Source organism: Hordeum vulgare, chromosome 4H, assembly GCF_904849725.1.
Source record: "Hordeum vulgare subsp. vulgare chromosome 4H, MorexV3_pseudomolecules_assembly, whole genome shotgun sequence".
Lineage (NCBI taxonomy): Eukaryota > Viridiplantae > Streptophyta > Magnoliopsida > Poales > Poaceae > Hordeum > Hordeum vulgare.
Window position 1 is genome coordinate 127,545,251 of NC_058521.1, and position 72,089 is coordinate 127,617,339.

Below are 72,089 nucleotides of genomic sequence, written 5' to 3' on the forward strand. Positions count from 1 at the left end.
TTTCCTCTCAACTGCTTACCTCAAAGGTAATGTCAACAACAATAATTCATGAATGCCAACCTCCAAGTTGACATATGAATATAGATATTTCCCAAGCATATGACGGTAGCCAAGATAAAGGTGAAATAAGGAATTGGTGAAGATCACCATGAATCTTTCAAGGGCAAAAATTGAAGGTACAAGATAGGCCCTTCGCAGAGGGAAGCAGAGGTTGTCATGCGCTTTTGAGGTTTGGATGCGTGTCCTCTTAGTGCGGAGGAACGTCACTTAATATTGCCTCCTGTGATAAAGAACTTTATTATGCAGTCTGTCGCTTTTATGTCTTCCTCATCACAGGTTCGTATAAAGCTTATTTTCCACACACTAATAGATCATACATATTAGAGAGCAATTTTTATTGCTTGCACCGATGAGAACATACTTGAGGGATCTTATTCAATCCGTAGGTAGGTATGGTGGACACTCATGGCAAAACTGGTTTGAAGGTTTATGGATGCACAAGTAGTATCTCTACTTGGTGCAGGAGTTTTGGCTAATATGAGGTGGAATCAATTGTCACATGCTAAGGGGTCTCTAATCATATAACATTGTTCGGAACCAAGCAAACACAATTCATTATGTTGGCTTCCTTGTCCAACATCTAATTCTAGGCATGCAATAGTTTAGTGAGTGTTCCTAATCATATATGGTGTCAGAGATGATATATTTATATGTGAACATCTCCTTCTTTATCACTTCCTATTAATTGCAACAATGACCAAGGTTTACGTTTGTCTACCCTCAACAAGTTTCAATCTTCATTCTTTTTATATGTGAAGCCATCACTTCCCATAAGATCATTACATGATATTCATGCTTTTGTTCTATTCTCACTCTTTTGATCATGGAAAGAGGCAAAGCCCTTCTACTAAGATACTCTTTATTATATGGCTCACGAGCTCGAATACATCGGGGGTGACATAAAGCAAAACTCAAAACTAAAACACTAAGACTTTTAAACTACTAGAGAAAAGGAAAAATGAAAAGAAATAAACTAAAACAAAGGTAAAAGCAAAAGATGTGATGGTGATACGATACCGGGGCAACTCCCCCAAGCTTGGCACAAACCAAGGGGATTGCCCATACCAATGCTCAGTTGTCCTCCTTTGGTCGTGATGGTGGTGGAGTTGTTGCAACATGAGTTTGATCCTCCGTCTTCCAAGGCGTAGGTGCTCCATCATGGAAAGATGAACGAGTCTCCGGAATCCTCAAATCTGTAGCCAACCTATTGATTTAAATCTATACTCATACTCACAGTTTTGGTTCTGCAGGTCATAGATCTGGGCTTGGAGTTGATCAATCTTGTCATAGAGCCTGGAGAGGTGCTTCACAATGTCATTGGCATCAATCTTGTGCTTGTTGGTGAACTCCGTGATCATCATGTGGTTGGCGTTGAGTCCACGCTCCACCAACCCTTGGCACTTGAATACTTGTTGCTCCATTGCTTCGAGCCTCGTCTCCACGCTTCCGGTCTTCTTAGGCCCCTCAACATCAGGGATGTGCAACATCCCCTCACGCATCTCGATTGATTGAGGGCATTGCAGCACTCCCGTGAGGTAGGGATTGATGACCTTCTCAAAGATCTTGTCCTTCGGAGCTTTTGGGGAAGTCATAGCGATCTAGATCTGCAACAGAAACAGGCTCGAAACGAAAAACAGAGGAAATCTGCGCGATGCAGGGGCCTGACCAAAGGGAAGTATATATAATGATTTTTTTCAGACCAGAAGGAGTACCCTGCACGAAAACGGAGTCCGGGAGGCGCACGAGGTGGCCACAAGCCCTCACGGCGCGACCAGGGGGTGGGCCCGCGCCGTGCAGCTTATCGCCTCCTCGCGCACTTTTCGGACTACTTCCAATTTGTTTATTTTTTCAGATATTCCAAAACGGAGAAAATTTCCTATGGGGAACATTTTGGACTCTGTTTTCTTACAGAATCTCATACCTCTTTGTTTTCGGAGTCCGAAACAGGCTGATAAATGTCCCTGAGGTATTCTTCCGGAGTTATGGTATTGATGATATTGCTTTCAACATTTATGGGAGTACCTGAGATATAATGCTTGATTCTCTGCCCATTTACAACTCTCGGACAATTACCTTCCGTGTTGTTGATCTTGGCACCGGAACGATATACTTCCTCAACAACATAGGGACCTTCGCATTTAGAGAGAAGCTTGCCTGCAAAGAATCTTAAACGAGAGTTATATAGCAAGACATAATCACCTACATTGAACTCACGCTTTTGTATCCTCTTATCATGTCACCTCTTAACCTTCTCTTTGAATAGCTTGGCATTCTCATAGGCCTAAGTTCTCCACTCATCAAGAGTGCTAATGTCAAATAACCTCTTCTCACTAGCAAGTTTGAAATCAAACTTGAGCTCTTTGATTGCCCAATAAGCTTTATGCTCTAGCTCAAGAGGTAAGTGACATGCTTTCCCATACACCATTTTGTACGGAGACATGCCCATGGGATTCTTATAGGCAGTTCTATAAGGCCATAGTGCATCATCGAGCTTCTTAGACCAATTATTTCTAGACCTGTTGACAGCCTTTTGCAAAATCAGTTTAATCTCTCTATTACTTAGCTCTACTTGACCACTGGACAGAGGGTGATAGAGAGACACAATTCTATGGTTGGCATCGTACTTAGCAAGCATTTTACGGCAAGCACCATGAATGAAGTGTGAACCACCGTCGGTCATTAGATATCTAGGGACTCCAAATCTAGGGAAGATAATTTCTTTCAGCATCATGATAGAGGTGTTGTTATCAGCACTACTAGTGGGGATAACTTCTACCCACTTAGTGGCATAATCAACAGCAACTAGGATATGAGTATACCCGTTGGATTTTGGAAAAGGTCCCATATAATCAAAGCCCCAAACATCAAATGGTTCAATGACAAGCGAATAGTTCATAGGCATTTCTTGACGTTTGCTAATATTACCTATTCTTTGACATTCGTCACAAGACAAGACAAACTTACGGGAATCCTTGAAGAGAGTGGGCCAATAGAAACCTGATTGCAATACCTTGTGTGCAGTTCTATCTCCCGCATGGTGTCCTCCGTAGGCCCCGGAGTGACACCTCTGTAGGATCTGCCCGTGTTCATGTTCAGGTACACAACGTCTAATAACACCATCTACTCCTTCCTTATAAAGGTGAGGATCATCCCAAAAGTAATGTCTTAAGTCAAAGAAGAATTTCTTCTTTTGCTGGTACGTGAAACTAGGTGGTTTATATTGGGCAACGATATAGTTTGCATAATCAGCATACCACGGTGCACTACGTGAAGCATTGATGATATTCAATTGCTCATCGGGAAAGCTATCATCAATAGGTTGTGGGTCCTCAAGAACGTTCTCCAACCTAGACAAGTTATCTGCTACTGGGTTATCAGCACCCTTTCTGTCGACAACGTGCAAATCAAATTCTTGTAGCAAGAGAACCCATCTGATAAGTCTAGGTTTAGCGTCTTTCTTCTACATGAGGTACTTAATAACAGCATGATCAGTGTGAATAGTGACTTCGGAATCAACTTTGTAAGACCTGAACTTTTCACATGCAAACACGACTGCTAAAAATTCCTTCTCCCTAGTGGCATAGTTCCTCTGGGCACTGTCTAGAGTTTTACTAGCGTAGTGAATAACATTCAACTTATTGTCAACTCTTTGCCCGAGAACAACACCAACAACATAATCGCTAGCATCACACATGATCTCAAAAGGTAAGTTCCATTCAGGTGGTTGAACAATAGGTGCAGTTATTAAAGCCCTCTTAAGTATTTCGAAGGCTTCCTCACAATCATCGTCAAAGACAAAAGGAATATCCTTTTGTAAGAGATTGGTAAGAGGCCTAGAAATCTTAGAGAAGTGTTTAATGAACCTTCTATAGAAACCAGCATGACCAAGGAAACTTCTTATACCTTTGATATCTGTGGGGTATGGCATTTTCTCGATTGCATCAACCTTAGCCTTACCGACTTCAATACCTCTTTCAGAAATTTTATGTCCTAAGACGATGCCTTCATTAACCATAAATTGGCACTTCTCCCAATTTAAGACAAGATTGGTGTCTTTACATCTCTGTAAGACTCGATCAAGGCTGCTTAGGCAATCATCAAAGGAAGACCCCTAAACGGATAAGTCATCCATGAAAACCTCAACAATCTTTTCACAAAAGTCAGAGAATATAGCTATCGTACATCTTTGAAAGGTGGCAGGTGCATTACATAGGCCAAAAGGCATACTTCTATAAGCAAAGGTACCAAAAGGGCAGGTGAAAGTGGTTTTCTCCTGATCAGATTGTGCAACTGGTATTTGGGAGAAACCAGAATATCCGTCTCGAAAGCAGAAGTGTGTGTGTTTGGACAACCTTTCTAGCATTTGGTCGATAAAAGGTAAAGGGTAATGATCTTTCCTAGTGGCTTTACTCAATTTCCTAAAGTCGATCACCATCCTATAACCAGTAATAATACTGTGTGGGATCAATTCATCCTTATCATTGGGGACAACGGTAATGCCTCCCTTCTTAGGGACGCAATACACCAGACTCACCCAATCTCTATGAGCAACAGGATAAATAATACCCACTTCCATGAGCTTTAGTATTTCTTTTCTCACTACTTATTTCATCTTAGGATTTAATCTCCTTTGATGATCAGCAACTGGTTTGAAATCAGGATCAGTTTTAATCTTGTGCTGGCATAGAGTGGGACTAATGCCCTTAAGATCATCAAGAGTATATCCAATAGCAGCACGGTGCTTCCTCAGAGTTTTTAGTAACTTCTTTTCTTCATGCTCTGAGAGGCTAGCACTAATTATAACATGATATATCTCTTTTTCATCAAGATAAGCATACTTAAGAGTATCAGGCAACTGTTTAAGCTCGAACATAGGATCACCCTTTGGTGGGGGTGGATCCCCAAGCAGTTCAATAGGCAAGTTATTCTTAAGGATAGGATATTGTTCTAAGACAACTCTATCTATCTCATCCCTTTCATCCATATGCATATCATTTTCATGCTCAAGCAAGTATTGCTCTAAGGGATCAGTAGGAGGCACGTCAATAGAGGCTAGGGCAATAGTTTCATCCTTCCTAGGCAACTCCTTTTCATGAGGTTGTCTACCAAACTTAGAGAAATTGAACTCATGCGACACACCTTCAAAGCCAACAGTGACAGTTTGCTTCTCACAATCAATATGAGCATTGACAGTATTGAGAAAAGGTCTATCAAATATGATGGGACAAAAGCTATCTTGTGCGGTAGCAAGAACGAGGAAATCAGCAGCATACTTCATTTTACCACACAAGTCTTCAACATCCCTAACAATTTCGACAGGGCAGATAGTATCTCTATTGGCAAGCTGAATAGTGACATCAATAGGCTCTATCTCAACAGGTGCAATCACATCTTTGATTTCATCGTATAAGGATTGAGGTATTGCACTAACACTAGCACCCATGTCACATAAGCCATGATAACAATGATCTCCTATCTTAACAGAAACCACAGGCATAACATGAGGTTTAGCAATTCTAGCAGCATCTTCAGAGAAGTGAATATTATGTCCCTCAACATCATCGGACGGAAGATCTTTGATAATAGCAATGCTAGGTTCAACTCTTATTTGCTCAGGGGGTGTAGGTGTTCTAATATAACCTCTACGTATCACAATTGAAGCTTTAGAATGATCCTTTATCCTAACAGGGAAAGGTGGTTTCTCAATGTAAGCACTAGGAAGAACAGGATCATTATAGGCAATTACTTTCTCTTCAACTGGAGTGGGTTTAACTACATTGACTTCTAAAGGAGGATGGTATTTAAACCACTTCTCTTTGGGGAGATCAATATGAGCAGCAAAGGATTCACACAATGAAGCTACTATCTCAGAGTCAAGTCCATACTTAGCGCTAACATCACTAAAGATATTTGTCTCAACAAAGTATTTAACGCAATCAAACGTGAAATTCATACCTGATTCCTTATATTCTTCAAGCTCCCAATCTTCAGACTTGCGTTTAATTCTCTCCAATAAATTCCATTTGAAGTCAATATCTCTGTTCATAAAAGAACTGGTACAAGAAGTGTCAAGCATGGTGCGATCATCATGAGAAAGTCGAGCATAGAAGTTCTGAATGATAATTTCTCTCGAGAGCTCATGATTGGGGTATGAATATAGCATTGATTTAAGCCTCCCCCATGCTTGAGCTATGCTTTCCCTGTCACGAGGCCAAGAGTTATAAATAAAGTTCCGATAACGATGTACTAAATGCATAGGATAGAACTTTTGATGAAATTGCAATTTCAACCGATTGTAGCCCCATGATCTAGTATCATCACATAGCCTATACCATGTCAACGCCTTATCCTTCAAAGTTAAAGGAAAGACTTTCTTATTTACCTCATCCTCGGGCAAACCTGCAAGCTTAAATAAACCACAAACTTAATCTACATAGATTAGATGCAAGTCTCGATGTGATGTCCCATCTCCTGTAAAAGGATTAGCCAGCAGTTTCTCAAGCATACCCGAAGGAAAGTCAAAGCAAATATTTTAAGTAGGTGCAGCAGGTTGAGGAGCAACCATTCGTGCTTCCGTTCGAGGTGAAGATACCCCAAACAAGCCCCTCAAAGGATTTGTATCCATAGTGATAAGTGACAAAAAATTCAGCACAGTATATGAATGTTTCCTTACCAAGTTCCACTTACCAAAAGCGCTTCAATCCCAGGCAACAACGCTAGAAAAGAGTCTTGATGACCCACAAGTATAGGGGGTCAATCATAGTCCTTTCGATAAGTAAGAGTGTCGAACCCAACGAGGAGCAGAAGGATCTGACAAGTGGTTTTCAGCAAGGTAAAATCTGCAGGCACTGAAATTGTCGGTAACAAGTGATTGTGTGGTGAGATGATTCGTAGCAAGCAACAAGTACAAAAGTAGCAACGGTGCAGCAAAGTGGCTCAAACCCTTTTGTATCAAGGGACAAGCCTGGACAAAGTCTTATAGGAGGAAAACCGCTCCCGAGGACACCCGGGAATTTCTGTCATGCTAGTTTCATCATGTTCATATGATTCGCGTTCGTTACTTTGATAGTTTGATATGTGGGTGGACCGGCATCCCACTTATTATTAACCCCTCTCGCAAGCATCCGTAACTTCGAAAGAAGAATTAAGACAGAGTCTAACCATAGCATTAAACTAGTGTATCCAAATCAGCCCCTTACGAAGCAACGCATAAACTAGGGTTTAAGCTTCTGTCACTCTAGCAACCCATCATCTACTTACTACTTCCCAATGCCTTCCTCTAGGCCCAAAAAATGGTGAAGTGTTATGTAGTCGACGTTCACATAACACCACTAGAGGAAAAACAACATACAACATATCAAAATCCCGAACGAATACCAAATTCACATGACTATTATTAGCATGACTTATCCCATGTCCTCAGGAACAAAAGTAACTACTCACAAAGCATAATCATAATCATCATCAGAGGTGTAATGAGTAGAATCAAGGATCTGAACATAAACTCTTCCAGCAAATAATCCAACTAGCACCAACTACGAAGAGTAATCAACACTACTAGCAACCTTACAAGTAACAATCGGAGTCGCGAGACGGAGATTGGTTACAAGTGATGAACTAGGGTTTGGAGATGAGATTGTGCTGATGAAGATGTTGATGGTGACGAGTCCCCTCCGATGAGAGGAGCGTTGGTCATGACGATGGCGACAATTTCCCCCTCCGGGAGGGAAGTTTCCCTGGGAGGATCGTCCTGCCGGAGCTCTAGATTGGTTCTGCTCAAGTTCTGCCTCGTGGCCGCGGCGAAACCACGAAAAAGCTCCCGTCTGATTTTTTTTCTGGACGAAACCCTCCATATAGCAAAAGAGGGGGGCAAGTGGGCCAGTAGGGTGCCCACAAGCCCCCATAGCGCGTCCTAGGGGGGTGGCCGCGCCGTGCAGGCTTGTGGCCACCCCCTGGCGCCCCGCTGGCGCTTCTTCGGCCCAGTATTTTTTATAAATCCGGAAAAAAATCCTCGTTGATATTTACGGCGTTTGGAGTTGCGCAGAATAGGTATATCAAGTTTGCTCCACTTTTAGGCCAGAATTCCACTTGCCGACATTCTCCCTCTTCATGTAAACCTTGCAAAATAAGAGAGAAAAGGCATAAAAATTGTACCGTGAAGTGAAATAACAGCCAAAGAAGCGATAAATATCAACATGAAAACATGATGCAAAATGGACGTATCAGACATCCAAACATAAAAAAGCGCATGACAACCTCTTCTTCCCTGTGCGAAGGGCCTATCTTTACTTTTCTATTTTTATTTTATGCAAGAATCAATAATGTTTATCCCCATTCCAGTCTATTAGTTCTTTAGTTGGCAAGCGACATGTGGTGTGGAAACATCCACGCACATATATCCAGTTGGATATAGGTGATCATGATTCATTATTGTTGACATTATCCTTGAGGTAAATAAGTTGGGAGGTGGAACATTAAGCCCGTATCTTCCTATGTGTTTGACTAAAACTGCTTGTTACAAAAATATGCCTTGATTGTCAGCAATCGTGGGAGACTAAATGATAGTTGAGTATGTAAAATTTGCTAATAAAAGCTCTTACATTGACCCTGCCTAAAAATAAGATGAATTGTAGTTGTTTGATGACTAAAAACATAGTTTGCTAGTTTTCAAGAAAGTTTATGGTTTATACTTTAACATGTGAATAGATTGTTACTTGATCATGAGTAGTTCTATGAGAAAATAGTTCTTGTTTTATGATGCTAGAAAAAGTGACTGGAAGTCACATTAGTTAAATACAACTTATATACTATCCTAGAATTCACACTTCACAAATTATTTCTTTTGTCATTTACCTACTCAAGCACGAGCGGGAATTAAGCTAGGGGATGCTAATACTTATCCAACGTATCAATAATTTATGAAGTCTTCATGCTAATATTCTACATCTTCCATATACTTTTGGCAAACTTTTATATTATTTTTGGGACTAACTTACTTACCAAGTGCCAAGTTCAAGTTCCTGTTTTTTGTTTCACATAAATTCCATATCAAACGAAGTCCAAAGACGATAAAAAATTTCAGAGATTTTTTTGGAATATATGTGAATTTTGCGAAGAATCAACACAGCACGGTGCCCGAGGGGGCACAAGCAAACATGGTGCAATCAGGGGGGTTGGCCGTACCCAGATAGTTTCTGCCTCCCCTTTAGTCGGTTGGGGCCCTTCTTTCTCCGCAAGAAAGATATTTTCCAATAAAAATCCCCTCAAAATTTCATCCTGATCGGAGTTATGGATCTCCGGATATTTAAAAAACGGTGAAGAGCCAGAAAACAACAGTGAAAATAGGAGAGAAACACACACACACACACATCCAATCTTGGAGGGGCTCTCGCCCCTCCAGGAGCCATGGCGGCCCAGGACCAAAGGGGATGACCTCTCCTCATCTTGGGAGAGGCGATGGAGGAGGAATCCTAAGGGGGGAGACTCTCTCCCCCTCTATTTCGGTGGCGCTAGAGTGTTGCCGAGGGAACCATCACCTCGGTGATTGTCCTCATCAACATCACCGTATCCATCACCTTCACACATCTATCTATCGCGGTCCACTATCTCGCACCCCGCTATAATCCCCTACTTGAACATGGTATTTCATGCTACATATTATTAATCAATGATGTGTTGCCATCCTATGATGTTTGAGTAGATTTATGTTGTCCTTTGGGTTTATTGATGTACTTCATTGATTTGAGTGTATTTTCTATTTTTGTGTTGTCCTATCGTGCCCTTCGTGCATGCACACGTGCGGGAATTCTCGCTGTAGGGTTTGCAATATGTTCATGATTCACTTATAGTGGGAAGCTAAAGTGACAGAAGCTTACACCAGAGTAAGGGAGTTGTTTGCATATGGGAGTAAAGGGGACTTGATTTTTAAAGCTATGGTTGGGTTTACCTTAATGATTTCTAGTAGTTGAGGATGCTTGCTCGAGATCTAGTCATAAGTTCATATGATCCAAGTACGGAAAGTATGTTAGCTCATGCCTCTCCCTCATATAAAATTGCAAGAATTATTACCGATCTTGCTATCAATTGCCTTTGATGATTCCGCACACCATACCATCATTATTCCATGCTCGCTATTTGTAATCTATTGTGATATATTCTAACTCTATTTAGTGCAGCAACTATTTTTCATATTTCAGTTCTACCATATAATGCCAATTTATCCTCTCCATACCCACAATGCGGTTTTATTTCTTGTTACTAGATAGAAGCAAACGTTCAGTGTATATAGAGTCAAATAGGTGGTAGATAGGACTTGAGATAATATTGATCTTACCTTTAGCTCCTTGTGGGTTCGACACTCCATACTTATCACTTCAATCTTTGGAAACCGCTATGATGATTATCAACCTGATACATTGAAATATGTTTATCTAAATGAAAATAAGATATATCGTGTTATTATTAATGCTAAACTTTTAGAACATGAAGATAGGTGATTACTAAAAATTCAGAAGAAAGACCATGCTATCATTGGATATATTCTCAATGATCTTAAGGGCATTATTAGTCCAACTTTATGCGAGCACAAGATTAATGTGGAACCAAATGCTAAATCTATTGTTGATCATCAACGTCGATTGAATCCTAAGATGAAGGATGTGGTAAGAACTGAAATATTAAAGCTTATGGACGCACGTATAATTTATCCTATTGCTGATAGTAGATGGGTAAGTCATGTTCATCGTGTTCCTAAGAAAGGATGCATTACTATTGTTCCTAATGATTAAAATGAAGTTACCCCTCAAAGAATTGTAACTGGTTATAGGATGGTAATTAACTAATATTAGAAAACTCGATAAAGCTACTAGAAAAGATCATTACCCCTTGCCTTTTATTGATTAGATGTTAGAAATATTATCTAAGCATACACACTTTTGCTTGCGGATGGATATTTTGTTTTTTCTCAAACACTTGTAGGAAAATAAAATCAAGAGAAAAACACATTTACTTGTACTTTCGGGACTTATGTCTACACACGTATGCCTTTTGGTTTATGCAATGTACCCGCTACCTTGCAAAGATGTATGACTGATTTTTGTGAAAAGAGTGTTCATGTATTCATGGATGATTTTTCTATTTATGGAACCTCTTTTGATGATTGTTTAAACAACCTCGAATGAGTTATGTAGAGATGTGAAGAAAGGAATCTTGTCTTGAATTGTGTTAAGTGCCACTTTATGGTGAATGAATGCATATTCCTTGGGTATAAAATCTCTGAAGGAGGTACTGATGTAGACAAAGCTAAAGTTCATGCAATTGACAAAATACCATTTCCTAAAGATGTTAAAGGTATAAGAAGTTTTCAAGGTCATGCTGGTTTCTATACAAGGTTCAGAAAAGACTTTTTGAATAATTCTAGGCCTCTTACCAATAATTTACAATAAGATGCACCATTTGTTTTTTATGATGATTGTGTAGAAGCCTTTGAAATACTTAAGGGGGCCTTAATTTCTGCACCCATTGTTCAACCAGCTGACTGGAACTTACCCTTTGAAATAACGTTTGATGCTAGTGAATATGGTATGGGTGATGTTCTAGGACAAAGATTTGATAAGAAATTGAATGTTATTCATTATTCTAGTAAAACTCTAGAAAATGTTCAAAACAAATATGCTAATAGTGAGAAATAATTTTTAGCAGTTTTGTTTGCATATGATAAATTCAGATCTTACACTATTGTATCTAAAGTAACAATTCACACTAATCATGCTACTATTAACTATCTTATGGAAAATAAAGATGCTAAACAAAGATTGATTAGGTGGGTTCTTATATTACAAGAGTTTGATTTACATATTATTGATAGAAAAGGGTCTAAAAATCCTATAGAGGATAGTTTGTCTAGGAAGGAAAATGCTCTTGATGACCCACTGCCTATTGTTGATAATTTTTCTAGTGAACAATCAGCTGTTAGAAATCCTTCTACCTCTCGCAATAGTCCTTGGTATGCAGATTATGCTAATTACATTGTTGCTAAATATATACTACAAAATTTCACATAGCAACGAGAGAAAAGGCTTTTCTTTGACTTGATACATTACTTTCGGGGTGAGTTACATTTATATAAACAAGGATTATATGGTATTATTAGAAGATGTGTGCCTAAGCATGAATAGGAACAAGTCTTATGGAAATGTCATTCTCAAGCATACAGAGGACACCATGCTGGAGACAGAACTGCACATAAGGTATTACAGTGTGGTTTTTATTGTCTTACTCTCTTCAAAGACACATGTATGTTTGTCCTCTCTTGTGATGAATGTCAAAGAATTGGAAATATTGGTAGACATGAGGAAATGCATATGAACTATTCACTCGTTATTGAACATTTGTTGTTTGGGGCTTTGATTATATGGGACCTTTTCCTTCCTCTAATGGGTACACTCATATTTTACTTGTTGTTATTATGTTACTAAGTGGGTAGAAGCTTTTACAACTAGTTGTACCGATCATAACATTTATATTTAAATTCTTAAACAAGTCATATTTCCGAACGTTTGGAGTTCCTAGATATTTAATGACTAATGGTGGTTTACATTTTATTCATGGTGCATTTCATAAACTCTTAGCTAAATATGATGTTAACCATAGAATTGATTCACCATATCATGCTCAATCTAGTGGTAAACTTGAATTAAGCAATAGGGAAATAAAATTAGTTCTGCAAAAGGTTGTTAATTGATGTCGAAAGAATTGGTTTAAGAAACTTGAGGATGCATTGTGGGCATATAAAACTCCTTATAAAAATCCTATGGGCATATCCCCCTATAAAAGGGTTTATGGAAAATCTTGTCATTTATCTCTAGAATTAGAGCACAAGGCCTATTGGGAAATTAAAGAAATAAATTATGCATTTAAACTTGTCGGTGAGAAAAGGTTATTTGACATGAGTTATTTGGATGAATGGAGAACACAAGCCTATGGAACTACCAAGTTTTTTAAAGATAAAGTTCAAAGATGACATGACAAAGGAATACGAAAACAAGAATTTAATGTAGGTGATCAAGTTCAATTGTACAATTCTCGTTTTAGTTTTCAATGGGAAAACTTTGCTCTAAATGGAAGGACCTTATATTATCGAGGAGGTTTATCGCTCCGGAGCGATCAAGTTAAACAACGCCAAAGTCACCTATCCTAAGGTAGTTAATGGGCAACAAATTAAGAATTATATTTCAGGTATATAAATTAACAAGGAAACCAACATTATCCAAATGATGAGACCGGAAGAGCACATAAAAGATTTCTTCCACAATGCTCCATAACCCTGAAAAGGGGTTGGTATGTTGTTTGGTAAGAAAATTGACTCCAAAAATTCCATAAAAACATTTTTCATCTCTTTTGAAATATTAGAAAAAAATTAAAAATAATAGACAACCAGTAAAGTCCGTGAGGAGGCCACAAGCCTGGGGGCGTGCCCTACCCCCGAGAGCATGCTCACCGAGCTTGTGGGCCCATCATGGACTTTCCTGACTCTGTTTTCTTCTCGTGGACTTGTCCTCCACAGGAAATATCATTATATATATATATACTATTAGCTGTTTTGACCACCGTATTGCAAGTTTTCCCTTTTGTCATTTTTTGGTCTACTTTTCTGGCAGATATAGAATCGCTATGTCATCTCAAGGTTTAAATGGAGAGAGCTATGTCTCGTATCTCATCCTGGATCCCAAAGTCTATGGGGAAACGATCCCTATTGGTGAAAAACATATGAGGGGGAGGAGGCTGATATCAAGAGGATATAATCCTCTGGCGAAGAAGAAGAAGAAGAAGCACCTCTACCCCAACCAAGAGATATGCATGTGTAGTTCAAAAAGTCGATCTTACCAAACAAGTTTATATCATGCAGTACTCGATTTATCCCTTACTGTCGTGTGCATGTGGATGTTACTACTACTTCTACCAGCAAGAATCACCCATTGTTGGATGGAGCAATGACCGTTACAAATAAGCTTTGCAAGGATAACTTAGACCTTAAGCGAGAGGTCCGTAAGCTTAAGGAGGATATCCATACCCTAAGGAGCATCATTGCCAAGAAAATCACTTCATGACCACCGCTACCCAAGAAGGAAACTTGAGTACACGGGTATAGACACCACCCCTGGTGTCGGGGATATTACTCATGGTTTGACCCGACCAGGAGTATGACCCGGCATATAGTTTGGCGGGTCATACGAAGCATCGTCTTTACCAAGTCAATAGGGACGGCAAGGCCCAAGGCCCAGTGTGCAAGCCGACGCAAGGCGGCTCACACAGAAGGCCAAAGAAGAGGAGGAATTCCCTCCAAGAGAAGCAATACCTCGATTAGGATTCCAGATAAACTAGTCCTAGTCCTAGTAGTACTCTATGTAAAGCCTACACCTTCAACCTATATAAGGAGGGGCGGGGCACCCCAAGAGGGAACGGTTAAGTGAGGTCTAGCCAAGACAAATCAGGAGGTAGACTAATTAGACACCCTCGAGATTAGAGGTAGCAATTTTGCAGCCTTGTAATCGAGATCATCATCATCAATGAAACACAAGAAGGACATAGGCTTTTACCTCCATCACTGGGGCCGAACGTGAGAAAACTCCCGTCTCTCGATTCCATCCAACGCCTATCAAGCCGCCACATAGTTGCAATGGCATCACCACTAAGTCCATTCATGAAGACATCTGCTGCTACAAAACCACGATAGTTGGCGTCCATCATGGGGCAAGCACACTATGGAGTTAAGTTCCTGGAGGGAGCTATTCAGGGATCGAGAAAGTCGCGATTGAGATCAAAAAGACTCAGCACAGAACAAATCACACAGGATAACCAGACACGGGACAACCTTGTGTAGAGACGACAAATTCATGTGAGCATAATCGTGATCAATTTGGAGCTACAATACAAGGTTTTCAGTTCAAGAGAAATTAGGACTGCGTCCGATGCACTACCGCAAGTTCCCAAGACCAACAATGCCAGTGATCGACTCCAATCCAGACAGTCCACCGAAACATATTTTTGCTACGCTGCCGCTTTCAAATTGTGAGTCACCTCCGCGGAGACACGCTAAAAAACTGATTCAAGTTCCGATGCCACCGTACTCTGTTTCTGTGGCAACAAGTCCGTGGGGATAGTTGGTGATATTAATCTTGATACTCATTTAAAAAATTCTGACGACCATGTTTATATTAATACTCATACTGAAGTGGTTGTATGCATACCTAATTGGTGCAGAGGTCGGGAAGTGAAATTCTCCCCATTTCGAAGATAGCACGGCGATAGAAGAAATTGCTAAGTTCCCGAGTTCAGTAATTACGAATGACGAGAGAGGCGACATGCGGGGCGACTGGGGAGGCGTTCGGTGGCCTGAGAACAAGACGTCGGGATCCTCCCGATCACCATGTCGGGCCTCAACCTCGCGACCATGGGGGCGGTTTTGGGTGCTCGCCGACGCCGGCGAGGAGGAAGATGACGGGGAGGAGGCAACAACAGAAGAATCACTGCAGGTGGATTCGCCAGCGTCATCACACGACGTGGGCTTCGGGGGCGTAGACGGCTGCATGAAATCCAGGATCCCGAAGAAGGATCTGGCATGGCACAGAAGGACGGTGCCTGACAAGCACGAAGCTACATGGCGGCAAAGGATGACGGCGCTGTCGACCCGGCCATGGCATGGACCACTTCCAAAGATATGTCGGCAACCTTTAACCATCGCAGATTACATTCTTCCGTTTGTGTGGCCCACAGTTCATAACAAGAAGAAGAAATGCCCGCCGGAGGAGGCCGCTCCGGCGCCGGCGATCCCGATCTTAGAGATCACTTGAGACACTGAGACAGCCATTTGGGCCCAGTTGGGTTGCCGAACACTGGGACAGTCGTGGGCCTCGAAGCTGATGGGTATGTGGCCCATCCTGTGGCCCAAGCTAGTCGCGACGTCCTATCTTTGATCGATGCCGAGCATGTGCTTGAGTCGGTTCGTGCAGAGACTCTTTCATCCTCATCTAGGGTTAGCCGCCGGAGGAACCAGTCGGGTTTCCCTGGACTGGGTCTTGGCAGGGTGTCTCGTATCCGACAACTGAAGGTGGTGCCACAGGATATGGCGGGGAGGGGCAACACGCAACAGCCTCTGTCACACCCTGTTTTCACTACCACTTTTTTTGTAATTGAAAAATCTGAGTTTATTAAAACTTTTTCAAAACTAATATTGTGAGTGCCATGATTTTCATTGTATGCTTGTATGCTTGATCATGTGATATCACAAACCACATTTCTCATGACTTAAATATTTTCAAAACCCTTTCTATTATTTTTGGTTAAAGTAAAACCCTGCTTTGGGATTGCACTACAAGTCTTTGATGACCAAAATTGTTCTTACCCAAAGTTGGTGATCTGGTTCTAGCACCATTTTAATGTACCAAAACCACAAAATAATTACTTTGTGAATTATTTTCCTAATTTATTTGCATGTCCATTTCTAAGGGCAGAAATGGTATTCCTATATGGGAAAATTCTTTTCTACCTTGGAAAAATCTGATAAAATTTGGAGATGATGAGAAGGACATATATTTTACATACATAATATTTTAACCCCTATTTATATTAGTATTATTTGAGTAAAACCCTAAAAACCATTTATGTTTGTTTTGACCTTTTGAAATATTTCCAAAAAAAATATTCTCAATAAATTCCTACAAAATTCCAGTTGTATCCCTAAGCCATATTTGGTGTCCACATAAAGTTTCACCATGATCCAACGTGCTTAAGGACACCAAAGAACTGCAAAACCCCTTCTGTCTAGATTGAAGTTAGAGAAACTCTACATAGCAAATTTTGTCCAATGGAGTTGAAACTTTGCAGGAGTGCCTAATACCTCAAATGAGGGTTCCATACCAAAAATGGGATTTGTGGGACTTAATTTGCTCCCACTCTCGTTGGAAGGAACATATCTGGTCATTTGGTGAAGTTTTCAAGTTTACAAAGCTAAACTAGTCCAATGGAGCTCAACCTTGGTGAAACGCCTTGTTTTAGCACCAAACCCAATCCTGTTAAGTTGCAGAACCAGTGGTGGGGTGCAACCACCCCAAACCACTGTCGAGCACCTTTTGACAGATGGGTAAAAGCCCTCCTAACCTTAGCTAAACCCCAACCCTTTCTCCCGAACTCTCAGATTAGGTGGCCAGCATCAATGCCAAGCCCCAGTCAACTGGCCCCTCTCTGGTTCAAAGTAGAAATGACAAAATCCCCATTCTAACCTTGAGCTCAAGGCTGACAACACATGTTTTTTCTTATCCCCCTTGACTAGTCGAAGCTGCCACGGGTCTTCAACGGCTAGCCACATCCCAGCCAGTTCCTAGGACAAGCTAGACACGTCCAAGGCACCCCAGGGCGCGCCAGCATGACGTGGCATGCCAAAGCTGAGCTCTGGGCGCGCTACAGGAAGCCACCGAGATGGGGGCGACGCTCTCAGCCAGTTCCAGCCTCCACCGAGGTGTCTAACCTCTTCCCCGACAGCCCCTCTGCATCAGGCGACGATCAGAGACCCTGCTCTCCCGCGCTAAGAGCTGGTGCGACATGTGCCCGCGCGCACCTAAACTGGCCAGAGATGCGCGGCCACTGATGCTCGTCTCTCCCCTCTCCCCCTTCCTCGCAGTGGGTTCTGGTAGTCCAAAACCATGTCGTGAGACCATGGTTTTGACCCGAGCTCCTATCTGCACCCCCATGCGTGCGACTGTGAATCATCAGCGCTCCCGAGTTGGCTCACCATCGCGGGCCTATTTATAGCCTCCCCCCTCGCTACAGCACCCCTCAAACCTCATCGCAACAACCTCTAGCACCTCCCTAGCCACCCAGTAAGCCAGGAGAGCCCCGGTACTCGAGATCGATCGAGGCCCCTCTGCCTCGGACCTCCGATCGATCTCCGGCTACACGTCGGCTCCTGCGTCCCTCTGCCCACCAAACCACTCCCCGTGACACCATGGATCTTTCCCCCTCTTTCCCAAGCAAATCCGTGCCCCTAGCTACCACCTTCACCTTCGCTCGGAACTCCTCCGCCGCGTCTTCCTCGTCGCCGGTGAACCTGAGCCTCTCCGTCGTTGTCTCGACCACCATCAGGTAGGCGACGACGAGCCGGACCCATTTCCGTCTTCGTTGGGGCCCGAGGACGTCGGTAGCCACGTCGGCGTGCTCCTCCTCCTCTCTGGCCAGAGGTAGGAGACAACCCACAGAGGTGTGCCCCACCTGTCGGTGGCCCATCTCTCTCTCCCTCACTGCCCGCAGCCACTGACCGCCGGGGCCCGCGCATCACGTTCAAACCTGACGGCGCGCGCGCCTAGGTAGGCTAGCTGGCTGGCTTTTAGGCCAGCCTAGTCCCAGGCCAAGCCAGGCCAGGGGCTGTAGCCCTTTTTTCTTTTATTTTAAAACTTGATTTTCAATGATTATTATAAAAAGATTTAACCGGTGTAAAAATATTATTTTCCATCATTATTCTTCTAAAAGTGTTTAGTATTTAATAGAACCATTAGTTGAATTTTTGCAGCAACTATTCTGTTTTATAATAATAAAAAGGATTAATTTGGAATAGTTTTGCTTCTGTTAAGTTGATTTGAAAAATATTCCTTCATTAGAAACAGAAGCAAATATTTTTAAAATAACAACCTAGATTTATCGGAAATAACCAACATTTTTAAAATAACTTTGTGATCTACTCTGGAGTGAGCTACTTCTTACTTTATCTTTATACGACGATAGAAAACCAGTGTGACGAAGGAGTCGGAGCGGAAGACCTCGAAGACCCCGGATACCTAGCTGACCAACGCAAGCAGCTATTATCATGCATTGAGCTTGATCCTACCACCTATGAGGGTCATGCTATTATCATGTTGACAAGTAAAGTTAAAATAGTACTAGCATGAGTATGATGATGACATAAGACAAAGGTTTATGAAAACCCCGTCGGGTGCCACTAATGCCCGAGGGTGATGATGAGTTAGCTGGCCACTTTTGGTGAAGTCGTGCACCGGGTATTTGAGTGAGTATGGTTTCGGAAATGGGAATAGATTTATGATGTGTCGACCGTCCCAACCTTACATGTACGACCACGTTACCCCTTATGGGACGGGGATGTATTGATTACTCTGGTCGGTGCTAGAAAAGATCCATATTACTAGTGGCGAGAGTGATATGTGGTCACTCTCGTGATGGGGGCGTGCCAGGTAGGGCGACTATAACATTTTTACGTGTTTCAGGCACACCGTTGGTCCCCGCATGGTTGATACTATCCATAGTCGGTGCTCGTAAGATGTACAACTTGTGGGCTGGGTACCAATTGAGTGGACCTCTTTGTCTAGTATCGTCAGGGGAAAAGCATTGATCGGGTACTTACCTTGGGTATGTTATATACCGCGAGTCATGGATTACACGGAATTTTCCCGGATCTCCTCGGTCCAGCATACTACCTTTGCAGAGTGTAAAACTATTCAAATAGCCGTGTCCACGGTCAAGGACAGTTGGGTGGTGCTGCTTAAACTACGTCCAGTCCTTTCTGCACAAACCAAGTGTGTGTGCGTAGGTGTTAAATAGTGTTTTATGAAAAGTTGATATGACCAAGTTTGGTGACTTGGCATATAGGGTGAACCCGGATGGTTCAGCCCTTGACAGATATATTGATATCTGTAACCTGTTCTTTGAAAGTAGTTTTTAACTTATGATGCATACCCATGATCATGTTTATTTACCACCAAGAAGATATCCACCAAATAAGCATATTATTGTTATCCTTCACTTGCATTGTTCATATCATGGGTTGTTTGCGAGTACATTCAAAAGTACTCATTGGCTTGCCACTGGTTATATTATTGGCACACATGGACGGACCGGAGTTTGGAGATGAGTACGTCTTCGAAGACGCCCCTACGAACTAGGATGCTTCCCAGTCAGAATGCCTGCTGGTGTAGGCTGATGGCATGGGCCCCCGCTTAGCCCTAAGATTTCCGCTACTAGTTGTATAAGTGTGATATGGCTTTATAGGCCCTACCTTGTGAACTTGACCATTCGGTCACGTGATGTAATAATTCGGTATTTGGATGTAAGACTCTTAATATTCAGTATTTGTGTGTGCAGTGAGCATTGATCTCTGGGATCACTGAGCACGTTCATTCGGCGATCTCGACTCGTAACTCGGCGTCCCCACAGAGCTGGTATCAGAGCCATCCTGACTATAGGAAGCGTTAGGCAGCATGGACGATATCCAAGACGATTAGTGCACTTAGACCCTAACCTGAGATTCTACACCCAATAAATGTTGGGGAACGTTGCTTGGGAAACAAATAATTTCCTACGCACACGAAGACCTATCATGGTGATGTCCATCTACGAGAGGAGATTTGGATCTACGTACCCTTGTAGATCGTTGATGACCCACAAGTATAGGAGATCAATCGTAGTCCTTTCGATAAGTACGAGTGTCGAACCCAAGGAGGAGCAGAAGGCTGTGATAAACGGATTTCAGCAAGGTAATAACTGCAAGCACTGAAAGTAGCGGTAACAAGTGATTGTGTAGCGAGGTGAAACGTAGCAAGCAAAAAGTAACAAGTAACAAGTAGTAGCAACGGTGCAGGAAGTGGCCCAATCCCTTTTGTAGCAAGGGACAAGCCTGAACAAAGTCTTAAAGGAGGAAAAACGCTCCCGAGGACACACGGGAATTTCTGTCATGCTAGTTTCATCATGTTCATATGATTCACGTTCGTTACTTTGATAGTTTGATATGTGGGTGGACCGGCGCTTGGGTACTACCCTTACTTGGACAAGCATCCCACTTATGATTAACCTCTCTCGCAAGCATCCGCAACTACAAAAGAAGAATTAAGACAAAGTCTAACCATAGCATTAAACTAGTGGATCCAAATCAGCCCCTCACGAAGCAACGCATAGACTCGGGTTTAAGCTTCTGTCACTCCAGCAACCCATCATCTACTTACTACTCCCCAATGCCTTCCTCTAGGCCCAAGTATGGTGAAGTGTTATGTAGTCGACGTTCACATAACACCACTAGAGGAAAAGACAACATACAGCATATCAAAATACCGAACGAATATCAAATTCACATGACTATTATCAGCATGACTTAACCCATGTCCTCAGGAACAAAAGTAACTACTCACAAAGCATAATCAAAATCATGATCAGAGGTGTAATGAATAGCATCAAGGATCTGAACATAAACTCTTCCACCAAGTAATCCAACTAGCATCAACTACAAAGAGTAATCAACACTACTAGCAACCTTACAAGTACCAATCGGAGTCGCGAGACGAAGATTGGTTACAAGAGACGAACTAGGGATTGGAGAGGAGATGGTATTGATGAAGATGTTGATGAAGATGGCTCCTCTCTGACGAGAGGAGTGTTGGTGATGATGACGGTGACGATTTCCCCCTCCGGGAGGGAAGTTTCCCCGACAGGATCGTCCTGCCGGAGCTCTAGATTGGATTAGCTCAAGTTCCGCCTCGTGGCGGTGGCGAAACCACAAAAAAGCTCCCCAATGATTTTTTCTGGACCAAAAACCTTCATATAGCAAAAGAGGGGGGCTAGTGGGTCGTCAGGGAGCCCACAAGCCCCCACTCCGCCACTAGGGGGGTGGCGGTGGCAGGGCTTGTGGCGCCCGGGCAGCCCCCCTCCGGTACTTCTTTCGCCCAGTATTTTTTATATAATCCCAAAAAAATCCACGTAACTTTTTAGGGCATTTGGAGATGTGCAGAATAGTGGACTAAGATTTGCTCCTTGTCCAGTCCAGAATTCCAGCTGCCTGAATTCTCCCTCTTCAAATAAACCATGCAAAATAAGAGAGAAAAGGCATAAATATGGTACCACAAGTAATATAACAACCCAAAAAGCAATAAATATCAACATGAAAGCATGATGCAAAATGGACGTATCAACGCCCCCAAGCTTAGACCTCGCTTGTCCTCAAGCGAAAACCAAGTTCCATAAACATGTCCACATGTTGAAGGTCGAAGGTGTCGATAAAACATAATACGGACATGAGGGCATCATGATCACACATAGAACAATAATACATCATAAAGATTCTTATGGGAAACTAACAATTCCTTCACAAAGCAAAGCATGAAGCAAAAAACCTTAATGAGAAGTAACCAACAATAGTCCAAAGTCATTGAAGCAATTGCAATTTATCACAACATCAGAAAGAGTCAAATAAGAGCTTATAAGGCAAACCCACATACTCAATCATCTCTTTGTTTTCCACAATTGTTACAAGTCACGTGGTACTCATGGTGTCAAAGTTTCAGCTGGACACAGAGGAAGATAGGGGCTTATAGTTTTTGCCTCCCAACGATTTACCTCAAGGGTAATGTCAACAATAACAAAGCATAAGTACTAAACTCCAAGTTGATATATGAATATAGATATTTCCCAAGCATGTGACAGAAGATCACCATGACTCTTACAAGGGCAACAAGTAAAGGTACAAGATAGGCCCTTCACAGAGGGAAGCATAGGTTGTCATGCGCTTTTGAGGTTTGAATGCGTGTCCTCTTAGTGCGGAGGAACGTCACTTTATATTACCTCCTGTGATAAAGAACTTTATTATGCAGTCTATCGCGTTTATGTCTTCCTCCTCACAGGTTCGTACAAAGCTTATTTTCCACACACTAATAGATCATACATATTAGAGAGAAATTTTTATTGCTTGCACCGATGACAACTTACTTGAAGGATCTTATTCAATCCATAGGTAGGTATGGTGGACTCTCATGGCAAAACTGGGTTGGAGGTTTATGGATGCGCAAGTAGTATCTCTACTTAGTGCGGGAGTTTTGGATAATATGAGGTGGAAGCAATCGTCACATGCTAAGGGATCTCTAATCATATAACATTGTTTGGAACCAAGCAAACACAATTCATTATGTTGTCTTCCTTGTCCAACATCTACTCCTAAGCATGTAATAGTTTGGTGAGTGCTCACAATTGTAAAAAGTGTCTAAGATGATATATTTATATGTGAACCTCTCTTTCTTTATTACTTCTTATTAATTGCAACAATGACCGAGGTCTATGTTGATTTATTCTCAACAAGTTTCAATCATCATACCTGTCATAAGTGAAGTTATCACTTTTCATAAGATCGTCTCATGATCTTTCATGCTATCGTTCTTTTCATACTTTTGATCATGGCACAAAGCAAAGCCCTTGACTAAGATACTCTTTATTATATAGCTCGTAAGCTCGAATACATCGGGGGAGAGACAATAGCAAAAGACTCAAACTAAAAACTAAAGACTTATTCCTCTAAAAGAAGAAATAAAAACTAAAAAGGAAAGAACTAAAACAAAGGTAAAAGCAAAAGATATAAAGGTGACGATACCAGGGCAACTCCCCCAAGCTTGGCAGAAGCCAAGGGGATTGCCCATACCAATGCTTAGTTGTCTTCCTTCAGTGGTGATGGTGGTGGAGTTCTTGAAGCAGTCTTAAGCTTGTCTAATTTCCACTTGAGCAAAAGGTTCTACTCCTTTAAATCATCATTTTCCTCGTCAAGCTTCAACACTCTATGGAAAAGCTCCTGCTTACTCTCCTGCAAAAAACGAGAGGGGATAAATATGGTCTTAGGCTTCTTCCTGTGGTCAGGGAGGCTTGACTTCTTGAACTCCACATGAGTGCGTCCAGGTTGAGGTAGAGGAGCCTCCTCTTCATCGGAACTCGTTTGTTCGTTCCCCTTGGGCTCATAGTACTCTTCCTCGTCAGTGGTCCAGCCATATGGTTCCAAGTCCCCATTAATCCTAGAGTTAGCACGATCATCGGCCACATAGATATCTTCTTCTAAATTTTGAGAAGACATCTTGACCAAAATCTGCAGCAGACAACAAGCTCGAAACGAAAACAGAGGAAAACTGCGCGATACGGAGATCAAAACCTTCGGGCGAGTATATATTGATTTTTTATGGACGAGAAGGAGTGCTCCGCAAGAAAACGGAATCCGGGAGGCACACGAGGTGCCCACAAGCTTGCCCTCTGCCACCAGGGGGGTAGGGGGCGGTGGCAGGGCTTGTGGCCACCTCGTGCGCTCTCCGGACTGCTTTTTATTTTTCTAATTTTCCAAAAATTCCAGAACGGAGGAAATTTCCTATTGGAAAAGCATCGCAGTCCAATTTCTTACCGAAACAGATACCTCTTCCTTTTCAGGGTCTGAAACAGGCTAATAAACATCCCTTATGTACTCCTCTGGAGTTATGACATTGATGATATTGGTCTCAATATTTATGGGAGTACCAGAGATGTAATGCTTGATTCTTTGCCCATTTACAACTCTAGGAAAATTTCCTTCCGTGTTATTGATTTTGATGGCACCGGAACGATATACTTCCTCGATAACATAGGGACCTTCCCATTTAGAGAGAAGCTTGCCTGCAAAGAATCTCAAACGAGAATTGTATAGTAGGACATAATCACCTACATTGAACTCTCGTTTCTGTATTGTTTGTTGTGCCATCTCTTAACCTTTTCCTTGAACAACTTGGCATTCTCATATGCATGGGCCCTCCATTCATCTAACAAGCTGATATCAAACAACCGCTTCTCACCGGCAAGTTTGAAATCAAAGTTGAGCTCTTTGATTGCCCAATAAGCTTTGTGTTCCAGCTCAAGAGGTAAATGACAGGCGTTACCGTAAACCATTTTATATGGCGACATGCCCATGGGATTCTTATAAGCAGTCCTATAAGCCCATAGTGCATCATCTAGTTTGCTAGACCAATTGTTTCGAGATCTATTGACGGTCTTTTGTAGGACCAATTTGATCTCCCTATTACTCAACTCCACTTGACCACTAGACTGAGGATGATAAGGAGATGTAACTCTATGGTTGACATCATACTTAGCGAGCATCTTGCGGAAAACACCATGAATGAAGTGTGAACCGCCATCAGCCATCAAGTATCTAGGGACTCCAAATCATGGGAATATGACTTCCTTAAGCATCTTAATAGAGGTGTGGTGATCAACATCTTTAGTGGGGATAGCTTCTACCCACTTAGTGACGTAATCCACAGCAACTAAGATGTGACTATACCCATTGGAACTTGGGATGGGTCCCATATAATCAAAGCCCCAGACATCAAATGGTTCAATGACAAGTGAATAGTTCAGAGGCATTTCCTGACGCTTACTGATATTCCCTATCTTTGGCATTCATCACAAGACAAGACAAACTTACGGGGATCCTTGAAGAGAGTGGGCCAATAGAAACCTGATTGCAATACCTTATGAGCAGTTCTATCTCCAGCGTGGTGTCCTCCGTAGGCTTCAGAATGACACTTCTGCAAGATCTGTCCCTGTTCATGTTCAGGCACACAACGTCTAATAACACCATCTACTCCTTCCTTATAAAGGTGAGGATCATCCCAAAAGTAGTGTCTCAAATCAAAGAAGAATTTCTTCTTTTGCTGATAGGTGAAACTGGGTGGGATGTATTTGGCTACGATATAGTTTGCATAATCGGCATACCACGATGCACTATGTGAAGTGCGGATGACATTTAATTGCTCATCAGGAAAGCTGTCATCAATAGGTAGTGGGTCATCAAGGACATTCTCTAGCCTAGACAAGTTATCTGCTACAGGGTTATCAGCACACTTTCGGTCAACGACGTGCAAATCAAATTCCTATAGCAGGAGAACCCATCTGATCAGCCTAGGCTTAGCGTCCTTCTTCTCCATAAGGTAGTTAATAGCAGCATGATCAAACTGAATAGTGACTTTGGAGTCAACTATATAAGATCTGGACTTTTCACATGCAAACAGGACTGCTAAAAATTCCTTCTCCGCAGTGGGATAGTTTCTTTGGGCACTGTCTAGAGTTTTACTAGCCGAGTGAATAACATTCAACTTCTTGTCAACTCTTTGTCCTAGAACAACACCAACAGTATAATCACTAGCGTCACACATGATTTCAAAGGGTAAGTTCCGGTCAGGTGGTTGAACAATAGGTGCGGTTATCAAAGCCTTCTTAAGTATTTCAAAAGCTTCCTCACAATCCTCATCAAAAACAAAAGGAACATCCTTCTGCAAGAGGTTGGTAAGAGGCCTAGAAATCTTAGAGAAGTCTTTAATGAACCTTCTATAGAAACTAGCATGACATAGGAAACTTCTTATACCTCTAATATCTGTGGGGCAAGGCATTTTCTCAATTGCATCCACCTTAGCCTTATCAACTTCAATGCCTCTTTCAGAAATTTTGTGTCCTAAGACGATGCCTTCATTAACCATAAAGTGGCACTTCTCCCAATTCAAGACGAGATTGGTCTTTTTGCATCTTTGTAAGACTCGATCAAGGTTGCTGAGGCAATAATCAAAGGAAGACCCGTAAACGGAGAAGTCATCCATGAAAACCTCGACAATCTTTTCCCAAAAGTCAGAGAATATAGCCATCATACATCTTTGAAAGGTGGCAGGCGCATTGCATAAGCCAAAAGGCATACGTCTATAGGCAAAGGTACCGAAGGGGCAGGTGAAAGTGGTTTTCTCCTGATCAGATTGTGCAACAGGTATTTACGAGAAACCTGAATAACCGTCTAGAAAGCAGAAGTGTGTGTGTTTTGATAGCCTTTCTAGCATTTGGTCGATAAACGGCAAAGGATAATTATCTTTCCTGGTTGCCTTGCTCAGTTTCCGGAAGTCTATCACCATCCTATAGCCAGTAATAATACTTTGTGGGATTAGTTCATCCTTATCATTAGGAACGACGGTGATACCTCCCTTCTTAGGTATGCAATGTACTGGACTTACCCAATCACTATGAGCAACAGGATAAATGATTCCTGCTTCCAGAAGCTTTAATATTTCTTTTCTAACGACCTCTTTCATCTTAGGATTTAATCTCCTTTGATGATCAACAACTGGTTTAAAGTCAGGATCGGTTTTAATCTTTTGCTGACATAGAGTAGGACTAATACCCTTAAGATCAAGAGTATATCCAATAGCAGCACGGTGCTTCCTCAGAGTTCTTAGTAACTTCTTATCTTCATGCTATGAGAGGGGAGCACTAATAATGACAGGATATATCTCCTTCTCATCAAGATAGGCATACTTAAGAGTATCAGGCAACTGTTTAAGCTCGAACACAGGATCACCCTTTGGTGGGGGAGGATCCCCAAGTAGTTCAACATGCAGATTATTCTTGAGAATAGGATTTTGATCTAGGACAATTTTATCTATCTCATCTCTCTCCTCCATATGCATATCATTTTCATGCTCAATAAGATATTGCTCTAAAGGATCCGTAGGAGGTACGACAATAGAGGCAAGAGCAATAATTTCATCTCTACCAGACGACTCTCTTTCATGGGGTTGTCTTCCAACCTTGGAGAAGTTAAATTCATGAGACACACCCTCGAAACTAACTGTGACAGTCTGCTTAATGCAATCAATGTGAGCATTGACAGTGTTGACAAAGGGTCTACCGAATATGATGGGACAAAAGCTATCTTGTGCAGTACCAAGGACAAGGAAATCAGTAGGATACTTCGTCTTACCACACAGGACTTCTTCGTCTCTCACAATTCCCAGAGGGCAGATAGTGTCTCTATTAGCTAGCGTAATAGTGACATCAATGGGTTCTAACTGAGCAGGTGCAATCTCATCTTTGATTTCATCATATAGAGAATGGGGTATTGCATTAACACTAGCTCCCATATCACATAAACCATGGTAACAGTGATCTCCTATCTTGACAGAAACAACGGGCAGACCAACTACAGGTCTGTGTTTGTCTTTCGCGTGAGGTTTAGCAATTCTAACTGAGTCCTCACATAATTTGATAACATGCCCATCTATGTCTTCTGCTAAGAGATCTTTGATAATAGCAACACTAGGTTCAACTCTAATATCCTCAGGGGGTGCAAGTGGTCTAATGTAACCCCTACGTATCACAGTTGGAGCTTTAGAATAATCCTTTATCCTAGCAGGGTATGGTGGTTTCTCAGTGTAAGCACAAGGAACAACAGGATCACTAAAAGCAATGACTTTCTCCTCAACTAGATTGGTTTTGGCTATGTTGCTTTCTACAAGAGGATGATATTTAAACCACTTCTCTTTGGGAAGATCAACATGAGCAACAAAAGATTCACATAGAGAAGCTACTATCCCAGAGTCAGGTCCATACTTAGCGCTAAAATCTCTAGAAGTGTTTGTCTCAACAAAAGATTTAACGCAATCAAATTGGAAATTCATACCTGACTCCTTACCTTCCTCCAGCTCCCAATCTTTAGAGTTGCATTTGATTCTCTCCAATAAATTCCACTTGTGATCAATATCCTTCTTCATAAAAGAACCGGTACAAGAAGTGTCAAGCATGGTACGATCTTCATGAGAAAGCCGAGCATAAAAGTTTTGAGTGATGATTTCTCTCGAGAGCTCATGATTGCGGAATGAATATAGCATTGATTTAAGCCTCCCCCATGCTTGAGCTATGCTTTCCCTGTCACGAGGCCAAAAGTTATAAATAAAGTTCCGATCATGATGTACTAAATGCATAGGATAGAAGTTTTGATGAAATTCCAATTTCAACCGATTGTAGCCCCATGATCCAGTATCATAACATAGCCTATACCATGTCAACGCCTTATCCTTCAAAGATAAATGAAAGACTTTCTTATTTCCCTCATCCTCGGGCAATCCTGCAAGCTTAAATAAACCCCAAACTTCATCTACATAGATTAGATGCAAGTCTGGATGTGAAGATACATCTCCTGTAAAAGGATTAGCCAGCAGTTTATGAAGCATACCCGAAGGAATTTCATAAAAGATATTTTCAGTAGGTACCTCAGGTTGAGGAACAACTCCTCGTGCTTTCGTTCGTGGTGAAGATACCCAGAACAAACTCCTCAAAGGAACAGCTTCCATAGTGACAAGTGACAATAAATTTAGGTACAGTATAAAAATGTTTCCTTACCAATTGCCACTTACCAAAGTCGCTTTACTCCCCGGTAACGGCGCCAGAAAAGAGTCTTGATGACCCACAGGTACAGGGGATCAATCGTAGTCCTTTCGATAAGTAAGAGTGTCGAACCCAACGAGGAGCAGAAGGCTCTGATAAACGGATTTCAGCAAGGTAATAACTGAAAGCACTGAAAGTAGCGGTAACAAGTGATTGTGTAGCGAGGTGAAACGTAGCAAGCTAAAAGTAACAAGTAACAAGTAGTAGCAACGGTGCAGCAAGTGGCCCAATCCCTTTTGTAGCAAGGGACAAGACTGAACAAAGTCTTAAAGGAGGAAACACGCTCCCGAGGACACACGAGAATTTCTATCATGCTAGTTTCATCATGTTCATATGATTCGCGTTCGTTACTTTGATAGTTTGATATGTGGGTGGACCGGCGCTTGGGTACTGCCCTTACTTGGACAAGCATCCCACTTATGAAAAAGTATAACCATAGCATTAAACTAGTGGATCCAAATCAGCCCCTCACGAAGCAACGCATAGACTGGGGTTTAAGCTTTTGTCACTCCAGCAACCCATCATCTACTTACTACTCCCCAATGCCTTCCTCTAGGCCCAAGTATGGTGAAGTGTTCTGTAGTTGACGTTCACATAACACCACTAGAGGAAAAGACAACATACATCATATCAAAATACCGAACGAATATCAAATTCACATGACTATTATCAGCATGACTTATCCCATGTCCTCAGGAACAAAAGTAACTACTCACAAAGCATAATCATAATCATGATCAGAGGTGTAATGAATAGCATCAAGGATCTGAACATAAACTCTTCCACCAAGTAATCCAACTAGCATCAATTACAAAGAGTAATCAACAATACTAGCAACCTTACAAGTACCAATCGGAGTCGCTAGACGAAGATTGGTTACAAGAGATGAACTAGGGATTGGAGAGGAGATGGCGCTGATGAAGATGTTGATGAAGATGCCTCCCCTCCGACGAGAGGAGTGTTGGTGATTACGATGGCAACGATTTCCCCCTCCGGGAGGGAAGTTTCCACAGCAGGATCGTCCTGCCGGAGCTCTAGATTGGATCTGCTCAACTTCCGCCTCGTGGCGGCGTCGAAACCACGAAAAAGCTCCCCAATGATTTTTTTCTGGACCAAAACCCTTCATATAGCAAAAGAGGGGGGCTAGTGGGCTGTGAGGGGCCCACAAGCCCCTACTCCGCCACCAGGGGGTGGCAGCGGCAGGGCTTGTGGCACCCTCGCAGCCCCCCTCCGATACTTCTTTCGCCCAGTATTTTTTATATAATCCCAAAAAAATCCACGTAACTTTTTAGGGCATTTGGAGATGTGCAGAATAGTGGACTAAGATTTGCTCCTTTTCAAGTCCAGAATTCCAGCTGCCTGAATTCTCCCTCTTCAAATAAACCTTGAAAAATAAGAGAGAAAAGGCATAAATATGGTACCACAAGTAATATAACAGCCCAAAAAGCAATAAATATCAACATGAAAGCATGATGCAAAATAGACGTATCAATCGCACAGCAGGAAGCGTTAAGAAACGCGGTTGATGTAGTGGAACGTCTTCACGTCCCTCAAACCGTCCCATGAACCGTACCGCGATCTGTCCCATGATCCGTTACGATCTAGTGCCGAACGGACGGCACCTCCGCGTTCAGCACACGTACATCTCGACGATGATCTCGGCCTTCTTGATCCAGCAAGCAAGACGGAGAATTAGATGAGTTCTCCGGCAGCATGACGACGCTCCACTGGTGGTGATGATCTACTCCTGCAGGGCTCTGTCCGAGCTCCGCAGAAATGAGATCTAGAGGTAAAACTATGTGGTCTAGGGTTGAGTTGCACGTGGAAAAAGTTGTCTCAAATCAGCCCTAAAACACCACTATATATAGGAGGGAGGGGGAGGGGCTTAACTTGAGGGACAAGGCCCTCAAGGGTGCGCCAGCGCTAGGAGGAGGAGGACTCCTACTCCAATTCGGTTTGGAAGAAGGAGTCCTACTCTTCCTTCCCACCTCCCAATTTCCCTTTTCTTTTTGGTATTTCTTTAAGTGGAGCCATGGGCCCCTTGTGCTGACTCCACCAGCCCACTAGGGACTTGTGGCGCCACCCTATGCCCTTGGGCTCACTCCCGGGTGGGTGGGCCCCTCCCGATGAACTCCCGGAACCCATTCGTCACTCCCGGTACACTGTCGGAATTGCGTGAAACTTTCCGGTAACCAAGTGAAACCATCCTATATATCAATATTTGTTTCCGGACTATTCTGGAAACCCTCGTGACGTCCGTGGTCTTATCCGGGACTCCGAACAACATTCGGTAACCACACATATAACTCAACTATACTAAAACATCATCGAACCTTAAGTGTGCAGACCCTGCGGGTTTGAGAACTATGTAGACATGCCCCGAGGCACTCCTTGGTCAATATCCAATAGAGGGACTTGGATGCCCATATTGGATCCTACGTATTCTCCGAAGATCTTATCGGTTGAACCTCAATGTCAAGGATTCATATAATCCTATATGTCATTCCCTTTGTCCTTCGGTATGTTACTTGCCCGAGATTCGATCGTCGGTATCCGCATACCTATTTCAATCTCGTTACTGAAAAGTCTCTTTACTCGTTCCGTAATACAAGATCCCGTGACTTACACTTACTCACATTGCTTTCAAGGCTTGTGTGTGATGTTGTATTGCCGAGTGGGCCCTGAGATACCTCTCTGTCACACGGAGTGACAAATCGCAGTCTTGATCGATACTAACCCAATGGACACCTTCGGAGATACCTGTAGAGCACCTTTATAGTCACCCAGTTACGTTGTGATGTTTGATGCACACAAGGTATTCCTCCAGTGCCAGTGAGTTATATGATCTCATGGTCATAGGAACAAATACTTGACACGCAAAAAACAATAGAAATAAAACGACACGATCAACATGCTATGTTCATAGTTTGGGTCTAGTCCATCACATGATTCTCCTAATGATTTGATCCAGTTATCAAGTGACAACACTTGCATATAGCCAGAAAACCTTGAGTATCATTGATCAACTCGCTATCCAACTAGAGGCTTGCTAGGGACATTGTTTTGTCTATGTAGCCACACATGTATCTATGTTTTCATCCAATACAATTATAGCATGGATATTAAACGATTATCTTTAAACAGGAAATATAATAATAACTATTTATCATTGCCTCTAGGGCATATTTCCAACAGTCTCCCACTTGCACTAGAGTCGATAATCTAGTCCTCACATTGCCATGCGATTTACATTGTAATAAATCGAACACCCATATAGTTCTGGTGTTGATCAAGTTTTGCTCATGGAAGAGGTTTGGTCAGTGGGTCTGCTACATTCAGATCTGTGTGCACTTTGCAAATATTCACGTCATCTCCTTCGACGTAGTCGCGGATGAGGTTGAAGCGTCGTTTGATGTGTCTGGTCTTCTTGTCAAACCTTGGTTCCTTTGCTAAGGCAATGGCACCAGTGTTGTCACATAACAGAGTTATTGGATTTAGTGCACTTGGCACAACTCCAAGATCTGTCATGAAGTGCTTCATCGAGACACCCTCCTTTGCTGCCTCCGAGGCAGCCATATACTTTGCTTCACATGTAGAATCTGCTACGACGCTTTACATGGAACTGCACCAGCTTACCGCACCCCCATTAAGAATAAATATGTATCCGGTTTACGACTTAGAGTCATCTGGATCGGTGTCAAAACTTGCGTCGGCGTAACCTTTTACGACGAGCTCTTTTTCACCTCCAGAAACGAGAAACATTTCCTTAGTCCTTTTCAGGTACTTTAGAATATTCTTGACCGCCGTCGAGTGATCCACTCCTGGATTACTCTGAAACCTGCCTGCCTTACTTGTGGCCAAGCTGATGTCTGGTCTAGTGCACAACATTGCATACATGATAGAACCTACGGATGAAGCATTGGGGACGAAACTCATTTGTTCTCTATCTTCCGCAGTTGCTGGGCACTGAGTCTTACTCAATTTTATACCTTGTAACACTGGCACGAACCCTTTCTTGGACTGATCCATTTTGAACTTCTCAAAACTTTATCAAGGTATGTGCTTTGTGAAAGTCCTATCAGGTGTTTCGGTCTATCCCTATAGATCTTAATGCCTAGAATGTAAGCAGCTTCTCCTAGGTCCTTCATAGAGAAACTTTTATTCAAGTAAACCTTTAAGCTCTCCAAAAGCTCCACGTTGTTTCCAATCAGCAATATGTCATCCACATATAATATTAGAAACGCCAGAGAGCTCCCACTCACTTTCTTGTAAATACAAGATTCTCCAACCACTTGTATAAACCCAAATGCTTTGATCACCTCATCAAAGTGCTTATTCCAACTCCGAGATGCTTGCACCAGTCCATAAATGGGTCGCTGGAGCTTGCATACTTTGTTAGTATTCTTTGGATCGACCAAACCTTCGGTTTGCATCATATACAACTGTTCCTTAAGAAACCCATCAAGGAACGCCGTTTTGACATCCATCTGCCAGATTTCATAATCGAAAAATGCAGCTATTGCTAACATGATTCGGACGGACTTAAGCATCGCTACCGGTGAGAACGTCTCATCGTATTAAACTCCTTGAACTTGTGAAAAACACTTTGCCACAAGTCAATCTTTATAAACGGTCACATTACCGTATGCGTCCGTCTTCTTCTTAAAGATCCATTTGTTCTGAATAGCCTTACGGCCTTCAGGTAGTACCTCCAAAGTCCATACTTTGTTCTCGTACATAGATCCTATCTCGGACTTCATGGCCTCCAGCCATTTGTTGGAATCTGGGCCCACCATTGCTTCTTCATAATTCGCAGGTTCATTGTTGTCTAACAACATAATTGATAAGACAGGATTACCGTACCACTCAGGAGCAGTACGTGATCTTGTCGACCTGCGAGGTCCGATAGGAACTTGATCCGAAGTTTCGTGATCATCATCATCAACTTCCTCCTCAACCGGCGCCGCAGCAACAGGGGTTTCCCCTTGCCCTGCGCCACCATCTAGAGGGACTAGAGGTTCGACAACCTCATCAAGTTCTATCTTCCTCCCACTCAATTCTTTCGAGAGAAAATCCTTCTCAAGAAAAGCTCCGTTTTTAGCAACAAACACTTTGCCCTCGGATTTGAGATAGAAGGTATAGCCAACTGTCTCTTTTGGGTAACCTATGAAGACGCACTTTTCCGCTTTGGGTTCCAGTTTTTCAAGGTGAAGCTTTTTGACATAAGCATCACTTCCCCAAAATTTAAGAAACGACAACTTTGGTCTTTTGCCATACCACAGTTCGTATGGTGTCGAATCAATGCATTCTGATGGTGCCCTATTCAAAGTGAATGCAGCTATCTCTAATGCATAACCCCAAAATGATAACGGCAAATCGGTAAGAGACATCATAGATCGCACCATCTCTAATAAAGTACGATTATGATGTTCGGACACACCATTACGCTGTGGTGTTCCAGGTGGTGTCAACTGTGAAACAATTCCACATTGTCTTAAGTGAGCACCAAACTCGAAACTCAGATATTCACCCCCACGATCAGACCATGGGAATTTTATCTTCTTGTTAAGATGATTTTCAACTTCACTCTGAAATTGCTTGAACTTCTCAAACGTTTCATACTTTCGCTTCATCAAGTAGACATAACCATCTCTACTCAAATCGTCAGTGAAGGTGAGAAAATAACAATATCCGCCGCGCGCCTCCACACTCATCGGACCGCACACATCGGTATGTATGATTTCCAACAGGTCCCTTGCACGCCCCATTTTTTTCGGAGAACGGAGTCTTAGTCATCTTGCCCATCGGAAGTGAATCAAAGTCAAGTGACTCAAAAAGTCCATCGGAACGGAGTTTCTTCATGTGCTTTACACCAATATGACCTAAGCGGCAGTGCCACAAAAACATGGCGCTATCATTGTTAACTCTAAATCTTTTGGTCTCAGTGTTATGTATAATTGTATCATCGCTATCAAGATTCAATATGAACAATCCTCTCACATTCGGTGCATGACCATAAAAGATATTACTCATAGAAATAGAACAACCATTATTCTCTGACTTAAACGAGTAACCGTCTCACAATAAACAGGATCCAAATATAATGTTCATGCATAACGCAGACACTAAATAAAAATTATTCAAGTTCATATCTAATCCAGATGGTAACTGAAGTGAAACTGTGCCGACGACGATTGCATCAACCTTGGAACCATTTCCCACGCGCATCGTCACTTCATCTTTCGCCAGCCTTTGCTTATTCCGCAGTTCCTGTTTCGAGTTGCAAATATGAGCAACAGAACCGGTATCGAATACCCAGACACTACTACGAGAGTTGGTTAAGTACACATCAATAAGATGTATATCGAGTATACCTGATTTTTCCTTGGCCACCTTCTTATCAGCCAGATACTTGGGGCAGTTGCACTTCCAGTGACCCAGACCCTTGCAATAATAACACTCCGTTTCAGGCTTAGGTCCATCCTTGGGTTTCTTTGTCGGATTGGCAACAGTCTTACCGCTATTCTTGGAATTACCCTTCTTTCCTTTATCGTTTCTCTTGAAACTAGTGGTCTTATTCACCATCAACACTTGATGCTCTTTACGTAGTTCTGACTGCGACTTTCAGCATCGCGAATAACTCGCCGGGTGACTTGTTCATCCCTTGCATGTTATAGTTCAACAAAAAGCTCTTGTAGCTTGGTGGCAGTGATTGAAGAATTATGTCAGTGATAGCCTATTGTCGGAGTTCAATCCCCAGCTCAGCTAGACGGTTTGAGTACCCAGAAATTTTGAGCACATGTTCACTGACAAACGAATTCTCCTCCATCTTGCAAGCATAGAATTTATCAGAGGTCTCATACCTCTCGATCCGGGCGTTCTTCTGAAAGATAAACTTCAACTCGTGGAACATCTCATATGCTCCATGACACTCAAAGCGACGTTGAAGTCCCGGCTCTAAGCCATACAAGACTGCACATTGAACTACTGAGTAGTCCTCCTTTTGTGTTAACCCAACGTTCTTCACATCTTGGTTAGCCGCATCAGGTGCTTCATCTCCTAGCGCAGCATTAAGGACATAATCCTTCTTCCCAGCTTGCTGGAGCAACTTAAGATTACAAGCCCAGTCTACAAATTTGCTTCCATCATCTTTCAACTTAGCTTTATCTAGGAACGTATTAAAATACAGGGTGACTGTTGTGTGAGCCATTGATCTACAACACAAATTTTTTTTTGACCGGCTACTGTAGGGAAAACCCCCCACAGCCATTTTCTGTATTGCAACTATGAAAACTGTATGTACAAGAGAGGTTGTAGAATGTACAGAGGGGGGAGGAGCAGAGGGATACAGACCTCAAGGAGGAAAAAAGGAAATCCACTTAAGGAGATCATCCCTGAAGCTAGCCTTAATTCTATGAGATAACAAAGAAATGTCATGAATAAATCCAGCTCTCCATTTCCTGAACTTTGGCTGTTCCTGGTTGAAGACCTTTGCATTTCTGGTGATCCATATGTTCCAATAGGCAGTGAAAACAACCTCAGCAAAGAATGGATGAGGGAAGTTCTTTCTAGCTGCAGCAGTAGCAGTCCACATAGATGACCCCTGCCAAGTGATCTGTAGGTAGTTCCAAACCCTGTTGCTGAACAGGCATGTGAAGAATAAATGGTCTCTGTCTTCCTTGACTCGGGCATGGCATAACACACAGAGATTAGAATCAGAAACCTTCCAGTGACGCCTTTCCAGCATGTCTTGTGTGTTCAGCCTGTCCATAATGAGCATCCAGGCAAACATCTTAACTTTCATGGTACAGCAACTTTTCCAGATCCAGTTAAGCACAGGGTTAGGTACAATACTGCTATGAACATTAACATAGTAGGCCTTAGGTGTGTAGACCTTAGCATCCTTACGCCATACCCATCTGTCAAAGGCCTGATGATCAAGGTCCAGGTCCAGAAGTAAAGATTGGACAACAGTCAGTTCCTGATAAGCTCGTGCAGACAGTGGGAGGTGAAACATAGATAGCATACGGTCCTCAGAAAAAGCAGCAAAGACTTCTTGAGCTGTGCAGAAAGGGTCAGCCACAAATGAGAACAATCGTTGGAATCTAGCTGCCAATGGCATAGTGGATTTGCCAAGTAACCAGGAATCAGACCAAAACAAGAAGGAATCACCCTTATTAGGCAAAACATAGGTAACAGATCTGAATTGGTCAAGACGTTTGCATATGTCTTTCCACCAAAAGGAGCCACAAAGTGCAGTACCCTGAGGTACAGTGTTATGATAGTAAGTGTTCCAAATCAGATGAACCCAAGGGATATCAGCATGATTAAGGAATTTATCAGCATGTTTGAGCAGGAGAGCTTCATTCTGAACGGCTAAATTCACAATCCCTAACCCCCCTTTATTTTTGGGCCTGCACACCAGGGGCCAAGCAGCAAGAGAGGGTGCATGATCATTCCCATTTCTTCTCCATAGACATTGCCGTTGAATCCGCTCCAATTGCTTCAGTATACCTGGTGGTATATCCAGGCTGCATAGGAAGAAAAGGGGAACAACAGACAATGCTGAGTTTACATATTGTAGTCTGCCCCCCTGAGCAAGAAATGAGGAACTAGCACTGAGCCTTCTTTCCATTTTATCCACCAGAGGCATGATATCAATGATGCGAGGTTTAGTTGTTCCAACAGGCAGTCCCAGATATGTGAAGGGTAGAGATCCCACTTTACAACCAATGGAGTCTGCCAGGTCCTGCAGATGCTGAGAAGGAGTGTTGACAGGTAGGAGTGCAGACTTGTGATAATTCACCTGTAATCCACTTGACTGAGAGAAAAGCAAAAGCATTTTCTTAAGCTGCAACAACTGTGATTTGTCAGCTGGTAGGATGATGAGAGTATCATCAGCATATTGCACTATAGGGTAATCTTTATCATGGGTAGGTATAGGCAACTGGATCAGTCCATCCACCAGCAGTTGATTCACCAGAGTTTGTAGAAAGTCAGCAGCAATAGCAAATAGCAATGGGGACAAAGGATCTCCCTGTCTGACACCTTTTTTACACATGAACTTCTTCCCAGGCACACCATTGATTAGTACTGAAGAAGATCCCGAGGCTAGAAGCTGACTAACCCAAAGGATCCATCGATCATTGAAGCCCTTGGCTTTAAGAATCTGGAAGATGAATTCATGCTCCACAGAATCAAATGCCTTTTCAAAATCCAGCTTAAGGATAACTATAGGCTTCTTGGATTGATGACATTGGTGCAGATATTCAAGAGTCCAGCCCACACAATCCTGAATAGTCCTAGACTTGATAAAACCGTACTGATTCTTGTGAAGACATTTAACAATCTGCAATTGTAACCGATTGGCAAGCATTTTTGACAAAAATTTAAGACCCATTCCAGTAAGAGATATTGGCCTGTAATCTCCCACATGTTCAGGTGACCTATTTTTGCGAATGAGTGTAATATAGGAAGAATTCATGTTTACCAGCTGGGCATGGCCAGCATGAAATTCAGCAGCAAGCTGATAAAACTCAGGGGAGATAATGTGCGAGCATTTCTTGAAAAAAAGCCCATTGAAACCATCAGGCCCTGGAGCTTTGTCAGTAGGCATATAATGCACAGTTTTATCCATCTCAGACTTGGAAAAAGGTTCTGTGAGAGTATCTAGTCCCTGAACTTCATCCAGTAGGGATGGTAATTCAAATGCCATATTAATGCCAAGAGAAGTTCCCATTCGATCTTTGAAAGATGCCCAGAAGCATGCAGCAATTTGATCATGATCAGAGATAATAGAACCATCATTTAACTTGAGAGAGGCAATGGAATTCTTCCTATACCGTTCAGTGGCCATAGCATGAAAGAACTTAGTGTTTTCCTCACCAACTTTAACAAAACGAATAATGGCCCTCTTCTTCCAGTATAAACACTGAAGGTGTAGCAGATGTTCCAAATGCAATTTGACAATTTTCCTGAAATTAGCTTCCGGCCTGAATAAGTACCTCAGCTCTTCAAGCTCATCCAAGCATAGCACCACTTGATTGCATCTGGAAATAAGGTGTTTTAACTGAGACAGAGACGTCTGCCATTTCTTCAGAGCCTGCCTAAGATGCTTCATCTTATCCATGATAATAGCAGAGATGTGAGTCTTTCTTGAAGGAATGAGCCATGATTGTTGCACACATTCGATGAAGCCCTCCATTTCAAACCAGTAGTTCTCAAAACGAAATAAGTTGCATTTGGGGATGGAGGTGTTAACAGTGACCACACAAGGCACATGATGAGATGCAGTCTTTGCCAGAGGGAGCACTTGGGTGAGAGGATAAGAGGAGATCCAGTTGGTGGATGTAAAGAACCAGTCCAGCTGCTCCAGAAGAGGGGTGTTCTGCATATTGGACCAAGTGTAGGATCTACCTTTGATGGGAAGCTCCAATAATCCCAAATGTCCAATAATTTCATTGAAGATGAACATGTCATTTACATCAGCCCCAGGGAGGTTTCTGTTGTCAGGGGATCTAATGAAATTAAAGTCCCCAAGGAGTAGCCAGTTAGCCCCAGTGGGGATATGAAGATTGTAAAGCCAGCTCACAAAAAGATCACGGGCCTCCCCTTGACATGGTCCGTAGACATTAACCAAAGTCCATGATTCACCTGTGTGATTTGAGGTAAAGGAGGTGATCAAGCCATATGGGGTGCATTGTACTAAGTGACCAGTGAGAATGGAAGAGTTCCAAAGGGTGATGAGCCCTCCTGATGCACCCCTGGAAGGGGAGTAAGCAAATTGATCAAAACGTTTGGGGCAGAAACCTTTAACTGCTCGAAACTCGACAGACTGCATCTTTGTTTCCTGCAAGCAGACCACCGCAGCAAGGCTCTCATCGATTTTGTTACGGACTGCCCGTTGTCTATGAGCCGAATTGAGGCCACGCACATTCCAGCACAACACATGCCAACTCCTCGTGGAACGACTATCCATTGCAAATTAGAAATATAGCAAAAGCAAGGCTATGTAATAGCCACTACAACCGAAGTTTCAAGCACCAAACGACAGCAGAAGTTCGACAATACATAAAACCAGTACAGTAACAGCTTAACATGGGCGGATTAAACATCATAAGATGTGGGCGCAGAGTCCGCAGGATCTTCCATAAGTCGATCCACCGTGAGCTTCTCCGGGGCTATGCCCAATGACTGCCCTACCTCTTGGATCACTGGGATAGGAGTGGCAGGAGGTACATCTTCAGACTCCTGTGACGTTGAGGACATAGACTTGGCTTTCGGCTTCCTTTTCTTGGGGATGTGTGCAGGTAGCTCTTGCAGAATTGGCTTGAAGCCGTCGCGCTTGATTGAGCCACGAGTACACCGCCTCACCGAGGAGTCCACCACTGGGGTGGCCTTCTTGGATGGAGCAGGAGAGCGGAAGGATAAGTCCTCTGAAGAAGAAGCTGGGCTGATAGGGGTTACCTCCTGTAGTGAGAGCGAGGCAGAAGCAGGGTCCGACAGTGAAGGTCCCGGAGTATCAGCATCAAAAGCCACGTCCGAGGATCGCTTGGGGATCAGGATGGACTCAAGGATTGGCAGCTGGAACTGACGAGGCAAATATTTCAAAGTGGACTTAGACTATGTTCAAGATAATTAGAGTTTAACTAATCAAATTACTTGCTAAACTCTCACTCAAAAAGTACATCTCTCAGGTCATTTGAGTGGTACATGATCCAAATTCACTAACTCAAGTCCGATCATCACGTGAGTTGAGAATAGTTTCAGTGGTAAGCATCTCTATGATAATCATATCAACTATACGATTCATGCTCGACCTTTCGGTCTCATGTGTTCCGAGGCCATGTATGCACATGCTAGGCTCATCAAGCTTAACCCGAGTGTTCCGCGTGTGCAACTGTTTTGCACCCGTTGTATGTGAACGTTGAGTCTATCACACCAGATCATCACATGGTGTCTCCAAACGACGAACTGTAGCAATGGTGCACAGTCGAGGAGAACACAATTTTGTCTTGATATTTTAGTGAGAGATCACCTCACAATGCTACCGTCGTTCTAAGAAAATAAGTTGCATAAAAGGATTAACATCACATGCAATTCATAAGTGACATGATATGGCCATCATCTTGTGCTTCTTGATCTCCATCACCAAAGCACCGGCACGATCTTCTTGTCACCGGCGCCACACCATGATCTCCATCATCATGATCTTCATCAACGTGTCGCCAACGAGGTTGTCATGCTACTTATGCTATTACTACTAAAGCTATGTCCTAGAAATATAGTAAACGCATCCGCAAACACAAATGTTAGTTTAAAGACAATCCTATGGCTCCTGCCGGTTGCCGTAGCATCGACATGCAAGTTTATATTAAATATTGCAAGATCATCATCTCATACATCCAATATATCACATCACGTCATTGTCCATATCATATCACAAGCATACCCTGCAAAAACAAGTTAGACGTCCTCTAATTTGTTGTTGCATGTTTTACGTGGTCGCTATGGGTATCTAGTATGATCGCATCTTACTTACGCAAAAACCACAACGGAGATGTGTAAATTGCTATTTAACCTCTCCAAGGACCGCCTCGGTCAAAACCAATTCAACTAGAGTTGAAGAAACCGACACCCGCCAGTCATCTTTATGCAATGAGGTTGCATGTTAGTCGAGGAAACCAGCCCCTCGTAAGCGTACAAGTAATGTCAGTCCGGGCCGCTTCAATCCAACAATACTGCCGAATCGAGAAAATACTATGGAGGGCAGCAAATCGAACATCACCGTCCACAAAACCTTGTGTGTTCTACTCGATATAACATCTACGCATGAACCTAGCTCATGATGCCACTGTTGGGGAACGTTGCATCGGAAAAAAAAATCCTACGCACACGAAGACCTATCATGGTGATGCCCATCTACGAGAGAAGATTTGGATCTACGTACCCTTGTAGATCGCAGAGCAGGAAGTGTTAAGAAACACGGTTGATGTAGTGGAACGTCTTCACGAACCTCGAACCCTTCCCGCGATCCGTCCCACGATCCATTCCGATCTAGTGCCGAACGGACGGCACCTCCGTGTTCAGCACACGTACAGCTCGACGATGATCTCGGCCTTCGTTATCCAGCAAGCAAGATGGAGAATTAGATGAGTTCTCCGGCAGCGTGAAGCCGCTCCGGTGGTAGTGATGATCTACTCCTGCAGGGCTCCGTTCAAGCTCCGCAGAAATCCGATCTAGAGGTAAAACTATGTGGTCTAGGGTTGAGTTGCACGTGGCAAAAGTTGTCTCAAATCGACCCTTAAACACCACTATATATAGGAGGGAGGGGGAGGGGCTTGCCTTGAGGGACAAGGCCCTCAAGGGTGCGCCCGCACTAGGAGGAGTAGGACTCCTCCTCCAATTCGGTTTGGGAAGGAGGAGTCCTCCTCTTCCTTCCCACCTCCCAATTTCCCTTTTCTTTTTCTTTTCTTTTTGCTATTTCTTTAGGTGGAACCACGGGCACCTTGGGCTGACTCCACCAGCCCACTAGGGACTTGTGGTGCCACCCTATGGCCTTGGGCTCACTCCAGGGTGGGTGGGCCCCTCCCGGTGCACTCCCAGAACCCATTCGTCACTCCCGGTACACTGCCCGAATTGCCCGGACAATTCCGGAAACCCTCGTGACGTACGTGATCTCATCCGGGACTCCAAACAACATTCGGTAACCACACATATAACTGAACTATACTAAAACATCATCGAAACTTAAGTGTGCAGACCCTGCGGGTTCGAGAACTATATAGACATGCCCCGAGGCACTCCTCGGTCAATATCCAATAGTGGGACATGGATGCCCATATTGGATCCTACATATTCTCTAAAGATCTTATCGGTTGAACCTCAGTGTCAAGGATTCATATAATCTCGTATGTCATTCCCTTTGTCCTTGGGTATGTTACTTGTCCGAGATTCGATCGTCGGTATCCACATACCTATTTCAATCCCGTTACCGGCAAATCTCTTTACTAATTCCGTAATACAAGATCCATGACTTACACTTAGTCACATTGCTTGCAAGGCTTGTGTGTGATGTTGTATTACCGAGTGGGCCCTGAGATACCTCTCCATCACACGGAGTGACAAATCCCAGTCTTGATCCATACTAACTGAATGGACACCTTCGGAGATACCTATAGAGCACCTTTATAGTCACCCAGTTACGTTGTGACGTTTGATGCTCACAAGGTATTCCTCCGGTGCCAATGAGTTATATGATCTCATGGTCATAGCAACAAATATTTGACACGTAGATAACAATAGCAATAAAACGACACGATCAATATGCTACGTTCATAGTTTGGGTCTAGTCCATCACATGATTCTCCTAACGATGTTATCCAGTTATCAAGTGACAACACTTGCATATAGCCAGAAAACCTTGACTATCATTGATCAACTGGCTAGCCAAGTAGAGGCTTGCTGGGGACATTGTTTTGTCTATGTATCCACACATGTATCTATGTTTTCATTCAATACAATTATAGCATGGATAATAAATGATTATCTTTAAACAGGAAATATAATAATAACTATTTATCATTACCTCTAGGGCATATTTCCAACACTAAAAACTTTCTAACCTTCTTCCTTATATCTTGTAGATGGCCACCGTACCTGAGATGCTTCTAGAGACGGGCTTTCCCCTACTTTTGGGTGATAGCCTCGAGAAGTGCCAAGTACGCCGCATGCCTATCTTCCTCTACCACGAGCACTGGGTCAATGCCGACACCAAGTAAAATCACGTGGATGTGATAGTCAAGGCTAATGACTCCCCGACTAGTTGGTTCTTCAAAGGACCACAAATAGAGGATCTGATGCTGGCAGTGGAGACAGCCGCACGAGAGGCGCTCGTGCGTCTCCACGATATCCTTCCCGACATGCCTAACGAGCCAGCTACTCGTCACCTAACTTTTGTTAAGGATTGGATAGACGGGAGTTGGACACTCAACCCATCTTTAGAGGACGGGACGCCACTTAGGTTTCAGACCTAGTTCAGCCTCTCCTCTGACACTTTGACGCATCTTTTGATCAAGGAGTCAACAAAGATTCGCCAAGAACTGCATCAAGTCAAGGATCTGCTCCGCATGGAGAAGATGAAGAACCACAAGGTGAAGAAGGAAGGAGCACCCGAAGGACGATCAGGTGTTGCTTTCCGAGGAGGAGTACCACCGCTTCAGGCCACTCCTATTCAGAGTCGCCGCCTGACCGCGAAAGAGTACACTGAGCTCTTCGTTGCCTCACCAACCAAGAGACGTCGTGATGGACCGCTTCCTTCTCCCACCCCTCTGAAGGAGGGAAGTTCAGATGAAGATGAAGACGAAGACCCTGCAGAACCCACCTATGAGACTGAGAAGTCCGCCGCTTAGGACCACGACATAGGGAATTAGGAGTCCCCCCCCCCAAGCATAGGAATTCATGTATCGGTCCATGCAAACCATGAGTGTTGCGTAAGCATGTTTGGATGCAAGTTGCATTCTGTCTTAGGCAGCTTGTAAACGACTACATCACTTGTTTTAATCTAATGCATCAGCTTTCCCAAAAATCTTTGTCTTAAGAAAATTTCACACTAGCACAGCACCAGATCCCCCCTTTTTACTAGAAAATAATCCCTTATGATTCCGGCCAGTTCGGCAAATTGACATGTCTACTACCCTGACAGGATGGTGATTGCAATTCGCACCAGCACCTTTGGCAACCCCGGCTCTGCCTCTTCAGGTCAGCAGCAGGGAACCAGAGGGGATGCTCAAGCTGGAGATCACCACGAGCAGCAAGACTATGTTCCACCACCACCGCCTCCTCCTGAAAGCTTGACTATGGCTCAGTTCCTTCAAGCTCTCCGAGAGGAACGTCAAGCCAATAATGCCGCTATTCAGCAGTTGGCTCAAGTCTTGGTGAACAACCCGCCGCAGAACGGGAATGTCAATGGTCGCTCTACTCTCTCTGAGTTCATTCAAACTACGCCACCCATATTCACGGAGACGACTGAGCCATTGGATGTCGATGACTGGATCCGTACTATCTTAGATCTCCTCGCGCTGGTCAAATGCCCTGATGATCGCAAGAAAGTCCTGTATGCTTCTCACTGTCTCAGAGGCACGGCCAGAGCTTGCTGGGATGGATTTCAGTGTTGGAAATATGTCCTAGAGGCAATGATAAATAGTTATTATTATATTTCCTGTTCAAAGATAATTGTTTATTATCCATTCTATAATTGTATTGAATGAAAACATAGATACATGTGTGCATACATAGACACAACAATGTCCCTAGTAAGCCTCTAGTTGGCTACCCAGTTGATCAAGGATGGTCAAAGTTTTCTGGCTATGTTCAAAGTGTTGTTGCTTGGTAACTGGATCACATCATTAGGAGAATCATGTGATGGACTAGACCCAAACTATGAACGTAGCATATTGATCCTGTCGTTTTATTGCTATAGTTTTCTACGTGTCAACTATTTGTTCCTATGACCATGAGATCATATAACTCATTGGCACCGGAGGAGTGCCTTATGTGTATCAAACGTCACAACGTAACTGGGTGACTATAAAGGTGCTCTACAGGTATCTCCGAAGGTGTTCGTTGAGTTATTATGGATCAAGACTGGGATTTGTCACTCTGTGTAACGGAGAGGTATCTCGGGGCCCACTCCGTAATACAACATCACACACAAGCCTTGAAAGCAATGTGACTAAGTGTAAGTCACGGGATCTTGTATTACGGAACGAGTAAAGAGACTTGCGGGTAACGAGATTGAAATATGTATGTGGATACCGACGATCGCATCTCGGGCAAGTAACATACTGAAGGACAAAAGGAATGACATACGTGATTATATGAATCCTTGACACTGAGGTTCAACCGATAAGATCTTCGGAGAATATGTAGGATCCAATATGGGCATCCAGGTACCGCTACTAGATATTGACCGAGGAGTACCTCGGGGCATGTCTACATAGTTCTCGAACCCGCAGGGTCGCACACTTAAGGTTCGATGATGTTTTAGTATAGTTGAGTTATATTTGTGGTTACCGAATGTTGTTCAGAGTCTCAGATGATATCACGGACGTCACGAGGGTTTCCGGAATGGTCCGGAGACAAAGATTGATATATAGGATGACTTCATTTGGTTACCGGAAAGTTTTCGGGCATTACAGGAAATGTACCGGGAGTGACGAATGGGTTCCGGAAGTTCACTGGGAGGGGGGCAACCCTCCCGGGGGAAGCCCAAAGGACTTATGGGTGGCGCACCAGCCCTTAGTTGGCTGGTGGGATAGCTCAATAAGGCCTATGCGCCGTAGAGAGAAAACCAAAGAAAAAAAAGGTGGGAAGGAAGTGAAGGATTCCACTTTCCAATCCTAGTTGGACTAGGATTGGAGTAGGACTCCTTCTCCTCCTCTTGGCCGGCGCACCTTGGGGGCTTGGCCCTCAAGGCAAGTCCCTCCCCCTCCCTCCTATATATACTGGTGATTCAGGGCTGATTTGAGACAACTTTGCCACGTGCAACTCAGATCTAGACACCATAGTTTTACCTCTAAATCGTATTTCTGCGGAGCTCGGGCGGAGCCCTGAAGGAGTAGATCCTTCACCACCACCAGAGCGCCGTGACGCTGCTGGAGAACTCATCTAATTATCCGTCTTGCTTGCTGGATCAAGAAGGCTGAGATCATCATCGAGTTGTACGTGTGCTGAACGTGGAGGTGTCGTCCGTTCGGCACTAGATCGGAGCGGATCGTGGGACGGTTTGTGGGGCTGATCGAGGGACGTGAGGATGTTCCACTACATCAACCGTGTTTCTTAACACTTATTGTTGTGCGGTCTACAAGGGTACATCACCATGATAGGTCTTCGTGCACGTAGGAAATTTTTTGTTTCCAATGCGACGTTCCCCAACATTCAGATCATGCGAGCCGGGCAGGTCATCACTTGTGCTTTGTTCAAAGAGGGAGTCTGTGCTGCTCACATTCCTCGCGGAATTATGACCATTAAGAAGCGGGAATTCCGAGCCTTAAGGCAAGGCACTGGATCCGTCAAGGAGTATTTGCAGAAGTTCAACCTCCTGTCAAGATATGCACGAGAAGATGTCAACACTCAGGCCGCCCAAGTGGAACGCTTTATGGAAGGATTGCAGCAGTCACTCCAGTATCAGCTGGTTGTTTTTGAATGTCGGACCTTTAGCGATCTGGTTAATAAGGCCCTTATGTTGGAGGATAAGCGTCGTGCAATGGACGACACCCGTAAGTGCAAGCTGATGGGTAATGGAGGACCTAGTAATCTGAAGCCACACCCATGTCAGTCAGCTCCGGCAAGGCCCAATTATCAACACCAGCAGTACAAGTCTCCAACATTTCGCCAGAACTACCAGCCTCAGCAGAAAGTCGATCGACGCCAAGCCAGCATTCAACCCGCCGAACAACAGTGGAGTCAAGACCAACCTTCCAGCACAAGTTACGTGTTTTGTATGTGGACAGACAGGGCACTATTCCAGGCAATGTCCCAACAAGAAACCCGACGCACCGCGCCCCAATGCGCCAAACCAAGGCCAAGGAGCACTAGGCAGGAACCAAGCTCCCCGCAATCAGCATTATCATAATAGGGGGCGAATCAATCATATCTCCACAGAAGAGGCACAGGAAGACCTGGACTGCATTCTGGGTACGTCCCTCGTCAACTCCACCCGAGCAACAATATTGTTTGATTGTGGTGCTTCACATTCTTTTGTTACACAAAGATTTGCGAAAAATTGTGGTTTAAAGCCCACTCTGCTTAACGGGCAAATGGCAATTCAAACCCCGGGAGCAGTGTTAAGGACCAACCAAGGTTGTAGGCAAGTCGGCATTGTTATCAATGGGATAAGTTACATAGTAGACCTCATTGTCATTAAGTCGCAAGGCCTAGAAGTAATTCTCGGCATGGTTTGGTTAGCCAAACACCACAGTATCTTGGACTATGCCAACAGGGCTATTACCATGACAAGCGACCAAGGGGTCAAAGTCAAGTATGTCTCTGAGCCAGTAACCACTCGAGTACCGCAGGTTAACAACCTGTGAGGAGAAGAGTTGGACCGAGTGCCGATAGTCTGTGAGTACCCGGACGTCTTTCCTGATGAGCGACCAGGGATGCCTCCCAACCGAAACATCGAGTTCATCATTGAGCTCATGACGGGTTCAAGGCCTATCTATAAGAAGCTTTATAGGATGGGATCCGAAGAGCTAGCGAAGCTGAAGAACCAGCTGGATGAGCAACTCAGGAAAGGGTTCATTCGTCCGAGTGCATCACCTTGGGGATCACCTGTTCTGTTCGTGTCTAAGAAGGATGGAACTATCAGACTCTGCGTCGATTACCATTCTCTCAGTGAAGTCACGATCAAGAACAAGTACCCACTCCCCAAGATTGAAGATTTGTTTGACCAATTAAATGGAGCTAAGGTATTCTCCAAGATCGATCTCCGATCTAGATATTACCAACTGAAGATCCGACCTGAGGACATACCCAAGACTGCATTTGTGACCCGGTACGGTCTATACGAATGGACTGTCATGTCTTTCGGGTTGAGTAATGCCCTAGCTTACTTCATGTACCTCATGAACAAGGTCTTCATGGAATACCTGGATAATTTGTCCTTGTATTTATTGATGACATATTAATATTTTCCAAGTCCGAAGAAGAGCATGAGCAACACTTGAGGTTAGTGTTGGAAAAACTTCGAGAGCACGAACTTTATGCCAAATTCGGCAAATGCCAATTCTGTCTAAGCGAAGTCGGATTCTTGGGTCATACTATGACGGCAAGTGGATTGGCAGTTGATCCCTCCAAGATTACTATGGTAACCAACTGGGAGTCGCCAATCGATGTGAAGGAAGTCAGGAGCTTCCTCGGGCTCACGAGATACTACCGCAAGTTCGTAGAAGGATTCTCCTGCATCGCTCGACCCATGACTCAACTCTTGAAGAAAGGCAAGAAGTTCGAATAGATGCCAGAGAGTGAAGCAAGCTTCCAGCAGTTGAACAAAAGGTTAACCACCGCCCCGGTATTGGCCACTCCGGATATCAGCAAGGAGTTTGTGATATATTGTGATGCCTCCAGAACCGGGCTCGGTGGAGTCCTATTGCAAGACAGCAGAGTCGTGGCGTATCTGTCATGGCAACTGCGTCCGCATGAGGAGAATTATGCCACCCATGATCTCGAGTAGGCAGCAGTAGTGCATGCTCTAAAGACATGGCGACATTACCTTCTGGGGAAGCGATGTGAAATATACACCGACCACAAAAGTCTGAGTATATCTTCACACAAAGGGAATTGAATATTAGGCCACGAAGATGGTTGAAGTTAATCAAGGATTACGACCTCAGCATTCAATATCACCCCGGTAAAGCCAATGTAGTGGCTGATGCCTTAAGCAGGAAGACCTGCACCTTGAACGTCATACTCAAGGAAAGGCTACCCGCGTTGTATGAAGAAATGGAGAACTTCGGGTTGGAGCTAGTCAAATCAGAATTCCTGGCTAACCTCGAAGTCAAACCAACGCTGGCCGACAATATCAAGGCAGCCCAGAATGGGCACAAGAGCATTGAAGGCATCAAGAAGAAGATCCAAGAAGGCAAGGCCCCAGAATTCTTAGTGGATGAACAAGGAGTAGTGTGGTTTGGGAAACGTTTGTGCGTACCCAACAAGGCGGAACTCAAGGATTTGATCCTGTAGGAAGCACATGATACACCCTACTCTATTCACCCCGGTGGTACCAAGATGTATCAAGATCTTCGAGAAAAATTCTGGTGGCATGTCATGAAGAGGGAAATAGCGTCTTATGTTTCCAAGTGCGACGTGTGCCAGAAGTCAAGGCTGAGCATCAGCGACCTGCCGGACTGCTACAACCACTTCAAGTGCCAGAATGGAAGTGGGACATGGTCGGCATGGACTTCATCACTGGATTGCCCAGGTCAAGCAAGGGGAATAACTCCATACGGGTCATTGTCGACCATCCGACCAAGGTGGCCATTTCATTCCAGTCAACACCACTTATGATGTAAGCCAATTGGCTAGTCCGTACATCCATCGTATAGTGAGTCTCCATGGAGTTCCCAAGGATATTGTATCTGACCGAGGCACGCAGTTCACCTCCAGATTCGGGAAGAAGTTTCAAGAAGCCCTCGGAACCAAACTCTCTTTCAGCACCGCTTTCCACCCGCAAACGGGCGAACACACGGAGAGAGTAAACCAGATACTCGAAGATATGCTCTGCGCTTGTGTCTTGGCGCATGGTACCAAATGGGAAGACTGACTGCCGTTCGTTGAGTTCTCATACAACAACAACTACCAGTCCTGTCTCCAGATGGCCCCATTTGAAGTGTTGTACGGACGAAAGTGTCACACTCCACTCAAGTGGTCCGAAACTAGTGAAGGGTTGATTTTCGGGAGGTATTGCACAAGGCAGAAGAGAAGGTGCAACTTCTTCGAGAAAACCTAAAAGAAGCCAAGTCGTGACATAAGAGCTATGCAGATTCTCACCGCAGAGAATTGGAGTTTAACCTTGAAGACCAGGTGTACCTCCGTGTCACACCTCTTAAGGGAACCAAGCGTTTCCATGTTAAAGGGAAACTTGCTCCAAGGTTCATTCGACCTTTTAAGATCAACAAGGCGTGGAGAAGTTGCTTACCAGTTGGAGCTACCTCCGGAAATTTCGGGTATGCATAACGTCTTCCACGTGTCACAACTTCGAAAGTGTATTCAAGCGCCAAACCGTCCCGATCTTTACAAGGACATTGACCACCAGGCCATCGACCTTCAGCCAGATCTCACCTACCGCGAGAAGCCGATCCGTATCCTGGATGAAGCAGAGCGTTGCACCAAAAGCCGCACCGTCAAGTATTTCAAGGTTTAGTGGAGCAACCACACCGAAGCAGAAGCAACATGGGAGCATGAAGACTATCTCCGAACTGAGTTTTCGTACCTTTTTAGCATCTAGCTTAGGAATCTCGGGGACGAGATTCTTGTAAGGGGGATAGGTCTGTCACACCCTGTTTTCACTACCACTTTTTCTGTAATTCAAAAATCCGAGTTTACTAAAAAAATCAAAACTAATATTGTGAGTGTCATGGTTGTCATTGTATGCTTGTATGCTTGATCATGTGATATCACAAACCACATTTCTCATGACTTAGATATTTTCAAAACCCTTTCTATTATTTATGGTTAAAATAAAACCCTGCTTTGGGATTGCACTACAAGTCTTTGATGACCAAAAGTGTTCTTACCCAAAGTTGGTGATCTCGTTCTAGCACCATTTTAATGTACCAAAACCACAAAATTATTTTCCTAATCTATTTGCATGTCCATTTCTGAGGCCAAAAATGGTATTCCTACATGGGAAAATACTTTTCTGCCTTGGAAAAATCTGATAAAATTTGGAGATGATCAGAAGGAAATATATTTTCCATACATAATATTTTAACCCCTATTTATATTATTATTATTTTAGTAAAACCCTGAAAACCATTTGTGTCTCTTTTCACCTTTTGAAATATTTCCAAAGGAAATATTCTCAATAAATTCCTAGAAAATTTCAGTGCTATCTCTAAGCTATATTTGGTGTCCATATAAAGTTTCACCTTGATCCAAGGTGACTAAGGACACCAAATAACTACAAAACCCCTTCTGTCCAGATTGAAGTTAGAGCAACTCTACACACTAAAGTTTGTCCAATGGAGTTGAAACTTTGCAGGAGTGCCTAATACCTCCAATGAGGGTTCCATACCCAAAATGGGATTTGTGTGACTTAATTTTCTCCCACTCTCTTTGTAAGGAACATATCTGGTCATTTGGTGAAGTTTTCAAGTTTACAAAGCTAAACTTGTCCAATGGAACTCAAACTTGGTGAAACCCCTTCTTTTAGCAACAAATCCAATCCTGTTAAGTTGCAGAACCAGTGGTGGGGTGCAACCACCCCAAACCACTGTCAAGCACCTTCTAACAAATGGGTAAAAGCCCTCCTAACCTTAGCTAAACCCCAACCCTTTCTCCCCAACTCTCGAATTAGGTAGCCAGCATCAATGCCAAGCCCCATCAACTGGCCCCTCTCTGGTTCAAAGTAGAAATGACAAAATCCCCATTCTAAGCTTCAGCTCAAGGCTGACAGCACCTGTTTTCTTGTCCCCCTTGACCAGCCGAAGCTCCCACGGGTCTTCAATGGCTAGCCACATCCCAGCCAGTGCCCAGGACATGCTAGACACGTCCAAGGCACCCCAGGGCGCGCCAGCATGCCATGGCATGGTAAAGTTGTGCTGGGCATGCTACAGGAAGCCACCGAGGTGGGGGCGACACTCTCGGCTAGTTCCAGCCTCCCCCAAGGTGTCTAACCTCTTCCCCAACAGTCCCTCTACATCAGGCGACCATCAGCCCCCCTCCTCTCCCGTGCTAAGAGCTGGTGCGACGCGTGCCCGCGCGCACCACAACCGGCCAGATATGCGCGGCCACTGATGTTCATCTGTCCTCTCTCTCCCTTCCTCGCAGTGGGTTCTGGCCATCCAAAACCACGTCATGAGACTGTGGTTTCGACCCCGGCTCCTCTCTAAACCCCCATGCGCGCCACGGTGAATCACCGGCACTCCCAAGTCGGCTCACCGTCACGGGCCTATCTATGGCCTACCCCCCTTGCTCCATCACCCCTCAAACCTCATCGCAACAACCTCTAGCACCTCCCTAGCCACCCCAGTAAGCCACCAGAGCCCCGGTGCTCGAGATCGACCGAGGCCCCTCCGCCTCGGAGCTCCGGTCAATCTCCGTCTACACGTGGGCTCCTGCGTCTCTCTGCCCACCAAACCACTCCCCTTGACACCAAGGATCTTTTCCCCCTCTTTCCCAAGAAAATATGTGCCCCTAGCTACCACCTCCACTTTCGCCCCAAAACTCCTCGGCCGCGGTTTCCTCGTCGTTGGTGAACCTCAGCCTCTCCGCTGTTGTCTCGACCACCATCAGGTAGGCGACGATGAGTCGTACCCATTTCCGTCTTCGTTGGAGGCCGAGGACGTCGGTAACCACGCCGACGTGCTCCTCCTCCTCTCTGGCCAGAGGTAGGAGACAACCCCGATAGGTGTGCCCCACCTGTCGGTGGCCCATCTCTCTCTCCCTCGCTGCCCGTAGCCACTGACGGCAGGGGCCCGCGCATCAGGTTCAAACCTGACGGCGCGCGCACGTGATACGTCTCCAACGTATCTATAATTTTTGATGGTTTCATGCTATTATCTTGTCAAACTTTGGATGTTTTACATGCCTTTTATATTATTTTTTGGGACTAACGTATTAACTCAGTGCCAAGTGCCAGTTCCTGTTTTTTCCATGTTTTTGACCCCTTTCAGAGGAGATTTTCAAACGCAATCCAAACGGAAGAAAATGCCCGAAAAGATTTTTTCTGGAACGGAAGAAGATCGGGAAGCTTGGGAGCCAAGGCAGGGGAGCCTCAGGGGCCCCACAAGCCCCCATCCCGCGGCCAGGGGGCGCCATCCAGGCTTGTGGACCCCCTAGATGCCCTTTGCCCTAGGTCTTTCGCCTATATATTACCTTAAATTCTAAAAAAGTCAGGAGATCATCGAAAGTACTTTTCCGCCTCCGCAAGCTTCTGTCTCCGCAAGATCCCATCTAGGGCACGTTGTGGTGCCCTGTCGGAGGGGGGATTTGGACACGGAGGGCTTCTTCATCAACACCATGACCTCTCCAATGATGCGTGAGTAGTTCACCATAGACCTACGGGTCCATAGTTAGTAACTAGATGGCTTCTTCTCTCTCTTGGATCTTCAATACAAAGTTCTCCATGATCTTCATGGAGATCTATCCGATGTAATCTTGTTTTGTGGTGTGTTTGTCGAGATCCGATGAATTGTGGATTTATGATCAGATTATCTATGAATCTTATTTGAGTTTCTTCTAATCTCTCTTATGCATGATTTCATATCCTTGTAATTCTCTTTGAGTTGTGGGTTTTGTCTGGCCAACTAGATCTATGATTCTTGCAACGGAGAAGTGCTTGGTTTTGGGTTCATACCGTGCGGTAACCTCACCCAGTGACAGAAGGGGTAGCGAGGCACGCATCATGTTGTTGCCATCAAGGGTAAAAAGAGGGGGTTTTCATCATTGGTTTGAGATTATCCCTCTACATCATGTCATCTTGCTTAAAGTGTTACTCTGTTCGTCATGAACTCAATACACTAGATGTGTGCTAGATAGCGGTCGATGTGTGGAGTAATAGTACTAGATGCAGAAAGTATCGGTCTACTTGTCTCGGACGTGATGCGTATATGTATGATCATTGCCTTAGATATCATCATGACTTTGCGCGGGTCTATCAATTGCTCGACAGTAATTTGTTCAATCACCGTAACACTTGCTATTTTGAGAGAAGCCTCTAGTGAACATTATGGCCCCCAGGGTCTACTCCACACCATATTTTCATCCTTACACTTTTTACTTCGTTGCACTTTCCGCCTTCAGATCTCACTTTGCAAACAATCTTGAAGGGATTGACAACACCTTTGAAGCGTTGGGTGCAAGCTTGTTTGTGTTTGCGCACATACTCTGGACTTGACGAGAACCTCCTTCTGGATCGATACCTTGGTTCTCAAACTGAGGGAAATACTTACTGCTCCTCTGCTGCATCACCCTTTCCTCTTCAAGGGAAAAACTAACGCAAGCCCAACCTCTGTCAACTTGTCAATTTCTGGCGCTGTTGTGTGTGGGATAGCAGAAGAATTTCTGGCGCCGTTGCCGGGGAGGAAGATCAAGTCAAGAACTCATCCAAGTAGCTGTCGCAAACTCATCTCTTGCATTTACTTTGTTTGCCATTTGCCTCTCGTTTTCCTCTCCCTCACTTCACCAATTTGCCTTTTTTTCGTTCGCCCTTTTTCTCGCCTCCTCTTTGTTTGCTTGTGTGCTTGCTTGCTTGCTGAAGTCACCATGAACGAAAACACCAAACTTTGTGACTGCTCGAATACTAATAATAATGATTTTATTAGTACTTCGATTGCTCCCGCCACTAGTGCAGAGTCATACGAAATCAATGCCGCTTTGCTGAATCTTGTTATGAAAGAGCAATTCTCTAGCCTTCCTAGTGAACATGCCGCATCCCATCTCAATACCTTCATTGAGCTTTGCGATATGCAAAAGAAAAAAGATGTGGATAATGATGTGATTAAATTGAAGATTTTTTTCCTTTCTCGTTGCGAGATCGCGCAAAAACTTGGTTTTCTTCTTTGCCCAAAAATAGTATCCATTCTTGGGATAAGTGCAAAGATGCTTATATATCCAAGTATTTTCCGTCGGCTAAGATCATCTCTCTCCGTAATGATATCATGAATTTCAAGCAAGTTGGTCATGAACATGTTGCACAAGCTTGGGGGAGAATGAAATTAATGATTAGAAATTGTCCGGCTCATGGCTTGAGCCTTTGGATGATTACTCAAATCTTTTACGCTGGCTTAAATTTCGCTTCTAGAAATATCTTGGACTCCACCTCAAGTGGAACATTCATGGAAATCACGTTAGGGGAAGCCACAAAGCTCTTAGACAACATCATGACAAACTACTCTCAATGGCACACTGAAAGGTCACCTACTAGTAAGAAGGTACACGCTATAGAAGAAATTAACTCGTTGAGTGCTAACATGGATGAGTTAATGAATTTGGTTGCTAGTAGAAGTGCTCCTTTGGATCCAAATGATATGCCTTTGTCTTCTTTGATTGAGAGTAGCAACGTTAGCTTGGACGTTAATTTTGTTGGTAGGAATAACTTTGGCAACAACAATGCCTTTAGAGGAAACTATGTTCCTAGTCCTTTTCCTAGTAACTCCTCTAATAACTTTGGCAACTCCAACAATAATACTCATGGAAATTACAATAGATTACCCTCTGATCTAGAGAGTAATATCAAAGAGTTCATCAACTCTCAAAAGATTTTCAATGCGTCCAAAGAGGAAAAACTACTCAAAATTGATGATTTGGCTAAGAGCGTGGATAGAATTTCTTGTGATGTTGATGCTTTGAAAGTTAGGTGTGCTCCTCCCAAAATCAACATGGATGAAACTTTGAAAGCTATGCGTGTTTCCTTGATTGAGAGCCAAGAAAGAACCGCCCAAATTCCTGCTAGACATGAATGGCTTAAAAAGGCGTGTTCTCGTGATGAGAATCACGAAGATCTTAAAGTGCTTGGTGTGACTCCCATTGAATCTTTGTTTTCTTGTGTCAAACCTAATGATTATGAGGCTGGATATGAATCCACTTTGGCTGAAAAGTGCCCCAATGATTCGGAGTCCATCTATCTTGATGCTAAAAGCATTAAAAGTGGAGTAGAAGATGTTAAAACTTTGAGTAGTAATGAAATTACTACCGTGGATTTCAAGGAATTCAATTATGATAATTGATCCTTGATTGAATGCATTTTTTGATGCAATCCATGTTAAACTCTCCACATGCTTATAGCCAAAACAAAGCCTTTATCGATCATATCGTGGAAGCTATGATAAAATCACTTGAAGCAAAACTTGAATTGGAAGTCTCTATCCCTAGAAAGCTTCATGATGAGTGGGAACCTACCATCAAAATCAAAATCAAAAACTATGAGTGCAATGCTTTGTGTGATTTGGGTGCTAGTGTTTCTGCGATTCCAAAGTCTTTATGTGATGTTCTGGGTTTTAATGAGATTGAAGAGTGTTCTCTTAATTTGCATCTTGCTCATTCTACTGTCAAGAAACCCATGGGAAGGATCAATGATGTTCTTACTATTGTAAATAGGAACTATGTACCCGTGGATTTCATTGTGCTTGACATTGATTGCAATCCTACATGCCCCATTATTCTTGGTAGACCTTTCCTAAGGATTATCAGTGCTATCATCGATATGAAGGAAGGAAATATTAGATTTCAATTTCCTTTAAGGAAGTGCATGGAACACTTTCCTACAAACAAAATAAGATTGCCTTATAAAACCAGGATGAGGGCCACTTATGGTTTGAGCACCAAAGACGACGATACGTGATTCTGTCGCTTCTATGCCTAGCTAAGGGTGTTAAACAATAGCGCTTGTTGGGAGGCAACCCAGTGAATTTATCTTTTTCTTCTTGTTTTGTTGGGTCCACACTTTCATAATTCTGTTTGCCCTAGGTCTTTCGCCTATATATTGCCATAAATTCCAGAAAAAATCAGGAGATCATCGAAAGTACTTTTCCTCCGCCGTAAGCTTCTGTCTCCGCAAGATCCCATCTGGGGCACGTTCTGGTGCCCTGTCGGAGGGGGGATTCGCACACGGAGGGCTTCTTCATCAACACCACGACCTCTCCGATGATGCGTGAGTAGTTCACCATAGACCTACGGGTCCATAGTTAGTAACTAGATGGCTTCTTCTCTACCTTGGATATTCAATACAAAGTTCTCCATGATCTTCATGGAAATCTATCTGATGTAATCTTCTTTTGCAGTGTGTTTGTCGAGATCTGATGAATTGTGGATTTATGATCAGATTATCTATGAATCTTATTTGAGTTTGTTCCGATCTCTCTTATGCATGATTTCATATCCTTGTAATTCTCTTCGAGTTGTGGGTTTTGTATGGCCAACTAGATCTATGATTCTTGAAATGGGAGAAGTGCTTGGTTTTGGGTTCATACCATGCGGTGACCTCACCCAGTGAGAGAAGGGGTAACGAGGCACGCATCATGTTGTTGCCATCTTGCTTAAAACGTTACTCTGTTCGTCGTGAACTCAATACACTAGATGCATGCTGGATAGCGGTCGATGTGTTGAGTAATAGTAGAAGATGCAAAAAGTATCGGTCTACTTGTCTCAGACGTGATGCCTATATGTATGATCATTGCCTTCGATATCATCATGACTTTGCTCGATTCTATCAATTGCTCGACAGTAATTTCTTCACCCACCGTAACACTTGCTATTTTGAGAGAAGCCTCTAGTGAACACTGTGGCCCCAAGGGTCTACTCCACACCATATTTTCAGCCTTACACTTTTAACTTCGTTGCACTTTCCGCCTTCACATCTCACTTTGCAAACAATCTTGAAGGGATTCACAACCCCTTTGAAGCGTTGGGTGCAAGCTTGTTTGTGTTTGCGCAGGTACTCTGGACTTGACGAGACCCTCCTTATGGATCGATACCTTGGTTCACAAACTGAGGGAAATACTTACTGCTCCTGTGCTGCATCACCCTTTCCTCTTCAAGGGAAAAACCAACGCAAGCCCAACCTCTGTCAACGTGTCAATTTCTGGCGTCGTTGTCTATGGGATAGCAGCGCCTCGGCAGGATAGCTGCCAGGCCTTTGGGCCGGCCCAGTTCGAGGCCAAGCCAAGCCAGGGGCTGTAGCCCTTTTTTCTTTTATTTTAAAACTTGATTTTCAATGGTTTTATAAAAATATTTAACGAGTGTAAAAATATAATTTTTCCATCGTTATTCTTCTAAAAATGTGTAGTATTTAATAGAACCATTGGTTAAATTTTTGCACCAACTATTCTGTTTTATAATAATAAAAATGATTAATTTGCAATAGTTTTGCTTCTGTTAAGTTGATTTTAAAAATATTCCTTCATTAGAAACAGAAGCAAATATTTTTAAAATAACAACCTAGATTTATCAGAAATAACCAACATTTTTAAAATAACTTTGTGATCTACTTTGGAGTGAGCTAGTTCTTATTTTATCTTTATACAACGATATAAAACCCATGTGACGAAGGAGTCAGAGCGGAAGACCTCGAAGACCCCGGATACCTAGCTGACCAAGGCAAGCAACCGTTTGTCCATGTTTGAACATATGTTATGATGCATGCTCGAGTAGCTAGTATTTCCGTTGCGTATGATCATAAGTGCCGGTAAATCATTGAAGTGATGTTACCGATGGCTCCTCCGGCACACATGAATTGAGCTTGATTCTACCACCTATGAGGGTCATTCTATTATCATGTTGATAAGTAAAGTTAAAATAGTACTTGCATGAGTATGATGATGACATAAAACAATGGTTTATGAAAACCCCGTCGGGTGCCACTAATGCCCGAGGGTGATGATTAGTTAGGTATCCACTTTTGGTGAAGTGGTGCACCGGGTATATGAGTGAGTATGGTTTCAGAAATGGGAATAGATTTATGATGTGTCGACCGTCTCAACCTTACATGTATGACCACGTTACCCTTTATGGGACGGGGTTGTGTTGATTACTCTGGTCGGTGCTAGCAAAGAACCACGTTACTAGTGGCGGGAGTGGTACGTGGTCACTCTTATGATGGGGTCGTGGCAGGTAGGGCGACTATGCGGTTTTTACATTTTCCAGGCACACCGTTTGTCACCGCATGGTTGATACTGTCCAGAGTCGGTGCTCATAAGACGTACAACATGTGGGCTGAGTACCAATCGAGTGGACCTCTTTGTCTAGTATCATCAGGGGAAAGGCATTGATCGGGTACTTACCTCAGGTATGTTATATACCGCGAGTCGTGGATGACACGGAAGTTTCCGGGATCTCGTGGGTCCAGCATACTACCTCTGGAGAGTGTAAAACTATTTGAATAGCCATGTCCACTATCAAGGACAGTTGGGTGGTGCTGCTTAAACTACGTCCAGTCGTTTCTGCATAAACCAAGTGTTTGTGCGTAGGTGTTAAATAGTGTTTTATGAAATAGTTGATATGACCAAGTTCGGTGACTTGGCATATGGTGAACCCGGATGGTTCGGTCCTTGACAGATATATTGATATCTGTAACCTGTTCTTCAGAAGTAGTTTTTAACTTATGATGCATACCCATGATCATGTTTATTTACCACCAAGAAGATATCCACCAAAGAAGCATATTATTGTTATCCTTCACTTGCATTGTTCATATCATGGGCTGTTTCTGAGTACATTCAAAAGTACTCATTTGCTTTCCATTGGTTATATTATGGCCATACATGGACGGACCGGAGTTTGGAGATGAGTATGTCTTTGGAGACGCCCCTGCGAACTAGGATGCTTCCCAGTCAGAATGCATGTTGGTGTAGGCTGATGGCATGGGCACCCGCTTAGCCCTAAGATTTCCGCTACTAGTAGTATCAGTGTGATATGGCCTTATAGGCCCTACCTTGTGAACTTGACCATTTGGTAACGTGATGTAATAATTCGATATTTGGATGTAAGACTCTTAATATTTAGTATATGTGTGTTCGGTGAGCATTGATGTCTGGGATCACTGAGCACATTCATTCGGCGATCTCAACTCATAAGTTGGGGTCCCCACAGCGTCCCAAGGCGCCAGCAGGGCCGGGCGCGTATGGGGTACACGGGCGTGGCGATACTCAGCATGCTCCTCGGGGCCGCGGGGGCTATGGCGGAGGCCGTGATCCTCCACAGAATGAGGGAAGAAGCTTCTGAGGTGGTCGTTGGGGTGATGATGGTTATAACGCTTACGAGAATGGACTTCACCGGGGCTCCTCCTCCGGTGGTGGGCACAGAGAGGGCGCTAACTGGGGTTCCAACGGACCCCCGGGTCCGTTTGTCGGAGGAGCTACCGGTCCGATCAACCGGAGTCAGCCAACGTACCATCCCAACCACGGGGGCCAGGGTGGCGGAAGGCGGCCGCGAGGGCCTAACCCGCCGCAGTAGACCCCTCGACGCAGACTACAGAAGGGTCGGGCCATGCACATGTCTCAAAGACAGCGGAGGTCGCGGCTAAGGCGCTATCGGCTGCTGCACTAGAGACGGTGCATGCTCTCGCAGTGGTCGAGGTGCCAGCCGCGCAAGCGGATGCTAGTCGAGATGCTACTTCAGATAAAACCAGTGAAAAGTCAGAGGGTGAGAGGAGTTCCAAATGGGCTTGGAAAAAGGAAACTATGACATGCTACCGCGGCAGCGGACAGGGACATTTTGTGGTAGAGTGCACGATTGAGCTTTGTGACATATGCCACAAGCCCAAGCTTGAGGCAGGTGAGTGTCCCTTGTTGTGGAAGCCGAAGCCGGTTGTTACTATATATGGGGCATGTTGCCCGGAGCTTATGTTTTTCGAGTCACCTAGGGCGGCTACACAGGCTCTAGAGAGTACCAGGACGGGGGTTGTTAAGGTTACTCGTGGAACTATGACCATTGAGAAAATTGTGCAGCATTTGTGTGAGCTGGTTTCTGCTTCTTTCTAGTGGGATCCGATCAAGCTTGATCAACGGTTTTTAGGGTCGAGTTTCCTACTAAGGAGGATCTTGCCATGTTGCTTAAGTTTGGGATGAATCGAGTTCCAAATAGCACACGTGTCCTGGAATTTGATGCATGGACACAGAAGGATCCTGAGGGCACTCCGCTCACGCAGCTTTTGGTTTGGTTTACTCGAGCACCCCGTAGCGCTTTAGATGATTTCCTGGTTACCTGGAGCCTCGGATCGTTGATTGGTAAGACTGAGAAGGAAGACATGCATTTCACTTGATCAGTGTTGAGCATATTCCTGACACCGTGAGATGGATGTATGATGGCAGGAGTTTTGACCTGGATATTGAGTTAGAGGAGAGTGAGGACTTTCACGAGCTGGGCAAGCATGTTGACATGGATACGAACGAGGGGCATGGAGGGGAAGGAAACCTAGACAAGGGGTCGGAACCGAGAGATGGCACTGACAAAGGCTCATCATCTGCTGACAAGCCGGAGGAGAATCCTGCCAACAAGCAGTCTCTCGGTTCGTCTTTCACGCATCGGCTAAGATTTGGTTCCTTTCGGTCTTCATCGGCGCCTCCCAGACTATGAGGCGCCAGTGTTGAGAGTGAGGATCTAGCGGAATAGGAGTTGTTGGTGTTGTCTCCTTCGGAGACACCGAGAGGTGCTAGCACGCTGCAGTTCGATTTGCGATTATCGTCGACATGGGAAACAGCCAGCCAAGAGGCCATGGTAGAGGGTGGGACGCAAGAAACCGCTGGCCGTGGAGCCGTGGCGATGGTTGGGCCACAGGCAGGCGGACAGAAGCAAATCACTGCACCGATGATGCCGTCGGTCCTTGGACCGTGTCACAGACTGGGTCACCAGTGGGAGTCCAGCTGCCCTTCGGTTCCTCCATGACACGACATGTTGTCGAGGTCGGAGGTGACACTCCGACGGGCACGGGAGTAGGCTCGGTGAGCTCGGTTCAGGCGGCAGACAAGGCTGCGCCGGGTGGTGTTCACCTCATGGCACCGAATAACTAGGCTAAGCAGATTAGCCACACCAGGAGGGCGATAGATGGTGGTGTTTTGGAAGGCCAGGCAATACATGTGACAGGCGGTCATAGTCTTGCGGGGCCTTCTACTAAGGAGGTCATCGAGTTTGGAGGCATTCCACACCCGACAACTAGGGCTAGGCGATCGAGTGCTCGCCTACAAGCCCAACCAGATGTCGACGAGCTACAAATGGGCCGTGCCATGCGAGCGGCTAAGCTGCACGACATTGAGACCTCTACAGGTATGTCAATTGATACAAGCTGCTCTATTTTGCATTTTTCTGAAGATGATATAATTTTAAATGCTACCGAACTTGGGGTACCACTAGGTAGTAATGGGCAGGAAGTTTCTAAATGTGTGCATGACCTGTTAGATTTAGAGGTTGAGAGGGCCATCGAGATGGTAAGAAAGATTGCAGCGGTGAAACCAATAAATGATTCTGATATAAATGCCCTAGGGTTGGGAGCTTCATAGCGTTTATGCGAGGAACTTGTGCCATCTTCACTTTTGCGTGAAGAGGCAAATGATATTGTCGAGGAGGGGTACGTGGCCCCTCTACAAACGACTATCAGTACACAACAGCAGACCGGTTATGTGGACCGGTCGGATGGTTAGGATAAACCAAAAAGAATCTGGAAGAGAAAGGTGTGTCGTGTATCAGCTGTGAGCCATAGCGCAAGATCTAAGACACCAAAGAAATTTCATGATGAAAGATGAAAGGAATATTCTAGAATAGCACAGGTCTAGCAGACTTGGCTAAAAGAAGATTTCTAGCGGAAGCGACTATTGAGCACAAATTAGATTTCTTGCATTGATGGAAACTGGGAGAGATAACTTTATAGCTCAATTTCTAAACACGCTATCTTGTAGAACTGATTTTGACTCGCACTGCTTACCTCCAAGAAGAAGATCCTGGGGGACCTTGCTTGGGGTCAGGTGTGAGACGCTCGAAGTCCGAAATGTGTTGTTTGGAGACTTCGCCGTCAAATTTAGAGTTCACTCGAAAGAGGATGGGTTCCAATGGGCCCTGGTAGCAGTGTACGGAGCGGCCCAGCCTAAGATCAAGAGAGACTTCTTGGCTGACCTTGTCCGAATTTGCGGGGACAAGCGGTTGCCAATATTAGTAGGGGGAGACTTTAATATCATTAGGAGATGAGATGAGAAAAACAATGATAACTTTGATGGTAGATGGTCATTTATGTTTAATTCAATCATCGAAAGCATTGATTTGTGAGAAATTGAGCTATCAGGTAGAAAATTTACATCGGCGAACACTTTACCTAACCCAACTTCCGAGAAGTTGGACCGGGTTCTCACGAGTGTGGAATGGGAGCAGAAATTCCCTCACGTGACTGTGCGCGCTTTGTGCAGAGCTATCTCTGATCATACACCATTGTTTGTGGACTCAGGGGAGGCAACACATGCGGGGAATAAAAACCTTTTCTCTTTCAAATTGGGATGGTTTGAAAGAGATGGGTTTCTGGAGCTCATAGCCAGAGAATGAGCTATGGATATGGGAGGTAGCTCCAATGTTGACAGGTGGAAAAATAAGATAAAACACCTGAGGCAATTTTTACGGCGATGGGAAAAGCATGAAAGTGGAATATATAAGATAGAGAAACAGAGCCGTCTCAAACTTATAAACACGCTCGACATAAAGGCCGAAGAATCGTTATTAGATGACAATGAGATGTCATTGAAAATGGAGGCTGAACTGAAGATAAAACAACTGCTCGGAGAGGAGGAGTTGAAGTGGGCGCTTAGAGCGAAAGTTTGCCAGGTTGTGCAAGGTGATGACAACACATAGTATTTCCATGTGATACCAAATGGAAAGCATAGAAAGTATAAACATCTATCAGCTGGAGCAAGATGAGGTACAATTGTAGGATACGAGAATCTAAAATTGTATATCTTTGAGTACTATAAAAAACTATTAGGGGCTCCAGAGGATAATTTTGTATCCATGGATGAGCACATGGTCGGTGACATACCCCATCTCGGGACAGACAAGAATAGGATATAATAAGGCACCAGACCCAGATGGGTTTCCTGCTGAGTTTTACAAGACATGTTGGCACATTATCAAAGGTGACTTGTTACCTATGTTCCAAGACTTATTCGACGGAAACTTGCAGCTATTCTATCTTAATTATGGAAAAGTGACATTGTTTCCAAAGAAGGAAGGGGCGGTGCGTGTCGAACAATTTAGACCTATTTTCCTTCTGAATGTCAGCTTCAATTTTTTTACAAAGGTAGGAATGAATAGGTTGACGCATATTGCACATGAGGTGGTGCAACCTAGTTCGACGGCTTTCATGCCGGGCAGGAACATGCTAGAGGGTATGGTAGTCCTTCATGAAATGCTGCATGAAATTCACTCGAAGAAACTAGATGGGGTTATCTTCAAGGTGGATTTCGAGAAGGCATATGATAAGGTCAAATGGCCATTCCCACAACAGGAATTACGTACGAAGGGGTTCGATGAAATATGGAGGAGACATGTTGAATCCTTTGTACAAAAAGGGAGTGTTGGCATTAAAGTCAATGATGACATTGGCCATTTTTTCAAGCACTCAAAGGTCTCACGCACGGAGATCTGATGACACCCATCCTATTTAACATAGTTACTGATATGTTGGCGATTCTAATAGGAAGGGCCAAACAGGATGGCCAGGTAGGTGGACTGGTGCCGCATCTGGTGGATGGCGGTGTGTCTATACTGCAATATGCTGATGATACTATCCTGTTTTTTGCAACACGATGTAACAAAAGCTAGAAATACGAAACTTATACTCTGCCTATTTGAACAATTGTCAGGCTTGAAAATTAATTTACATAAGAGTGAGTTGTTTTGCTTTGGGAAAGCCAAACATGAACAAAAAACTTATAAACAATTGTTCGGATGTGAACTGGGGATCCTACCGTTCAATTTTTTAGGCATACCTATTCATCACCGGAAACTTTCCAACAGTGAGTGGAAATGCATCGAAGATCGATTTGAGAAAAAGCTAAGCTGCTAGAAGGGTAAGCTGTTATCATACGCGGGAAGATTAATTCTGATAAACTCGGTTCTTACGAGTATGTCGATGTTCCTTTTCTCCTTCTTTGAAGTACCGGTAGGGGTACGCAAATGATTGGATTTTTATCGATCAAGATTTTTTTGGCAGAGTGATGATGATAGAAAGAAATACAAACACTACAGGAATTGCTAAATTTGCCGTCTGCCGTGCCTTTGTCGTCTGCTGACGCACGGCAAATATGCTCTTTGCCGTCAGTTGGTACCAAGCGGACGGCAAAGAGGTTGCCCATGGCAAAGGTTTTATTTGCCGTCTGCCACCTCTTTGCCGTCTGCTGACGCATGGCAAAGGCCCTAAAGGCGGACGGCAAAGAGCACGCGGACGTCAAAGGGGCGCCACCCTAACGGCCAACTCGCACCCCAACCCACCCACCCCTTTGCCGACTGCCTCCCAGCCTTTGCAGACGGCAAAGGGGAGCTCCCCCTAACGGCGCCCAGCCCCCACCCCCCGCTCCCCTAACGGCCAACTCGCGCCCCTCCTACTCGCACATTGCCCACCCCAGCGCAACTCCTCCCTGCGCACTGCCCACTCCAGCGCTGCCGCCACCACCACCGGAGCTCGCCCTCCCCTCCTCCCCGCGCAACTCCTCCCCGCGCCCATCCTCCACACGCCCCTCCTTCCCGCGCCCTGCCCACCCGAGTGCCGCCACCACCACCGGAGCCGCTCCGGCCCACCACCGCCGCGCGGCCGGAGCTCGCCCTCCCCTCCTCCCCCCGCACCTCCTCCCGCCGCCCAGGGCCGGAGCTCGCCCTCCCCTCCTCCGACTGCCCTCCGCCCCAGCCGCCCACTGCCCCTACGCAGGTTAGGTTTTTTTTTCTTTTTCGCTGTATTTCTTGTTTATTCTTTTAAATTAGATAGTTAGTTTATTTTGTGTTTTTTCTGTTAAATTGGATAATTAGTTTTTTCTTCTTCTGTTTTTATGTTAAATTAGATAGTTAGTTTATTAAGTAGAAAAAGTAGATAGAAAAGAAAAAAAATAGATAGAAAAAAGAAATGATAGATGAAGAAGGGTATGGGCCCCAAAAAAGAAATGATATATTTGCATTTGAAGTAAATGTGCATTTTTGACAGAAGTTGCATCTTAAGCTTTTGGTCTGAAGATAGGAGCTGTTGACATAAACCTCATGCATGAAGCATTGATGTAGTTTTATTTGCACCTCTTAGATCTTAGCCTTTTGAGGTTCTATTGTAATAGAAACATGTATGTTTGCGCTGAATTGTATGTTATGCTCCTACTCTACATGCTTTATCTAGTCAAACTTAGAAGAAAATAAGAGAATAATAAACTAGAAGAAGAAAGAAGAAGAAGAAGAAGAAGAAGAAGAAGAAAGACGAGAGGAGGAGAAAGATAAAAGAAAGAAGAAGAAGAAGAAGAAGAAGAAGAAGAAGAAGAAGAAGAAGAAGAAGAAGAAGGAAGAGGAGAGGAGGAGAAAGATAAAAGAAAGAAGAAGAAGAAGAAGAAGAAGAAGAAGAAGAAGAAGAAGAAGAAGAAGAGGAGGAGGAGGAGGAGGAGAAAAAAGAAGAAGAAGAATAATAATAAGATGATCAAGAAGAAGAAGAAGAAGAAGAAGAAGAGGAGAGAGGAGAAGAAGAAAGAAGAGGACCCCGACCCCCGACCCCCGGCCCACGACGACCGACGCCACCAACCCCTGACCCTCGATCCCCGACCTCCGACGCCACTGACACCCGACTCCCGACCCCCAATGCCCGACACCACTGACCGTTGACCCCCGACCCCCGACTCCCAACCCCCGACTCCACTAACCGGCAACCCCCGACGCTCGACACCATTGACCCTCGACTCCAGATGCCACTGACCCTCGACCCCCAACCCCCAACGCCCGACGCCACTGACGCTCGACTCCTGACGCTACTGACCCTCGCCCCCGACCCCCGACCCACGAAGCCACTGACCTTCGACCCTCGACACCCTACGTACCCTGACCCCCAACCCCGACCCCCGACAGCTCTTCGGCCTCTTGTTGACCGAAAAGACCCCAACTCCTGACGCCAGTGACCCTCGACCCCCGACGACACTAACCCCTGACCACCGACACAACTAACCCTCGGCCCCCGACGCCACCGACACCCGACACCACCGACCATCGACGCGACCGACACCCGACACCATCGACCATCGACGCCACTAAGCCGACGGGGGTCATAGTTTTGTAAGTTATGAGTTAGGCCACAAATTTTCCAATTATGTTAATTATAAAAACATCGTATTTGTGTTGATCGTGTGAATTTCAATGTGCAGTTGTTCGACGACCTCCATGTGCATTGGACGAGCTCCGCCCTTGTGTCTGTTGGTGAGCACAAATGACTTCGCCTCCTACCCCTTAATTTGCTCTGTCCCGGTCTTCGTGCCGATGAAACTTGCTAGCTTTAGGTTTCTTCAATCATGAGTATGCGTGACCTGTATGCGTCTCCCTTTCGAAAGGGCGACATCTATAAATATGCATTTCTTTGCATATTTATAACCGCCATCCTTTCGAATTGTCCAACATTATCCATCAACAGCCCGAGTATGTGTAGATTGGGTTTGTTTTCCCGTATGCTGTGCTCCGGATCCGATGCGGAATTTCGTCAGTGCCTCCCCTGTTGTTCTCCGGGTACACATCCTCTCTGCTTATTGCTGATCCGATGGGTAAGCATTATCCATCGTACCAAGACTTCAACCTCTTTTCATGGTCGAAGAGACGGCCAGACAGATGACATGGCACAAATTGGGCAAAAGAACTGAACTAGATGCGGATGGGAACAAGATGCTGGTACACACTTCAGATGGTTTTGCGTGGAGGCACTTCGATGCATTACATAAGGATAAATCGAAAGATCCAAGACAACCTAGAGTTGCCATCAGCACGGATGGGTTCAATGTGTATGGTATGACGGCAGCACAATATAGTTGTTGGCCTGTATTTGTCATTCCACTAAATTTGCCACCCGGAGAGATTATGAAAAGAAAAAAAAAATCCTGACGTTGATAATTCCAGGGCCGAACTATCCGGGGAAGAATATGAATGTGTACATGCAGCCGCTTAAGGATGAGTTGCAAGAAGCCTGGGATAATGGGATCAAGACCTACGATGCGGCTACCAAAACAAATTTCAAAATGCATGTGTGGTACATGTACTCGACGCATGATTATCCGGCGTTTGCGCTATTCGCTGGCTGGTGTGTGCATGGAAGGTTCTCGTGCACCACATGCAAGGCCGCTCTTCAGTTTCGTTGGCTGCAGGCTGGTCGCAAGTATTCTTGCTTCGACATGCATAGACAATTCCTGGATCCTAACCAAAAGTTCAGAGAAGACAAGAAGAATTTCATCAAAGGTAGAGTTGTCAAAAACACTGCACCAGCTGCATTGACAGCCAACAGACCCTTGATCAGTTAAACGCTCTCGAGCCTGATCCTTTGCGTCCAGGATACTCAAAGGGTATAATACGGAACACGCCTGGACTCACAAGTCATGCTTATGGGATCTGCCTTACTTCAGAGACCTCCTTTGCCCACACAACATTGTCGTGATGCACACTGAAAATAATATTGCGGAGGCCATTTTTGGTACATTGTTCGGCATAGAGGGGAAGTCAAAAGATAATCCTAAGGCTAGAATCGACCTCGAGGCTCTATGTGATAGACCGTTGCAAAACTTGCGACAACGTAAAGGAAAGCAAAGCATAGCGAAGCCAAAGGCATGGTTCAATCTTGAAAGGCCAGCTATGAGGGAAATGCTATTGTGGGTGAAAATGCGGTTGATGTTCCCCGATGGGTATGCTGCGAATCTAAAGAGGGGAGCGAGTCTTGAGAAATTGAAAATATTTGGGCTCAAGAGTCATGATTGGCACATATGGATTGAGCGGGTAATGTGGGTGATGTTGCGTGGCTTTATCCTTGAGGATGAATGGCTAGTACTGGCAGAGCTGAGCTATTTCTTCCGTTCCCTTTGTGCGAAAGAACTATCATTTGGCGTGCTAGATGACATGGAAGAGTTGGCGCCGGAGTTGATCTGCAAATTAGAAAAGATCTTTCCACCGGGTTTCTTTAATCCAATGCAACATTTGATTTTGCATCTCCCGACCGAGGCAAGAATGGGGGGGCCCGTTCAAAATCGATGGTGCTACTCAACTGAGAGGATGCAGAAGACGCTTCGAGCTAAGTGTAAAAATAAACGTAAAATTGAAGCATCAATGGCCGAGGCATTCATTACTGAGGAGGCGGCAAACTTCGTGACAGCACACTACGAAGCCAAAAATCATCATTTGCAGAACCCGAAGCCTCGGTACAATGATGGCGATCGAAAAAAAGTTCGATCCAACCTCAGCCTATTCAAAGGTAAGCTTGCACCATCCGGTGCTTCGAAAGAGAAATCATTGGATGTCGAAGAATGGCGGACCATTTCATTGTATATCTTCACCAACCTAACAGAAGTGCGGCCGTACATCGAGTAAGTTCTCGGTAATTTATTGTTCCGCAACTTCTAATTGCTTTGAACTACTCTTATTCCCGGATATTTGATATAGTCGATACGTCGCCGGATTCTCGGATGGAGTGGTCATCGAAAAGGATTTCGTCGAAGAATATGAGCTTCTCGCAAAGCATGGAGGCGACTGTCCGGTTTCATCTCTTGGTTCAAACAAAGGGTAATTAATTACCATTAAGGGCCCATTTGATTTCTTGGTCTAATTTGCGGCTAGTGCATCCATTCTGTCGTATTAAACTTGTAGGCTGATGCAGAGTCTATGGACGCCGAGTTGAGACAAGTTGCTAATGGTTTTGACATAAGGTTCGTTCATTTGAAAATACAACATCAACGGGTATCACTTTCGTACCTTTGGCAAAGAGCTATCTATGCCCGACCTAAAGTCTACAAATTGTTCTATCTCTGCTATCGGCGAAGGAGACACCCAGTATTATGGAAGAGTTGAAGCAATTTATGAACTTCTATTCTATGGCAAAAATCAACCGACCGTCGTAGTCTTCAAATGTTATTGGTTTGAACCGAGGGAAACTAGAAGGACTCATGAACATATAGGACTAGTCGAAATCAACCAAAACACGCACTTAGATGCTCCCGATGTCTATATTACTGCTCAACAGGCGACACAAGTTTTCTATCTACCGTGGGCCTGCCAAACTGATCCAAATCTCAACGGTTGGGATGCCGTTTATGAAGTGCCACCACATTTTACACCACCTACCCTCAATGAAGAGGATTACGAACCTCACATTAACCCAGACACATATGAAGGAGAATTCTTCCAAGAAACACGTATGTCCAAGAAACGTTTCAAGAACCTCTCTACTTCACCCCAGAACATTGAAGTAGACAGCGACAGTGAATCCGTCTTAACCCCTGAGCCCGAACAGGAAGAGCTGAAAGAAGAAGAGGTTACTGCTGCGGATGACCTGTCACTTCTTGACCGATTACATAATGGTGGCCTTCCACATGTTCTTCGTGATAGTGATGATGATGATGCATTTATTGATGATAGTGATGATCATGATGCATTTATTGACCCCGAAGCATATATAGACGAGCACGATTGTTATTAGTTCATGTCAGGTATTCAACTATTATACTATATATAAATTTTGAGTTCATGTTAGGTATTCAATTTTTATTAGTCATGTTGGTATTTATGACGATGATACACTTAAATTATATACATTTTATTAGTCCTATTGGTATTTATGTTGTACTAATTTCATTTACTCTTTGTCATGACAGGTGTTGAAAGATGGTGGGAAAGGGTCGAAAGCACTCCGCGGCTCCTTCTTCGTCAGCGGGTGATGGGATGGGTACTTCCATTCCTGCCTCGCCTCTTTGGAGAGTGTTGCTCTCTACTATGCAAGGAGCGCCCCCCGTGAGAGGAGGTCGACCCCCCGCAAAGCCGAGAGGCACTAAAGGTACATGTTGTATTCATGTTGGTATTTATGTTGTACTCATGTTGTATGCATATTGGTATTTATATACATTTTATTACTCATGTTGGTATTTATGTTGTACTAAAGGTACACGTGGGCGTGGGAGAGGTAGGGCGGTGGCTGCCATGCCTTCTGAGGTGGCGGCTACACGGTCTCCGCCACCACCCCAAGCTGATTCAACTGAGCATGGGACTTCTAGGGTGGATTCGTCTGGGCTGGAGGATACACGGTCTCCGGTTCATGAGCCTCGGGTCGACGAGCCTCAGGTCGAAGAGCCTTCGACCCACGAGACTCGTGTCCCAGAGGCTTCCTTCCAGGCGACTCCAGAGCAAAGCAGGGATGAGGGTACGTCCCAAGAGACCCAGTGGGATACCTGGGCTGAGCCAAGTGTCCATGCTGGTAGCGACGAGGAGCTGGGTGAGGGGGCTACCGTCTACCAGCGTGGTAGTTCGGGGCTCTCGCTGGTGCCAGCGACCCCCGAGCAGAGGTGGTCGATTAGGCCAAATGGGGACAAGTAAGTTAATTTACTCTTATTTAACCTTTTGCCTTCGCGTTTTCTCAAATATCTAATGTTTTGGCTTTAGTTTGTCATATTGTAGGGGTTGGGTTGTTGCCAAGGGTGTCCGCAAGCCCAACAGCGTCCTTGGTGTTCTTTGCCGTAAAAACTTCCCAGGGTTTGTTACGTCGCCTGGTCGGGAGCGAGAGGTAGGAATGACCTGGGAGCACTACTTGGGTGCCCCGGCCCCGC